We start from the raw sequence: 72,089 nt of genomic DNA on the forward strand, positions 1-72,089 counted from the left end.
GCTAATTCAGCAGGAGGTGCAAGAGCTGGAGGAGGAGCTCGACGAGGTATTGAAAGCTTTACCTTCTTCGGGCGAGGACAATGGCTTGGTCCGTGAAATGGTGCCTGAGTTGAAAGGAGAGTGTGGCGGGACAGGCACGAGAAGGAAGGAGGACAACTGCAGGCACAGAGAGGAGTCACCGAGCTCTGTGCGACAGGTCACAGTAGAGGTTGATGTTCACTGTGAGGAATCTTCGGAAGACAGTATGGCGGTAGAGAGTGTCACGAGGAAGAGGGCGGCTGCGTCAGACTCAGATGATGTCCTGACGCCCGCGCAGAGGTCTGGGAGGAAGGATGTATATTCTCGTGACAGCCAGGATAAGAGGCATCGAAAAGGGGGGGGGGTGGATGGTGACAAACCACATGTTGACCCTGGGGCAAGAGGCCCTGGGAAGGGTGAGGAGAAAGGGTTGGAAACTTTAGAAAGGCCTTAAGTGCATGACTGTGAATGTGAATGGACTGTGTACTGGTGTGAAGAGGGAATGCTTTCGTATGCTCTTACGTCGATACAGAGTGGACGTAGTCTTTCTACAGGAGCATAATTTCAGGGAGGGTAGAGTGCTCGAGGTGGAAGGGTATAAGGTGTTGACTCTGCCATCGGCACGTTTGAAAGGTGGTGTGGGTTTATTGATAAAGGAGGCGAGCCCGTTTGTGTTGCAAAGACGTGAAGGGGGTGGGGGGGCAGGGTGTTGCGTGTGGATGGGTGGTGGATGGGGCAGAGGGTAACCTTTGTAAGTGTGTATGCACCAGCTGAAAATGATATGAAAGTAAAGAGGGATTTTGTGTGTGATGATCTAGTTTTTGCTTTCCGTGGTTTACCTGAAGTGGCCATCGTAGGTGGGGACTGGAATTGTGTGATCAGGAGAGCGGATGTGGAACCACGAGGGGCGGGGCATATGTTGACAGCATTACGTAATCTTTTGGTGGACGTTCAGTTGAGGGATGTGGTAGGTGGGGGAGCGTTGGAGGTGGAGCATACTTTCGTGAGGCGAGGTTACGCAGCTAGGTTAGACAGGTTGTATATATCTCATAAGGTATTGTCAAAGTCTGTCCGTACTATTGAACTAGCTTTTTCAGATCATAGGGCGGTTGTCGCAGAAGTAGAGTGGGATTCTCTAGCTTGTATCTCTAGGGGATATTGGAAATTAAATACGAGTCTGTTGGAAGATGAGGAGGGGTTGGGGGGTTTTACGGAGCTGTGGGAGAGATTAACTGAGGAGGTACAAGGTGTGGAGGACGTGGTGACGTGGTGGGATGGTGTGGCTAAGGACCGGATTCGGCATTATTATGTGAGGGAGGGGAAAAGGATTAATTCTTTAAAATTTGGGTTGATTAATTATTTGGAGGACAGGTTACGGGGTTGTTATTTAAAAGGGACAGTAGAGGGTGTCTATCCGATGGACAACATTATGATACTTAAAGAGCGGTTGCGGGAAATTCAGGACGAGCGGTTCCAAGCGGTGAGAGTAATGGCGGGGGTGGAGGAGGTGTTATGGGGAGATAGGCCGTCTTCGTGTGTGTTGCGCAGACAAAAACAACGTCAGCAGGCAACAGCTATTCCATGTTTGGAGGTTTTTGAGTCGGTGGGAGGGTATAGGGCGGGTCAGGTTATCCACACTACGGATGGGATGGGGTTGTTTGCGGATAAGTGGTACGAAAAGTATTGGCGGGAGGAAGGGGTAGGATTAGGGGATTTAGAGAGGGTGTGTGGAAGTGTGCCATGTAGGTTAGGACACAGTGATAGGGAAGCTTTGGGGGGGGACATAACTGAGGGGGAAATATGGAGAGCTTTGAGTGCCATGCGAAAGGGCAAAGCACCGGGAATCGATGGACTGCCGGCGGAGTTTTATCAACAGCATTGGGAGTTAATAAAAGGTTTTTTGGTGAGGTTACTGAACTTGATGAAGGTAAGGGGAAGGTTGGGTGAAAGACAGGCAATAGCTGTAGTTGTTTTGGTACCGAAGGGTAAGGAACAGCGTTCGCTCAGGGACTATAGAACAATATCGTTGTTATGCGCGGATTATAAGTTATTTGCAAAAATTTTAGGAAATAGGATCAAGTGTGTTGTAGGGAGGGTTGTATCGGAAACCCAGTTTGGGTTGCCAGGTAGGACTATGGGGGTGGGACATGGTCTTTTAAGGGATTTCGTGGAAGAAAAAGGGGGGGAAGGGGGGGGTTTGGTTGCACTAGACTGGCAAGGAGCTTATGATAGGGTGGAGCGAGAGGCGTTGAGAGCTATCCTTAGGAAACAGGGCTATGGGGAAGAAATAGTGGGATGGGTAGAGGCGTTATATAGAGGGGCAATGGTGAGAGTACAGATTAATGGAAGATTAGGGGGGAGGATTGTAATGGGCAGAGGTCTTAGACAGGGGTGTCCTATGTCACAGCTTTTATTTGCATGCATACAGGACCCCTTTTATAGAATGGTGGAGCGCCATATGGGCGTTAGTCAAGGGGTTGGGGGGGGTAGTGGGGGCGTTTGGCCTGTTCTCATAGGGTATGTAGATGATACCACTGTATTGGTTAGAGAGGGGATGTCCATAAACGCCTTAGATGGAGTGGTCGACACGTTTGCATGTGCAACTGGTATGAGGGTAAATTCGGAGAAGTCCATGGTTATGGGGTTAGGAACTTGGGGGGAGAGGGTCGAGTGGGGTAGTGCAGTCGTAAAGAAGCGGGTGATGTCATTAAAAATTTGTGGTCTAATCTATGCAGATGATCTTGAGGTTGCACGTGTTAATAATTCGGTCAGGTTGGTAGAAAGGATTCTGGGTCGATTGGGAGCATTGCGGCCTTATCATTTGACCCTTGTGCAGCGTGCCATTGTAATTAACGTTTTATTGTATAGCAAGGTTTGGCATGTGGCTGCCGTGTTCCCTTTAACGGGGACGGCAATTGCAACTATACTTAGAGGGGTTTTTAAATTTTTGTGGGGTTCAGGTTGTGATTGGCTTAGAAGGGATGTAGTAATGTTACCTGTGCTTCAGGGGGGGTTGGGTTTAATGAACTTAAAGAGGAGGGTCAAATGTATCTTCATTAAAAGGGAGGTGATGAGGGAGGGTGTGAGTGGGGGGGGGTTGGTTAAGGTGCACAATAAATTGAAACACATGTTTTCTGGGACGGAGTTGAGGGAGTGTGAAACTATTTTGAGGGCAGTGGTGATGGTTAGGGATCTGGGTAAGGTAAAAATAAGTAGGCTGTGTAGGATGTCGGCGGAAAGGGTTGTGGCTCCGGTGGAGGGGATTTTCCCCATGTATGACTGGGGATGTATATGGAGAAGGTTTGGTAGGTTAAGGTTACAACCCCGTGGACGTGAGGTGATGTATCGATTTTTGCATGGGATTTTACCATCGGGAGTGGTCTTATGAGCTAGACGGGTGGTTGAGAGGGGGGGGGTATGTGGAATATGTGGCGGGGAGGATTCTGCATTCCATGTAGTGTATTTTTGTGAGGGGTTGGGGAGCGTCAGGGGTTGGTTGAGCAGGGTGTTGCATAAGATAAGTGGTCAATACTTCTCTGTTCTGCGGGCATTGAGTCTTGATGTGGGGGGTATGGATGAAAGTATTATTAGGGCTGTGGGGTACATTATGGTAGATTATGTCTACATTATGTGGGGAATGAGGGGGAAAGGGGTAAGTGAGGTGAAGAGGAGGGTATTGGCTGTTACGTTTTATAAAACGTTGTGCCGTAATAGAGAACTTTATGGGAGGAGGTGGGAGCGGGATTTCTCTGAGGGATATAGAGACCTTACATTAGAGGTTTTATTAAATTTGTAAATTAGGTGGGTGGGGCAGGGTAGGGATGGTACAATGTGTTATGTTGATGGGCTGTCAGGGGTGGAAACGGGGTCGCCTCCTGGTATGTAGCGGGTGAATGTGTATGAACTTGGGCGTATGATGTGTATTCATGGTCTGTGACGAGTATACTCAATATATGTGTTTGATTTTGCAGTGGGACATTGTTCTATGTATGTTATTCATATGCATGTTTTAGATGCTTGTAGAGGTGTCAGTGTGTTGGATCCTTGTTTATTAATATATTCTGTGTTTGATGAACATATTGTTTTTACCTTATTCTCAATACATTACGTTAATTGTATTTAACGTATAAGGTGTCCTACTTTATAATTTACAAAGTGACAATATATGCATATTATGGTGTGTTTTGTTAATCATATAACAATGCAATTGGAATTAGTCGTTTATTGGTTATCATAGGTGTAGGGGTTTTCATGTATGGGTGAGGAGGGATATTTGTGTTATCTCAAGTTCATGTTTGTGTGGTTGTTAATGATTTATTTTGTGTAAGACCTGTTTTTGTCTTTATCTATCTCTTGTATTGTATTGTTCTAAATAAAATATAAAAAAAAAAAAAAATTTGCACGAAATGTGAGCTATGGCCTGTATACCTTGTACATGTACTTGTAGAAACAAAGATATGTATAATAATAATAATAATAATAATAATAATAATAATAATAATAATAATAATAATAATAATAATAATAATAATAATAATAATTATTATTATTATTATTATTATTATTATTATTATTATTATTATTATTATTATTATTATTATTAGCTTTTAGAATATTTACTTTGTTTTATATTTAATTCTAACTATAGATTCACTATAAATCTTATGATTACAAGCATTGATCCTGATACCAACCTCTTATTTAATGACTTAAATGATTCAAACAGTTACTGTAATTACTACACAGCAGAACAATCAAAGGCACTTCTCAGAGCCAACAACAACATAACTATCTTTAACTACAATATCAGATCTTTAAGCAAACATTACGATGACCTCCTAGCATTACTAAATTCCTTGCATGCCAATATGTCCATCATTACACTAACTGAAACCTGGCTAAAGCCTGATACTACAGATGTCTATGCCATTCCTGGTTACACAGCCATACACAACTGTAGGCCAGACCAACAAGGGGGTGGCACAGCTATATGTAGTGCTGGTAACACTGGTTACACAGCCATACACAACTGTAGGCCAGACCAACAAGGGGGTGGCACAGCTATATACTACTCAGACCAACTAGAATGTATCACTAATACTTGCACAAGGGATGAACATGGGGAATATATAATAGCTAAATTCAAATCCAAATACCTACAAAAACCTCTCACAGTGATAAACATCTACAGAGTTCCACAGTCAAACATTAGCCAATTTAGTCAAAACCTAGGAAGTATGATAACTGAACAAATATCACTTACTACTCTCAGGTGACTTCAATATAAATCTCCTGCAAGACCAGGACCCACACGTTACTGAATTCACAAACACAATGAGTAACTGCATGTTGCTACCAACAGTAACAAAACCTACAAGAGTTACAGAGACTAGTGTTTCCCTACTTGACCACATCTGGACCAACACCATATCCCCTTTAAAATCAGGCATAATTACAGATAATACCACAGACCACTACCCTACTTTCCTCATAACAACTCTTGGTAAAATACCCCAAGACACTACTAAAGTCACCTTCAGACTTCACAATGAGGCAGCCATTAATAACTTCACAACAGCAGTAACAAACATTGACTGGCACACTGAGCTAGAAATCTATACAGATATTGACGAATGTTTTAATAATTTTCTAAAAAAGACCCAATACCTCTATAACAAGCACTGCCCTAAAAAAACTAAACAGATGACAGCTAAGAGACTGAACAGTCCCTGGCTAACACCCAGCATTCTCAAATCCATAAATACAAAACACCGATATGAAAAACAGTACAGAATGGGTCACATAACCAGAGACCAAACAAAACGTTACTCGTCAATCCTAACCAGCCTGATAAGAAGGGCAAAAACACTGTATTATGAGAACAGATTATCCAACTTACGAGGTGATATAAAAAAGACCTGGAAGACCCTATCAGAAATTCTGGGAACAAAAAAGATATCACGAAATAGCGAAATAAAATTAGCAAAATCAGATGAACCCCAACTCCCACCAACAGAAACAGCAAACAGACTCAATGATTTCTTCTGCACTATAGGACAAAACCTTGCCAATAAAATCCCAAGCTCAGATACCCCACCAAATGACTACCTCACTGGCAACTACGCGAACACACTGTTCCTAGCTCCGACTAACCCATACGAAGTCTCCCTTATTATCAACGCACTAAAAAACAAGGCAGGAGATTTAAATACCTTACCACCCTTTATATACAAAAAAGTGTCACAAGTACTATCACCAATCATTGCAACACTCTTTAACAAATCCATTGAATCCTCCACCTTCCCTACAGCTCTCAAAAGAGCAAGGGTCACCCCGATCCATAAAGGAGGAAACCAAGCAGAGTTCAATAACTATAGGCCAATATCCAATTTACACCCTCTCTCAAAAATCTTCGAAAAATTAATTCATAAACGAATCTACTCCTACCTCATCTTCCAAAACATTCTCAACCCCTGCCAATTTGGATTCAGGCCTAATAAAAATACTAATGATGCTATTATACACATGCTAGAACATATATACACTGCAATAGAGAAAAAAGAAGTCCTACTGGGGATCTTCATTGACTTACGTAAAGCTTTTGATACAGTTGACCATGACTTGCTCCACGTAAAATTGTCACACTATGGTATAAGAGGGCACTCCCTCAACTACATCAAGTCATACCTCAGCAACAGAAGCCAATATGTGTACGCAAATGGGGCAATCTCTTTCGCTCAACCAATTACAGTTGGTGTCCTACAGGGAAGTGTCCATGGCCCTCTTCTCTTTCTCCTATACATAAATGACCTACCAAATGCTTCGCAATTACTCAAACCCACATACTGTAAACACCGAATTACAGAAAATATCTACCTGGATGAGGACTAACAAACTTACACTGAACATTGACAAAACCTACTTCATTCAGTTTGGTAACCGAGCTACAGATGTACCTCTTAACATAATGATAAACGGATCACCTATCACAAAGCTAACAGAGGGAAAATTCTTAGGAATCCACCTTGATAATAGACTCAAATTTCATACACATATACAACAAATTTCTAAGAAAATTTCCAAGACTGTAGGCATACTATCGAAGATACGGTACTATGTTCCACAGTCAGCCCTCCTGGCCCTTTATCACTCTCTTATTTACCCCTATCTCACCTATGGAATTTGTGCATGGGGCTCAACAACAATTAACCATCTCAGACCACTAATTACCCAACAAAAGGCTGCAGTTAGAATGATAACAAATTCTCACTACAGGCAGCACACTCCACCAATATTCAAAACACTCAACCTACTCACCATACAAAACATCCATACTTATTACTGCACCTATTACATGCATAGAACACTTAACTCTGATATTAACCCTCCCCTCAAACATCTCCTTGCCAACCTCAACAGAACACATGACCATAACACAAGGCACAGATCACTCTTTGATGTTCTTCGTGTCCATCTCACGCTATGCAAAAACTCAATGCACATAAAAGGCCCTAAAATCTGGAATTCATTACCTGTAAATATAAAAGAAACACTACCTGTTTATAAATTCAAGTCTCTTCTCAAAGATCACTTACTCACTCAAAACCAAATAAATACTGAATAATTGAACCTTATAAATTGTATATCCTATATGTTACTCACAATTATATCACATAAATGTTAAACCTAGGACCCAATCTAACTTTGTTATTTTTTTAAATACACTACCTAACAGAATACTCCATTCTACTGAATGTACAGCAATGCAAGCAACCATATGACCTGTCTTTGTAATACTCATTTGTGCTTTATAGTTATCTGTTTACAATAATGTTTTATCACTGATTTCATCATTGCTTAGTTAATCTTAAGTTAATTTTAAGCCAGCCCGTAATGCTATGCATATAAGTGGCTTTGGCATGCTGCTCTTACCTGTATTTTTTGTACCTCTGTATGTATGCTAAAATTACTAAATAAATAAATAAATAAATAAATAAATAAATAAATAAATAAATAAATAAATTAAATTAATGGGTTTATTGTAGTTTAGACTCGGAAGAACTGTTACAGAATGTTACTGGGTGACCCCGTGGACTGGCTGGCAAAGCTCTCCCTTCAGACTCTGAGGGCCCGGGTTCGATTTCCGGCAGGGTAGAAACATTGCAGTGTGTTTCCTTACACCTGTTGTCATGTTCACCTTGCAGCAAATAGGTACCTGGGTGTTAATCGACTGGTGTGGGTCGCATCCTGGGGGACAAGATTGAGGACCACAATGGAAATAAGTTAGAGAGTCCTCGATGACGCACTGACTTTCTTGGGATATCCTGGGTGGCTAACCCTCCTGGGTTAAAAATCCGAACGAAATCTTATGTTACGTTAGCACTGGCAGTGCCATCTAGCGGGCCGCCATCATCCCAGACTCGTGTCTGGGATGATCATTTTCGGGTTTGAGTTTCTTTAGTTTCTACTCCAGGTAGTATTAATGTTACCTGGTGTGTGTTAAGTCTGGAGAATCACTTCACCTCTTGTCTTCTAGTGATCAGGTGATTTACCAGGAATAATGTTTCGTTAACTGTATACTTGACCTGGTTACTAGTACTGACACTGTTTGTCTTCATTGTTATACTTAACCTGGTTACCAATACTGACACTGTTTGTCTTCAGTGTTATACTTGACCTGGTTACCAGTACTGACACTGTTTGTCTTCAATGTTATACTTAACCTGGTTACCAGTACTGACACTGTTTGTCTTCAATGTTATACTTAACCTGGTTACCAGTACTGACACTGTTTGTCTTCAATGTTATACTTAACCTGGTTACCAGTACTGACACTGTTTGTCTTCAATGTTATACTTAACCTGGTTACCAGTACTGACACTGTTTGTCTTCAATGTTATACTTAACCTGGTTACCAGTACTGACACTGTTTGTCTTCAATGTTATACTTAACCTGGTTACCAGTACTGACACTGTTTGTCTTCAATGTTATACTTAACCTGGTTACCAGTACTGACACTGTTTGTCTTCAATGTTATACTTAACCTGGTTACCAGTACTGACACTGTTTGTCTTCAATGTTATACTTAACCTGGTTACCAGTACTGACACTGTTTGTCTTCAATGTTATACTTAACCTGGTTACCAGTACTGACACTGTCTTTCTTCAATGTTATACTTAACCTGGTTACCAGTACTGACACTGTTTGTCTTCAATGTTATACTTAACCTGGTTACCAGTACTGACACTGTCTTTCTTCAATGTTATGCTCAAGATCTGGTCTTAAAAGTTCCTCCTGTCTCAAGATCTGATCTTAAAAGTTTCTTCTGTCTTAAGATCTAGTCTTAAAAGTTCCTCCTGTCTTAAGATCTGGTCTTAAAAGTTTCTCCTGTCTTAAGATCTGGTCTTAAAAGTTTCTCCTGATTTAAGATCTGGTCTTAAAAGTTTCTCCTGTCTTAAGATCTGGTCTTAAAAGTTCCTCCTGTCTTAAGATCTGATCTTAAAAGTTTCTCCTGTCTTAAGATCTGGCCTTAAAAGTTCCTCCTGTCTTAAGGTCTGGTTTTAAAATTCCTCCTGTCTTAAGATCTGATCTTAAAAGTTTCTCCTGTCTTAAGATCTGGTCTTAAAAGTTTCTCCTGTCTTAAGATCTGGTCTTAAAAGTTTCTCCTGTCTTAAGATCTGGTCTTAAAAGTTTCTCCTGTCTTAAGATCTGGTCTTAAAAGTTTCTCCTGTCTTAAGATCTGGTCTTAAAAGTTTCTCCTGTCTTAAGATCTGGTCTTAAAAGTTTCTCCTGTCTTAAGATCTGATCTTAAAAGTTTCTCCTGTCTTAAGATCTGGTCTTAAAAGTTTCTCTTGTCTTAAGATCTGGTCTTAAAAGTTTCTCCTGTCTTAAGATCTGGTCTCAAAAGTTCATCCTGTCTTAAGATTTTGTCTAAAAGTTCCTCCTGTCTTAAGATCTCACTGAAACCAACGGCGGCCAAAGTTTATTATTCCTCGATGTTATTTATTATTTTGTTTCAACTTGTGATCAGGTGAAGGTGTTCTCCTGACAACAGACACACACATAAACAGATCACTTTGACAACAAATATGGATACCTGTATGCAACTGTTTTTGATGAAACAAGAAGAATAATCAACAAGGGAGGTTAACTTGCTTGTCACACAGTCGCTTATTTACTCAAAATTACTAAACAACACACATGATTTAGTTGAAGTTTTGGTAGTTAAGATTGAAAACCATAACCATTTCATTGTGGTTATATGTAAACCACCAGATACAACTTCCCGACGATTTAGGAAAGTCTTCCAACTCCAGCTCCAAATATCTTACTTCTGGGTAATCTGACTTAAGACATCTAAAATGGAAGAATGTGGCAAATAATGTTGTAGCAGAGATTACCCCAGGAGGCAGCTCTCATGAAAATTCACACACACATGAGTTATTAAATCCCAACATCAAATTCACATTAAGCCAGCAAATAGTGGATACATGACTTGCAAATACACTTGATCTTTTTTTCACTAATAATGATCTGGTACGACCTATAACAGTATCAAAGACAATGGCCTCGCATCACAACATCGTCGAAGGACAGACGTGTATGTATCGGGCTCCTGACCAGCAAAATGAGATCAATTATGAGGGTTTCATCACCCAATTCAACTTCAATAACAGAAACATCCAGTGGGAGCAAATTAACCATGTCCTAAATGAAAAATGCTGGAATGATGTGCTAAGCAGCTCTGTGGCACTTGAGGTATGTTCAAAGCACATTCTCCTAAGAAAAAAAAGGAGAAGACGTAAACTTTAAAGGGAATCCCTGTGGAAAATTACATTTACCTGGATGTAACTCATAAGGTACATGCAAGGAAATGGTAACAGAGATAATTATTATTTATCAAAGTTACAGAGACAAGTAGGAAATTTTAGGACACCTAGGTCGCAAAAATGTCCCCCTTCGATACCTACCATCTATTTCTCCACAAGTTGCTCTAGACCTATATTAACTGCAAATGAAATGTACATACACACCTGGAATTCTGGTAAATTTAATGTAAATTTGTGGGCTGTATATTAAAATTAATAAATGATTACATATACACATTTATATAACAGAAGGAGAATTTATAATCATAACACTCACCAATTAGTCTGGAGATTAGTGTGTCTCATGTACAGAACCCCCCCCCCCTCTGCCTAAATTTATGATGATAATACTGGCCAGAGCTACAACATAAATATATAGACAGCTTATCTGAGGTTCCTGGAGTTGTCCTGTCCAGTCGCCTGAATTCTCACGTTATGCAGGATTGCACATCCAACAATTTCGGCTCCTATTTGAGAGGTGTAAGCCCAATGTAACCTCTAGAGCGACAAAAATTCTTCCTATTTTCACTAACGTTTTTCTTGCCTCATTCAAAAAACATGGCGACTCCCCTGCTCGTCAGCGCAGGTGCAGAGCTTCCCATTTTATATAATATAATTTTATTAAATACAATATATTTTATTAATTTACATACAAATACACTATTTTCATAAAATATACTATGTATTTTTCACACTCCCTATACAGGAAAAAGAAAAAAAATCACAGAGTTGCTGGAAGAGGCCAGTGTTTCTGGGACTTGGAGGGAGGTTCTGGCCAGAGAAATAGAAAATATCAAACTTAAGCTCATAGAATCATACAGGAGCTAGGAAACAGATAACGAACTTAAAGCATTAAATTAAAATGAAAGACATCCAAAATGTTTCTTTACTTATGCCAAATCTAGGGCAAGGAAACACATCAGTATAGAGCCCTTGCTTAAACAAGTTGGGACATACACAGATGACAGCAAAGAACTGAGTGAGTTACTGAAGTCCCACTATGACTCAATGTTTAGTGAACCATTAACCAGACTAAGGGTCGACAATTTAAATGCATTTGTCATGACCGAGACTAAAAAGCTGTTTATTTTCAGAATTTTTTATATAATGTTAACACAATAGGACTTTCCATATTCAATAAATGACACGCCCGTGCATGGAACTCCGTGTTCATCATGAACTGCAAGAAGCTCCAATCACGTGACTTTAATATTCTATAGAAAGAGAGTAGAGACATAGGGGTCATCTCACAGCCACTGACAATATTGGATAACGCCCTACTCCACAAATGTGGCAATAAAACAATTGCAAAAAATTTCAGACAGACAGCACCAACATCCCACATCATAAAAATCTTTGAAGGGTTGTAAGAAGCAAGAGTGCCAATCACTTGGACTCCTAACAATTACACAACCCAGGGCAGCGTGGATTTATAGCAGGTCAATCCTTCTTTTCACAACTACTGGACCACTATGACAAGGTCTTGGACGCACTGGAGGACAAAGTGAAAGCCTTCGACAGGTGCCATCATGATGTTACAGCACACAAAATGCTCGATAAAAAAAAAAGAAAAGTGGGTAGATGGATCTATAACTTCTTACAATAGAACACAAAGTGTAATAGTAAACAGAGTAAAGTCCGAGGCGGCTCCAGTAAAGAGTTCTGTTCCACAATACACAGTACTCGCTCCCATACTGTTACTCAACATCGTGTCCATCACAGAGATATAAACCACAGCACTGTGTCCTCCTTTGCTGATGATACTGGAAGTTTTAGTACAGTGTCATCCATTGAGGGTTAACGAAGTCTTCAGACGGAGAACTATATGAAGTTTAGTGCTGACAAATTTCAATTACTCCATTATGGAAAACTTGAAGAAATAAAAACTTTAATCACAGTAATTAAACAAATTCTAATCACGCAATAGAGCGAGAAACTAAAGTGTTATAATAACTTTAGGGTGAAAATGTCAGAAAATCTCACCGTCGAAGATCACCACACTGTTTCAGTCATATCTGCTGGGAAATAGTAAGATGGATAATGTGAACTTTCAAAACAAGGGATGCCTGATCTCTCTAGGCTGGAGAACTGCTGTGCACTAACGGCCTCTTTCAAGGCAGGCGAAATTGCAGACCTGGAGAATATACAGAGAACTTTCACTGAACATTTAAGTACAATAAAACACATCAATTACTGGGAATTTTTGAAGTCCCTTATTAACGTATATTCCTTGGTGAGAAGATACATCATAATCTACACCTGGAAACTCCTAGAGGGACTTGGCCCAAATCTTCACACGGAAATCACTCTCAATGAAAGTAAGAGACCTGGCAGCCAGTGCAATATCCCCCCAATCAACTGTGTCATGAATACACTAAAATATAACACAAAATTGTTCAACTGCGTACCAGCAGTCTTCAAATGATGTCTTCAATAGGGAACTGGAGAGGCACGTAAAATCAGTACCTGACCTGCGGGGTTGTAGGGCGTATGTTGGACTATATGGTTGATCATACCCTGATTCATTGCAAGGCTTGGTCATGGACCTGGCCTCGGGGGCGTTGACCCTCGGAATACTCTCCAGGTATATTTCACCTGTCTTGTTCCTAGCTATATTTAGTAAAGTTAAACTACGCTATTGATATCATTTGAAGACATGCTGGTACCTAATAGGACTGGTAATAACAATGATGATTTCCACAGTCTGGTGACGGGGTTATGGTCACATATTGGACAGTTCACTGGGAACCTGTAATCGTTAAAAGGTTAAGTACATCTAATCTTGAAAAATCTTGTCTCAAAATAATTTGTTTGTTTGGTACGTATGGGTTTACAGAGGCGGCGCCAAGAGAGACGTAGGGGCATCAGCCCCATAAAAATTTCCCTGAGCCCCACAAATAAATGCAGTCATGACAATAACGTTGCTTCAAAATAAGTCTCCTGGCCCCATCTTCCTTCTAATACAATAATTACCTCTCTGCTCTACCCCTCAGGGCAGAAATTAATGTGTAAATACATAACGGGGCTCGGTTTACTTTCACAGGTAAACTCTAAATCCGTAAGAGTCATACAGAGTCTGGGAAATAAGAAGCACTTGTGTTTGATCTAAGTAAAACGAAACTAGCCCCATTTACTCAGATCAAGAACCCTCCTCCATCATAAAGTCATCAACCCGTCTCACTGATGGCAACATTAATAATATTACACAAGTAATGTTTAATACATTATGTTGATAGATCAAAATAAACAAAAAACATTAAAATACAATTTATTTTATTAGCATTACAGTTTGTTTCATGAATTTGTAATAACACGAATGCAAACAACCCACTGAACTGTTGGGGTTAGTACCCATGGCTGGAGTTTCACGATTCACTCGGCATGGGTTCTAACTCCCACCAGTTCCATGCTCATAGCCTGGAGTTTTACAACTCACCCACCATGGGTTCTAACCCCACCAGTTCAATGGTTTAGTACAGTTTGTCATTGAAATGCTTCTCCCTGACAGCTTCCTGCACCAGATTTCTGCAGGAACAAGCGAAGGAATCAGGTGTCAAGTGTAAGGTGATAGAATATGTTCCTGGGCTGCCCGTTGTGTTGATGACACTCGTAGGACAAGACCCAAGTCTACCATCACTGCTGCTTAACTCTCACACTGATGTTGTTCCAGTGTTGATGACACTTGTAGGACAAGACCCAAGTCTACCATCACTGCTGCTTAACTCTCACACTGATGTTGTTCCAGTGTTGATGACACTTGTAGAACAAGATCCAAGTCTACCATCACTGCTGCTTAACTCTCTGTTGCAACCCCTGAATGGGTTACAATGTATATTATGATTATGAATATAATGTATATATATAATTATCACCTTCTCATACAATTTTATATTGCTTATATTTGCGATAATAGCTAAATCGTAAATATAGTGCTTTATATTATTATTATTATTATTATTATTATTATTATTATTATTATTTGACTTAGCTAAATTTTGTGAGGTAGGATGTAACATGTGTGCTCAGTTCAAGTCTTGATTGTCTAACTACTGTAATTATCGCTTGTGGCTCGTTAGATTGCCGGCTTCTTGTTGGGCGACTGCTGCCCACGGAGCTATCACGTGATCGAGGGGGGGGGTGTCCTCGCCTCGCCTGAAGTATTCAGTCTGCTCTAGACTCTCTTGGTGGTTTGATAGATTGTCTGTCTCATTATTCTTGTTAGTTCTGTAGAACTCTGTTCACAGAACATTGTATAGACTTAGTGATTTTCGACGTTGTATTGAGGTTGTGTCACATAGACACTCGAAACATCTCAGGTCCTGCCCTGTAGCTTCTGACCTAATTTCTATTGGTTTCTGTGTATTATCACAGTCGTGGATTTTCTTATGCTGAACTTAGATTCAGTAGTATGGGAGTTTTGTAACTTTTGTGGAGGATCTGCTGATGGTTCCTACTTAGTGTCGTTATATTATCTCCTTGTTCCTGATTCTGTGTCGCAGTTGCTTGTTGTATTGCTATTGGACTTTAGCATTCTTTTTATTGTTCAAACAGACTGTTCTGGTTGCCAGTCGGTCAAGAAGTTAGTTTATTAGAGGACTTTGTCAGTCACTTGTTTAAGTCTAATCGAGTCGTGAGACATATAGAACTACTTAGAGCACTTACACGCATACACAAACTTGTACATATTTGTAATATCTTATTAAATGTTAATGTACCAGACGGTACTTAAGAATTATAAATGTGATATGTGTTTTCAGCACAATAATATTGAACTCGAGAGATGTGATATTATTTTGATTACTGTGATTAATTTAATTTAATTTAATTTGATAATATACCTCTAGACTTAATAAATTTATTAAATTTTAATTTCTCTAGTTAGTAGCCTACCAGTTGTAATCCTGAAGCACTATTGAATAATACTGAATTTTAATGGATAATTGGACAAGGATACTGACTACTTGTTACAAAAACCCAGTAACAGGCTGGATGCTAGAAGGGCAGTCCTTTCTAGTGTTCACTGGAGATCTCTAAGCTTTTAGAATCGCGTTTTTTGTAACAAATGGGGGCCTGTCCGGGATGCTCTTGATCCAAGGTGTTGGAGAAATTGCCCAGTTTGACATACTAGTAACTCTATGATCAAACACTTTGAGTACTTTCCTAATCTGAAGACTTTGAGTTTAGTCTTGTACAACATACCAGGTGGATGTATGTACTTGACTGAGTCTCTTGATCCAAGGAGATGGAAATACTATTTATGAGTCCTAACTCTAAGATATCCAACACTAAAATTCCTATTACGATTATAGTTTCCCATAATCACTCTCTCGTAGTACAATTATTTTCGTGATGTATGCCAAAGTGAAACAGTTAATTGATACTCTGACTTTGTCTGAGTTAAGTACATTAAAACTTCAGACGTGTTGGCGAGTAGCCAAATATCTCAGTGTGATGTATAACAAGAATTACACCGCAGAAACTATCAGAGCGTTAATTAAAGATATATTGTTTCCTGCTCATACAGAGATGTCTGATTATGATTCAGATTCAGAAAGCCTAGTGTCACAATTAGGAAGTATGATTGTACTTGATGATGTAGAAGAAAGAGCAACTAAGGCAGAAGTGAGCCTAGTGTCTGAGCCTAGTGTAGCTTAGTTCTCGCTCACGCCTTCCCTCCTAACTGTTAGCATGACACAGCCTAATACTAGTACAGAGTATGCTACACCTGTATCAAATTATCCTAGACCAAATCTAGACTCTCTAGAGACGGCTGGACGAAGTGTCCGACCTAAGGACCGTCCAGACCACGTTAATTTCCCTACTCCTCCATTACCAACTGGTCCTATCTCTCAGGAACAGTTTGAGAGGTTTGAACGCCTCATTATATTGCAGACTGCACAAATAGAGGCACAGAGGAAATTGAATGAAGAAGATTTCCAAAGAGAAAATGTTCGTCTGGGAAGACAACAGACTGATAGATCACAGGACCCATTTAATGTGTAGAAAGCTGCATCAATGGTTCCTAAGTTTTTTGAGAGTGACTTAGACACCTATTTTGATGTGTTTGAGAACCAGGCACGTGCTATGAACTGGCCACGTAAGCACTGGGCTACCTTGTTGCACACAGCTTTGACAGGAAGAGCTCAAACTTGTACTGCTGCTTTACCATTTGCCAAGTACATTAGTTATGACGCTGTCAAGCAAACTATTCTAGAGACATATAACTTGTTACCTGTAAGTTATCAAAGAGCATTTCGTACGTTACAACGACAACAAGATCAAACTTGTGTACAATTTGCTCGTGAGAAAAAAGTTGCTTTTGAGAGATGGTCTAGAGCTGCCAAGTGTAACAACTACAACAGCCTTGTTCAGTTGTTACTACACGAAGAGTTTAACAACTGTATGCCTGCTGACATACAAGAATATCTGATCGATCATACTACCTCGGATATTCTGGAAACTGCAGCATTAGCAGACAATTATGAGATTTCTCACAAACTTGTACGTACTAAAACACAGAAAAACAAGTTAACTAAAAATTGTCCTAGAAGTTGGCAACCTAAATCAGCTGCTCATTGCCGGCCTGATGTACCTGCTACTGTAACTTCTCGTACCTTTACCAGGAAAACTCACAATCCTGAATTTGTCTCTGTGGCTAGACAGAAATCTGATATCGAGAAAAAGAAATTAAAATGTACATATTGTAACAGAAAAGGACATGCTAGAGAGTATTGCTATAAGTTAGAAAGAGATGCGAGAGACAGTCGTGCGGCTGGCACCCCCACTCAAGTCGTATCTTCTTCCGAGCAACAAAGGCACCAAAATCCTAGTAATACCTCTGATCCTACTGTTTTAGATAATGTTACTCAGGATAGATGACTAGCGTCAGAAAGTGTATCTGATGAAAAGATTCGTTCAGCGATGAGTCCTTACTTTTCACGAGGTAGAATAGGATTTGACGAATCACATCTAACTGAGATAATTACTTTCAGAGACACTGGCAGTTATCTCACGTTATTAAGAGAAGATGTACTGCCCATAACTGATGATACCTATTGCAAGATAGATGTATTATTAGAAGCCTATGGTGGGGCTGTTATAAAAGTGCCTCTGCACAAAGTTTATATTCAAACAAGCTATTATACTGGTTATATTTCAGTGGGTATATCCAGTGGTGTATTTCCCATCAGGTCAGTGGACTTGTTGATAGGGAACGATATCCTTCATGCTGGTATATGCAAAGAACCACTTGTGATTGATAATAACACTGATGATAATTATGCCATTGAAGCTTGTAGAGAGAAACCTATTTTATTTCCTCTCAGTGCAATTACTAGAGCTATGTCAAAGATTCAACAACCATCCTTGTCTCCTGTTGAGTTAGTAGATGACAATGATTTGGGGTTGAATATGTTGTTTAGTGACGCTCTGCGCCCAGGGTCATTAACACTGACTCCCCCCGGTCATCAACCTAGTCAGGACACAACTGATGTTAAATTTCTAACTCATGATGATTTAATCAAGGATTAGTTTGTTGATCAGTCACTGGAAAGACTGAGAAATATAGCAGTTACTGAGAGTGAAGCAAAGGATCTCGATAATTGTTACTATTATAGTAACGGTGTACTGATGGAGAAAAATACATGCAAGTTGTCAGCTGATAGTGTTTCCACCACAGTCAAGCATCTCGTAGTGTTACCAGTTACATTTCGTGAACAAGCCATTGATTTTGCTCACAATAGTCCTATAGGAGGACACTTGGGTGTCAAGAAGACACTCGGTAAACTGGCAAAACATTTTACTTGGCCAAAGATGAAGGAAACAGTTGCTGATCATGTGCAACGTTGCCACGCGTGTCAAGTGACAGGCAAGCCAGCGCACACACCTCCACCTGCGCCTCTCATTCCTATCACCGTGCATGGTGAACCATTCTCACGTCTTATTATTGATTGTGTTGGTCCTTTGCCTAGAACCAAACTAGGAAACCAATACTTATTTACTATTATGGACGCTGCAACACGCTATCCCGAAGCTATTCCTATGAGAAAAATTAATGCTCGTGCTATTGTGAGAGTGCTGATGAAATTTTTCTCCCAGGTTGGATTGCCACGAGAGATACAATCAGATCAGGGATCTAATTTCACTTCTAAGATCTTTCGAGAAGCATTATCCCACCTAGGAATAAAGTCTGTACTTTCAACCAGTTATCATCCACAGTCACAAGGTGCTCTAGAGAGATTTCATCAGACACTGAAGTCCATGATGAGACCTTATTGTGAACATTTTTCTAGAGACTGGGATGAGGATATACCTTTTCTTCTGTTCGCTATGAGAGAAAGTGAGCAAGAAAGTCTCGGGTTTAGTCCTTTTGAATTAATATTCGGACACCAAGTGCGTGGTCCTCTCGCAGTGTTAAAAGACGTGTGGACAGGAAAATCAAATCCATCATTGAGTACTTCACCTTCATTAATGCAGCGACATTTGACAGCCGCTAGAGAGCTAGCTTCGAAAAACCTAGTTTCAGCCCAAGCTAGAATGAAGCAACATTATGACAAGCGTGCTGTCTCTCGCTCTTTTAAAGCAAGAGATAAGGTGATGGCTCGGAAATTAGTACCAGGTCATGCTCTACAAGCCAGGTATGATGGTCCCCTGGAAGTAGTGAAAAGGCTTAGCGACGTAAATTATTTGGTATGTACGCCTGGGAAAAAGAAATCTAATCATGTGTACCATGTTAACCAGCTTAAGGCATACTAAGCTAGTCCTCTACCTACTACTTCTATTCTTCCTAGGACAGAGGAAGAAAACGTCAGTCTACCTGACATCTCTAGAGGTATAGAGGTGCGTTTAGAAAATTCAGTGACTCTACAGTCACTAGACGATTTTCTTAGTAACCTTGGAATTGATAAAGCTGGTGATATTAAAAACATGATTTTGCATTTCCCTGAATTGTTCAGTGATGTTCCTAAACATTGTACTCTAGGTGTACATGACGTTGATGTACAGGGAGCATCACCCATTAAGCAATCACCATATAGGATGAGTCCAACAAAGCATAAAGCATTGAGAGAAGAGGTTGATTTTCTGTTATCTCACGGACTTATTGAGCGCAGTAAAAGTCCATGGGCATCTCCCTGTATTTTAGTGCCTAAACCTGACGGTAGTTTCAGGATGTGTACTGATTACAGGAAAGTGAACTCTGTCACCTTGCCTGATGGTTATCCTCTACCTCGCATTGACGACCTTATTGACCGTGTGTCAGGAGCCCAGTTTGTCAGCCGTTTAGATCTCTTACGAGGCTATTATCAAGTCCCGCTTACTGAACGTGCTCAGGAAATATCTGCTTTTACTGTTCAAGATGGATTGTTTAACTACCTCGTCACCCCCTTCGGCCTATGTAACACGGCTTCTTCATTCCAACGTATAATGAACGAGTTGACCCACAATTTAGAAGGAGTAGAAGCCTACCTTGACGACTTAGTGGTGTACAGTGACGAGTGGGAACAGCACTTGACGCGTCTCAGAGCATTGTTTGAGAAACTGGCACACTACAACTTCACTGTTAACTTAGCTAAATGTAGTTTTGGTCAAGCCAAGATTACCTATCTAGGCTTTTGTATCGGCCAAGGTGAGGTTGCTCCTATTGAGGCTAAGGTTCGAGCAATTTCTGAATTTCCAGTGCCACAGGATAGGAAGGGAGTACAGAGATTCCTGGGTATGGCAGGATATTATCGCAGGTTCTGTCCAAACTTTTCTCAGATTGCAGCTCCTCTCACTGAGCTTACTAGTAGCAAAGTTCAGTTCACCTGGACTAGAGATTGTTCAGACTCGTTCAAAAGGTTGAAGTGCTTGCTATCCTCTGCTCCTGTGTTGAAGAGTCCTAATTTTAATCTTCCCTTCTTTTTACATATAGATGCGAGTGGCTATGCAGTGGGTGCTGTGCTGCTCCAACAGTCAACATCCACTGACATTCTCCATCCTATATGTTACTATTCATCTAAACTTAAACGACACCAGAAAAATTATGCCACTATTGAGAAAGAGGCTCTAGCTCTTGTGGTGTCCTTGGAACATTTTGACGTGTATTTGGGCACTTCCCCATTTAAAATTAACGTTTTTTCTGACCACAATCCACTCACTTATATAAATACTATGAAGAGTAAAAATGCTAGGATCATGAGGTGGGCCCTCAGAATCCAACCTTATTCTATTAGTATAAAACACATAAGTGGTCATTGTAATGTAATTGCTGACGCTCTGTCACGTCCTTAATAATTATCAGTTTCATTAAATTAACGTAATTTTATGCCCAAATACCTTTTGTTACTTGCTATGTCAAATTCAGTAAAGTAACTTAATCCCTCCAGCCCATATTAACTATGTATACTCATGTCATGTCTAATTATTATATTTATATATTCACAGTATTGTTGTGTGAGGAGACATAAGCTGAGTGTTGAGTGGGTAGTGTGGTGTGGGTGATGTACTGCGTGACGCAACACTGTCCTGCCGCAGACCCCCCCCCTCACTACACACCTTAAGCTGTTTCATACACAGATGTCACTACTGCATAGCATTCCACAACCACTACTTAAGAGTGGAATGCAGTCTCCTCTACTATGATCGAGCCTCATTGTGCCCTACTAGTCTGCGCTATCCTATCGCTACACTGATGTACATAACCTCGAGTATGCAGAGATACGATACTGTGTACTGCCCTAATACTAGGGGCATATCCTAGTGATGGACGCTGTGAAATTGTAGAGGTGCTTGGCACGAGAGTGACTCTGATTAATTTTTATATTATATTGTTAGTAATGTAACCTGAGTAATCAGTAATAATGTGAAAGACATCAATGCAACTCCTAGTGTAACCGCTTGTCGTGTTGGGGGGGTGTTGCAACCCCTGAATGGGTTACAATGTATATTATGATTATGAATATAATGTATATATATAATTATCACCTTTTCATATAATTTTATATTGCTTATATTTGCGATAATAGCTAAATCGTAAATATATTGCTTTATATTATTATTATCATTAGTATTATTTGACTTAGCTAAATTTTGTGAGGTAGGATGTAACATGTGTGCTCAGTTCAAGTCTTGATTGTCTAACTACTATAATTATCGCTTATGGCTCGTTAGATTGCCGGTTTCTTGTTGGGCGACTGCTGCCCATGGAGCTATCACGTGATCGAGGGGGGGGGGTGTCCTTGCCTCGCCTGAAGTATTCAGTCTGCTCTAGACTCTCTTGGTGGTTGGATAGATTGTCTGTCTCATTATTCTTGTTAGTTCTGTAGAACTCTGTTCACATAACATTGTATAGACTTAGTGATTTTTGACGTTGTATTGAGGTTGTGTGTCACATAGACACTCGAAACATCTCAGGTCCTGCCCTGTAGCTTCTGACCTAATTTCTATTGGTTTCTGTGTATTATCACAGTCGGGGATTTTCTTATGATGAACTTAGATTCAGTAGTATGGGAGTTTTGTAACTTTTGTGGAGGATCTGCTGATGGTTCATACTTAGTGTCGTTATATTATCTCCTTGTTCCTGATTCTGTGTCACAGTTGCTTGTTGTATTGCTATTGAGTTTTAGCATTCTTTTTGTTGTTCAAGCAGACTGTTCTGGTTGCCAGTTGGTCAAGAAGTTAGTTTATTAGAGGACTTTGTCAGTCACTTGTTTAAGTCTAATCGAGTCGTGAGACATATAGAACTACTTAGAGCACTTACACGCATACACAAACTTGTACATATTTGTAATATCTTATTAAATGTTAATGTACCAGACGGTACTTAAGAATTATAAATGTGATATGTGTTTTCAGCACAATAATATTGAACTCGAGAGATGTGATATTATTTTGATTACTGTGATTAATTTAATTTAATTTAATTTGATAATATACCTCTAGACTTAATAAATTTATTAAATTTTAATTTCTCTAGTTAGTAGCCTACCAGTTGTAATCCTGAAGCACTATTGAATAATACTGAATTTTAATGGATAATTGGACAAGGATACTGACTACTTGTTACGAAAACCCACTAACAGGCTGGATGCTAGAAGGGCAGTCCTTTCTAGTGTTCACTGGAGATCTCTAAGCTTTTAGAATCGCGTTTTTTGTAACACTCTCACACTGATGTTGTTCCAGTGTTGATGACACTTGTAGGACAAGACCCAAGTCTACCATCACTGCTGCTTAACTCTCACACTGATGTTGTTCCAGTGTTGATGACACTTGTAGAACAAGACCCAAGTCTACCATCACTGCTGCTCAACTCTCACACTGATGTTGTTCCAATGTTTCCTGTGAGTCAAATTATCCATTTTTGGCTTATGGAGGCACAAATGTGCTTGGCATGTTTCATCTTCTGTTATTATAACTCGTTATACTCATAATTATAACATTTAAGCGGGTGGAGTGGTAAGCCAGCGGAATGCCTCGATCAGATGACCATAAATTCCAGCTGTGGGTCATCATATGACTAAAACCAGCGCCAGGAAACACTTGTCCTTTTCCTGACAAACCTTAACTAACTTAACCTAAATTAACCAATCGTCGATTATTATTTCATCAGACTTTTTTTTCTTCTTAGATTTCAGAGTTTTTTTTTATGACTTACTACCAGTTTAAATTACTTAAACATATTACTTCAATTTGGTCCTGTTTTTTTCTTAATTTACAACAGAGAAGTTTTGATATCCATGATAAGATACTAGAAAATCCCCCTTTAATTCAAGATCTTTTAAGTTCTTATACTTGGGTATTATATCTCTGCCAGTCAACAAGTCTGGACATTTCTAGTGTTTTCAGTTTTTCATTGCAACAATGTATGTAAATAATTCTACATTGTATGTACTTAATTCTGTTGTGTATGTACATAATTCTACATTGTATGTACTTAATTCTGTTGTGTATGTACATAATTCTGTAGTGTATGTACATAATTCTGTAGTGTATGTACATAATTCTGTAGTGTATGTACATAATTCTGTTGTGTATGTACATAATTCTGTAGTGTATGTACATAATTCTGTAGTGTATGTACATAATTCTGTAGTGTATGTACATAATTCTGTAGTGTATGTACTTAATTCTGTTGTGTATGTACATAATTCTGTTGTGTATGTACATAATTCTGTAGTGTATGTACATAATTCTACATTGTATGTACTTAATTCTGTAGTGTATATACACAATTCTGTAGCGTATGTACATAAATCTGTAGTGTATGTACATAATTCTGTAGTGTATGTACATAATTCTGTAGTGTATGTACATAATTCTGTAGTGTATGTACATAATTCTGTAGTGTATGTACATAATTCTGTAGTGTATGTACATAATTCTGTAGTGTATGTACATAATTCTGTAGTGTATGTACATAATTCTGTAGTGTATGTACTTAATTCTGTTGTGTATGTACATAATTCTGTTGTGTATGTACATAATTCTGTAGTGTATGTACATAATTCTACATTGTATGTACTTAATTCTGTAGTGTATATACACAATTCTGTAGTGTATGTACATAATTCTGTAGTGTATGTACATAATTCTGTAGTGTATGTACATAATTTTGTAGTGTATGTACATAATTCTATAGTGTATGTACATAATTCTGTAGTGTATGTACATAATTCTGTAGTGTATGTACATAATTCTATAGTGTATGTACATAATTCTGTAGTGTATGTACATAATTCTGTAGTGTATGTACATAATTCTGTAGTGTATGTACATAATTCTGTAGCTCTGGTAACATTATGGTAAAATGTATTAATTATTTATTATTTTTATTATCACACTGGCCGATTCCCAACAAGGCAGGGTGGCCCGAAAAAGAAAAACTTTCACCATCATTCACTCCATCACTGTCTTGCCAGAAGGGTGCTTTACACTACAGTTTTTAAACTGCAACATTAACACCCCTCCTTCAGAGTGCAGGCACTGTACTTCCCATCTCCAGGACTCAAGTCCGGCCTGCCGGTTTCCCTGAACCCCTTCATAAATGTTACTTTGCTCACACTCCAACAGCACTTCAAGTATTAAAAACCATTTGTCTCCATTCACTCCTATCAAACACGCTCACGCATGCCTGCTGGAAGTCCAAGCCCCTCGCACACAAAACCTTCTTTACCCCCTCCCACCAACCTTTCCTAGGCCGACGCCTACCCCGCCTTCCTTCCACTACAGACTGATACACTCTTGAAGTCATTCTGTTCCGCTCCATTCTCTCTACATGTCCGAACCACCTCAACAACCCTTCCTCAGCCCTCTGGACAACAGTTTTGGTAATCTCGCATCTCCTCCTAACTTCCAAACTACAAATTCTCTGCATTATATTCACACCACACATTGCCCTCAGACATGACATCTCCACTGCCTCCAGCCTTCTCCTCGCTGCAACATTCATCACCCATGCTTTACACCCATATAAGAGCGTTGGTAAAACTATACTCTCATACATTCCCCTCTTTGCCTCCAAGGACAAAGTTCTTTGTCTCCACAGACTCCTAAGTGCACCACTCACCCTTTTCCCCTTATCAATTCTATGATTCACCTCATCTTTCGAAGACCCATCCGCTGACACGTCCACTCCCAAATATCTGAATACATTCACCTCCTCCATACTCTCTCCCTCCAATCTGATATCCAATCTTTCATCACCTAATCTTTTTGTTATCCTCATAACCTTACTCTTTCCTGTATTCACCTTTAATTTTCTTCTTTTGCACAACCTACCAAATTCATCCACCAGTCTCTGCAACTTCTCTTCAGAATCTCCCAAGAGCACAGTGTCATCAGCAAAGAGAAACTGTGACAACTCCCACTTTATGTGTGATTCTTTATCTTTTAACTCCACGCCTCTTGCCAAGACCCTCGCATTTACTTCTCTTACAACCCCATCTATAAATGTATTAATGGAGATTATATATCTTTTGTATCGTGCTCAGGAACACTTGAAATATGAAACATTCAGTTAGTTTTTAGTTTAATATGTTTATTATGCACCCCATACCCATCCTGTGGGCGGTAGTCACCCCATACCCATCCTGTGGGCGGTAGTCAAAAGATTACAGAGGTACATAATTGGTCCAGGGACTGGACTCCAAAGTTTTGATAGCTGAGCAAGTTACAGAGGTAATGAATTCACAATTTACAAAGGTAATGAACTCACAATTTACAAATGTAATGAACTCCAGGTAGGTCTGGTCACAATAATGACAAGTTACAAAGGTATTTACAGATTACAGAGGTACGTAATGGGTCCAGGGACTGGGCCCCCAAAGTTTTGATAGCAGAACTAGGTACAAAGGTAATGAACTCACAAGTTACAAAGGTAATGAATCCTGTAAGAATGGTTACTTACGTTTATACATGGCTACAATCATGAACAAATTATAGTGTAATGAGCAATTCACACTTCCACACCCGGTCACAACTGTAGTGAGTTATTGGTGCAAATGTTGATTGTTGAGTCTCACACATACACACACACACACACACACACACACACACACACACACACACACACACACACACACACACACACACACACACACACACACACACACACCAGGAGCTAAGACTCGACCCCTGCAACCACAAATAGGTGAGTACACGCACGCAACCACAAATACCTGGAGGTTACCTGCCCTGGAGGTTACCTGGAGGTTATTCCGGGGATCAACGCCCCAGCGGCCCGGTCCACGACCAGGCCTCCCGATGGATCAGGGCCTGATCAACTAGGCTGTTACTGCTGGCCGCACGCAGTCCGACGTACGAGCCACAGCCCGGCTGATCCGGCACTGACTTTAGGTATCTGTCCAGCTCTCTCTTGAAGGCAGCCAGGGGTTTATTGGCAATTCCCCTAATGCTTGATGGGAGGCTGTTGAACAGTTTTGGGCCCCGGACACTTATGGTGTTTTCTCTTAGTGTACCAATGGCTCCCCTACTTTTTATTGGGGGCATTTTGCATCGCCTGCCCAGTCTTTTACTTTCGTAGGGAGTGATTTCTGTGTGCAGATTTGGGACCATTCCTTCCAAGATTTTCCAAGTGTAGATTATGATATATCTCTCCCTCCTGCGTTCCAACGAGTACAAGTCAAGTGCTTCCAAGCGTTCCCAGTAGTTAAGGTGCTTGACAGAACTTATACGTGCAGTAAAGGATCTCTGTACACTCTCTAGATCTGCGATTTCACCTGCTTTGTATGGAGATGTTAATGTACAGCAGTATTCCAGCCTAGAGAGAACAAGTGATTTGAAAAGGATCATCATGGGCTTGGCATCTCTCGTTTTGAAAGTTCTCATTATCCATCCTATCATTTTCTTTGCACGTGCGATCGTGGCACTGTTGTGATCCTTGAAAGTGAGATCCTCAGACATAACCACTCCCAGGTCCCTTACATTATTTTTCCGCTCTATTGTGTGGCCGGAGTCAGTAGTATACTCTGTTCTAGTTATTATCTCCTCCAGTTTTCCATAACGGAGTAGTTGGAATTTGTCCTCATTGAGCATCATATTGTTTACCGTTGCCCACTGGAAAACTTTGTTTATATCTTCTTGGAGGTTAACCGCGTCCTCAGCAGATGACAGCCTCATGCAGAGCCTAGTATCATCCGCAAAGGATGATACCCACACACACACGCACGCAACCACAAATAGGTGAGTACACACACAGACACAGACACACACACACAGACAGACACACACACGCACACACACACACACACACACACACACACACACACACACACACACACACACACACACACACACACACACACACACACACACACACACACACACACACACACACACACACGCACGCAACCACAAATAGGTGAGTACACACACAGACACACATACACACACACACACACACACACACACACACACACACACACACACACACACACACACTGCTGCAGCATATGGGCGCCTAGCAAACCTCAGAACAGCATTCCGACATCTTAATAAGGAATCGTTCAGGACCCTGTACACCGTGTATGTTAGGCCCATATTGGAGTATGCAGCACCAGTTTGGAACCCACACCTAGCCAAGCACGTAAAGAAACTAGAGAAAGTGCAAAGGTTTGCAACAAGACTAGTCCCAGAGCTAAGAGGTATGTCCTACGAGGAGAGGTTAAGGGAAATCAACCTGACGACACTGGAGGACAGGAGAGATAGGGGGGACATGATAACGACATACAAAATACTGAGAGGAATTGACAAGGTGGACAAAGACAGGATGTTCCAGAGATTGGACACAGTAACAAGGGGACACAGTTGGAAGTTGAAGACACAGATGAATCACAGGGATGTTAGGAAGTATTTCTTCAGCCACAGAGTAGTCAGTAAGTGGAATAGTTTGGGAAGCGATGTAATGGAGGCAGGATCCATACATAGCTTTAAGCAGAGGTATGATAAAGCTCACGGCTCAGGGAGAGTGACCTAGTAGCGATCAGTGAAGAGGCGGGGCCAGGAGCTCGGACTCGACCCCCGCAACCTCAACTAGGTGAGTACAACTAGGTGAGTACACGCACGCAACCACAAATAGGTGAGTACACACACAGACACACACAGACACACACACACACACACACACACACACACACACACACACACACACACACACACACACACACACACACACACACACACACACACACACACACAGAGTTTAGTTTAATATGTTTATTATGCACCCCATACCCATCCTGTGGGCGGTAGTCACCCCATAAACATCCTGTGGGTGGTAGTCACCCCATACCCATCCTGTGGGCGGTAGTCACCCCATACCCATCCTGTGGGCGGTAGTCAAAAGATTACAAAGGTACATAATGGATCCAGTGACTGGACCCCAAAGTTATGAGAGCTGAACTAGTTACAAAGGTAATGAACTCCAGGTAGATCTGGTCACAATCATGGCAAGTTACAGAGGTAATGATTCAGCCTCACTCCTATACATGGTTACAGTCATGAACAAATTACAAAGTAATGAACCACTGATACGTCCACACCTGGTCACAATTGTAATGAGTTATAAATACAAATATTAAGTGGGTCATACACCCACACTAGCGCGCGCGCGCACACATACACACACGAGGGCGCACGCACGGACATGTGCACACGAGCGTACAAATATATGCATGCACACAAGGACGCACACCCACACACACACACACCAACACCCACACACACACCCTCACACACACCCTCACACACACACACACACACACCCACACACACACACACCAACACCCACACACACACCCTCACACACACCCACAAACACACACCCACACACACACACCCACACACACACACACACACACACACACACACACACACACACCAACACCCACACACACACCCTCACACACACCCTCACACACACACACACACACACACACACACCCACACACACACACACACACACCAACACCCACACACACACCCTCACACACACCCACAAACACACACCCACACACACACACCCACACACGATTCAGTGGTGATAAAGACGACAATGGTGATATATATGGTCGTGGTACACAAGATATGAAGTGTGTTGGAATACAATATTTGGAAGCTCTTAAAAGTCTTAGCAAAGATGGACATGAGTTTCTCAGGACAATTTATATTTCATTTATGCCAGGTAAGACCTATCAATAATGCTTATAATCATAGCTATATTTTTTTATACGAGTGGACTGGTAAGCCTCGGTCAAATGACCAAAAGCTTCAGCTGTGGATCTTCATATGAATAAGACCCGCATCAGGAAACACTTGTCCTGTTTCCTGACGAACCTTACCTAACTTTAACCTAAGGGAACGGGAGGGGGTTTAAACCATGGCAAGTGAGAACTAAAACTCACAATGTGTTAACCACTGGACAGCTGCCTCTAAGATTTATCGAATTTTGAAGATTTTTATGAACCATTCATGATTTGTTTCCAAACTTGATATTAATAAACATGGAAAATAAACATGGATACCCAATTGAACAATTATTTTGCTAACCAAGATGATAAGGCAGAGAAAGACAAGTTATCTGATGCAGTAGTAATTAACACTCCACTCTTTCCCAGCGAATTTTTTTTTTTATATTTTTATTTAAAAGGACACAGTACAAGATATAAATAAATAAAAGAACACAATTATTAACCGTTTGAAAAAACAATGACCTACCATCAACCCCATAGCATACCACAAGTGTTACATTCATATTGTATTAAAGAATATACCATCACCGAATAATGAAACGAACAGGATAACACCTGCTCAGAAAAAACATCAACAAATTCTAAACCTACAAATCATGCCTATTATACAGTACAGTAAAACCTCCTTGCACAAAGTACACAGATGATATGATGCAGCATACGAAGGATAAAATTATACATTACAATAATTAAACAAAGGCTAACCCAACCCTACAATAAAATTACAAAGACATACCACATAATACTTCCCGCAAATAGCAGGAAACTCTTAACATAATAAAGAGCGAGAGAGCTCCAGCACCGAACAAAAAAAATTAGCAAAAACCAAAACTCAAAATTTTATGTCTGTGTCCACATAAATCCCCCACAACTCTGTACAATTAGACCCCTTGCACAAAGTGCACAATAAATATTATTTAACATACAAAAATTAAAATTATAAGAACATTAATTTAAACATTAGGCAAACCAAAGCCGACAATAAACATTACATTGGTACATATCACAATGAAACTTCCCACATAAACACTGGGCAGGAAACACCCTCAAGTAAAAGACATAACATTATATACGCAAGTATCAACCCATACAACTAACAAAATCCTAACATAAAGGTATCAAACCTGTCTAGTTACAGGACATAAAAACCTTATCTCCCTATTTGAAACACTAGTACATCATTGCTGATTTTTTTTTTTTTTTTTTTTTTTTTTTTTTTTTTTTTTTTTTTTTATATAAACAGTCTAAAAGATAATATATAAACAAATAATTAGCATATAATTATAATTCTCATTGCCTAAAGACTCGCCGCACTTACTTCGTGCCGGCACATACTACCCCTCCCCCCTTTTCCCTATTATCAATGTTATTATACTGGGCGTTATCATGGGAATAAAAATTCCTCATGCACATACAGAAGTCATAATTAAAAATATTGACATACAAGTTCGTACATGTTCCATCCTTATTTTTTCTCCAATAACACCATTGAACAAAACCAATTAACAATCTCACAGAAACCCCATTAAGGGCATCTCACAATAAAATTGTCCACTCCTAACCTAATACCTCACTATTCATTATAATTCATATATCATTACATAACATGATTAGGTACATAGAAAAAGGTGTCATTATATGTGATTATAAAATTGACTAAGCCAAAGATCATGATTTCATATATAAACATAGCAGAAAATTTTTCCCACAAAGCAACTGTGCAGGTTCACAGCACTTCGCAAACATAAGTTATACAACGATCAAGTTAACTTGTGTGCTAATCTTAACATCATTCTGCTCTAAACCCGAGATCCCAAGGTTTAGTCATCATGGTTTTTAAGGTTATCCTGTATGCAGTGAACATAACCATAGATTCCAAATCCTCATTCATCTCCCTTCCACTCTATTCATAACCCTCTCACCATCCACACTACAAAGAAGCCTAAACCAACCCACCCTCATGTGTCCCCCGGTAGGAGACCAACCCTTTGCCCGCCCCCTGGGTTCATGAGGAGAAGGCCCCCCACAGTGAGATTCCGGTAACCCTCCGAAAAACTAACTACCCACCTCCCACCATAGACTTGCCTATTCCTACACATAGTTCTATAAAATCTCGCTGCTAACGCTTTTATCCTCAACTCTCCCCTAACCTCCCTCATCCCCCAAGATACATGTAAATAATCCGTCATAACATACATTAAGGCTCTACCCACATCACCCGGCACCCCAGTTACATCCAACATTAAGACCCGTAAGAATGGCCATTGCCCCCCCCCCAAAAGTCTGATAACTCTCAACATCCATAACCTCACCCCCTCCAAAGAGGGACAAAAATATACCGCATGAAAAGCCGTTTCGATGTCCCCACAATGCAAGCATGAGTCCTCTCTCACAAGACCCATTTTATATAACACATCCCTAGAGGCCAATATTCCCATCAGAAAACGATATACTAACTCTCGTACCCTCGCTGTTATTCTAAGCAAGCCAAACTTCCTCCATATGCTTATCCAGTCATATGTTGGATATACAGCAAGTCCCTGTAAGACACCCTTGCCTACCACGGCACCCACCATTCGTTTGACCTTTAACGTGGACACCTGTTTAACATGTAATAAAACCCTCAACATATCCTCACAATACCGCAAATCCCTTCCACACCACCATCTTCGTGCATCCTCCATTACCCTACCTACCCTGACTCCCCTGTTCCCCCCAGTCCGGATATATCTTTGTTTAATATATAAAGCCATTACTCTATGACCCAATGACATCAGGCCAAGACCCCCACGTCTCCCCTCCGTCATCACCACGTCCTTGCTCAACCATGCCCTCCCAAACCCCCACACATACCTTAGAACCTTCCTCTGGATTTCTGCAATATCCTCTGCTCTTAAAGGGAACACCTCAGCCACTCCCCACACCTTACTGTAAACCAGAGAGTTGACCACTAAAACTCTCTGCTGTAATGTTACGTCCCTAGCCCTTAAGCCACCTAGCCTACCCAAAACCCTGCTCGTAACTAATTCCGAATTTATCTTCCTACTCTCCTGCACTTCCTCCATGTACCATATTCCACAAACCTTAATTCTGTCCACTACTGACCATCCCAAACCCTCCCCCAAGCCCCCTCCCACCCAATCCCCCACCTCTAATAGTCTCGACTTCATTAAATTAACTCTCATACCCGTGGCGTCCCCAAAAATCTGAATGATTCCACCAACTTTCCTTAGATCTTCCTCATGCCTTACCAACACAGTAGTATCATCTACGTACCCCACAATCCCCCCCCGCCCACCCCCCCTAATCCCATGTTCATTCATCACCTCATCCACCAGCCCATAAAATGGATTCTGTACGCAGGCAAACAATAACTGAGAGAGTGGACAGCCCTGCCTCAAACCTCTCTCCATCAGTACTGGGTCCCCCAACTTACCATTAACCTGTACCCTAATAACTGCTCCCTCATACAAGGTTTGCACCCATCTCACCACCTTCTCCCCCAAACCCAACTGTTCCAAACAAACTTTTAAGAAATCCCTATTCACACAATCATACGCATTAGCCCAATCCAATCCAAGTATTCCCCCTCCGGTGCAGTCCTCAATAAAATCCCTTATGTGACTATGCCCGTCCCTCATACTTCTTCCCGGAATGCCAAACTGTCCCCCATGTAGCACTGATCCTAAAACCTTCTTCAGTCTATTGCCCAGAATTTTAGCATAAATTTTATAGTCTGCACACATTAAGGATATTGCTCTATAATCATTCAATACTTTCCCATCCTTCTTCTTCGGCACCAACACAACGATCCCTGTTTTCTGGGTCTTCCCCATCCTCCCACTGCTCCACATATGATTCAAGACTTCCACTAACCCATACCTAATGCATTCCCAATAAACTCTATAAAAATCATTCGGTATTCCATCAATGCCCGGCGTCTTACCCTGACTCATCCCGTAAACCGCCTCCCCCACCTCCTCCTCACTAATACTACCCTCCAGCATTTCCCGTTCCTCTTGTCCCAATACAATAGTATTCTGCATAACCCCAAATACCTCCTCACTGACAACTTCCTTGTTCCTCCTCCATTTCTCCCTAAACCAATAATCAGCATAACCACTAATATCATCTGTATCAGTAAGACCTTGACCCACCACATATCCTCCCCCCCCATCAGCGACCACTAGATGCGCTATGGTAGTCACCATCTGCCTTTCCCTAAATTTTCTCAGGACATAACCTGATGGTCGATCACCCTTTAACACCTCCTCTAAACCTGCCCTAACTCTAATCGCATTAAACCTTTCATTATGCAATCCTTCAATCCTACTCCTTAAACCATCCACCTCACCTCGCACATCTTCCCTTCCCCCCCCGTCGTAAACAGCATTTAGCTGTCCCTCCAGGTAGTTTTGCAAACCATATCTCCACCTTGCCTGTTCCTTTCCACGCATCCTAAAAAACTCTGCTATTGCTGTCTTTGCCCGCATCTCCCACCAGTCAAGCAAATCCATCCCACCATCCCTACCCTCCCAGCAATGTCTCCACCATTCCTCAAAGGATGAGCCTTCATCCCTCTCCTGCAGAAGCCTCACATTCAATTTCCAATACCCAGCATATATGCGTACTATACCATCCACCCGCAGATCAGCTATCACCGCCCTGTGATCCGAAAAACCGACATCAAAAGCCCTCACTCTCTCGACACCAATCCCCTGCATCACATATATCCTATCTAACCTCGCCCCATAATTCCCACGAATGAACGTGTGCTCCACCCCATACTCCCCCCTACCCACCACATCTACAACTCCCACATCCCTTAACACATCCCTTAGCGCACCTAAAACACATCCTGCCCCCCTCGGCGTCACATCACCATACCTAATCACACAGTTCCAGTCACCTCCAAGTACAGTTATAGAAGGTAAACCTCGCAAATAATACATCAAAACATCACGTACAAAATCAACTTTGACTCTAACATTGTTACATGCCGGCATATATACACCTATGAAACATACTCTCCCCACCCCCCAGTGCCCATCTACCCTTACAACCCTCCCCCCTCCCCCCTCCTCCCAACCCATGACACGCAATGGGCTGGTCTCCTTTACAGCTACTGCTACCCCTCCTTTTAATTGCAAAGCATTACTGACAAACATTTTATAACCCCTCAAACTCAATTCACTCCCTAACCTATGGTTATGCTCCTGCAAAAAACATACATCCACATCAAACCTTCGTAAAAACCACTCTAACCAAACCCTTTTTACCTCAGATTTAAGCCCATTGACATTTATTGTGACACACTTGAATTTGCCAGAAGAGGGGGTTTACCCCTATGCCGCTGTATCTTACTCACTTCACCTTTCTCAGTACCTGTACCATTTTTATCCTTTTTTCTAACCTGTCCACCAGCCCCTCCTTGCCCCCCCACTGATCTTCCCCGGTACACCCCCTCCCCTGCTTGCCTTTTCCCCTACCACTACCCATGACTTCTTCCCGGGTCTCTGCCCAGGTGTTAAAACCTCATCTAGGTCAAAAGCACCCGCAGTTCTTTTTCGTGAGCTCTCACTCACACACAAATCTACGTCCTGCACGTCCTCCTGATGGACTTCCACCACCACTTCCATGTCCTCTCTGTCATTCCTCGGACCCTTCACCTGTCCCTGCTGCTCAACCATCAGCTGCATCTCACTTGACGTCTCAGGACCATCCTCCCCGGCCACCTTCTCTTCGAAAAACTCCTGCAGAACCGCTTCCAGCAGCTTCTCCTGGGTAGACTCTTCCACGTCCACCCGTCCCTCAGGCGATGGGGGCCCCTCCCCTGTCACCTCCGGGAGGGTAACACAGGTACCGACCGTCGATACTTCCCGTTCTACTTCTTCGCTCCATCTACCACTCGTCACTGCTTCCTCCTCTCGCAACTCAGGCATCAACTCACATGGTCTCTGCTCCACTGCCAACGTACCAGGAGCCCTGGTAGGCTGCTTTCTAGGACACTGTGCTGCCATATGTTCATATGAGCTACAGAGTCGACAGGTCTTTCTCTGGCCGGCATAGTGTACAAAGACTTGCGTCCTGGACTCCTCCAGCATGACATAGGACGGTATAGGCCTAGCCAACGTCATTTTGAGGGTATTAGAACCCTCAGGTCTTCCCTTATATGGCCCCTCTGTCCATACTCCCATCGTTGCCGAATGGACTTTTCCGTAGTTATGGAATACCTCCTGTATACTATACGCCGTCGCCTCGAAAGGGACATTTCTCACCTTCACCCATGTGTAGTACCTGGACACGTCATGCAGAACAACCTCCACTGCCGAGTTCACTGTCACCTTCCTCTCCTGGTACTCATCAACAAGTCTGTCGTAGACGCCGGTATGATTCAGTTTCAGGAAAACTCTGTTCATCCCATTTAAGGCAACACCATAAACTTCCTCGTTGGGGACACCATAGGCGTCCCTGATGATAGCAGGCAGCAATGTATGCATCGTAGTTCCAGTAAGTGTGCCACGTATCAGCTGTATACAAACAGTGTTAATCCTCTGTCCCACTCGGTATGCCATTTTGTCTTCTAGTTGCTAAAGGTCACCACCAGAGGGCAGGTGTAGCTACTAGGCGTGCGTCCTCTCTCCCCGGAGGTCGAGAGACGAAAATCCATCCCAGCGAATTAAACCATTCCAACTGCAAAGATACAACTCTCCAGATCATACGTGATGTTGCGACCCCTGAATGTGTCACAATGTATATAATGTATATTACCTGTTCTTATAATTTTATATTCTTTATATTTGCGATAATAGCTAAATTGTAAATATATTGCTTTATATTATTATTTGACTTAGTTATATTTATTAGGTAGGATGTAACGTTTATATATATATATATATATATATATATATATATATATATATATATATATATATATATATATATATATATATATATATATATATATATATATATATATATATATATATATATATATGTATGTATGTCGTGCAAGAACTCATTTAAAATTAAGTCCTTTCTAAAATTTTCTCTTATACGTTTAAAGATATATTTTTTCATTAATGTTAATGTAAAAAATTTAATTTTGCTCCAACAGAATCTTAGAAAACTTACCTAACCTTATTATAACAAGAACAATTTATTTTAGCCTAACCCAACTAAATATATTTTAGATTTGCTTACAATAATTTAATACTAAACAAACACAGTGAAATATATTTTTTCGTTAGGTTCAGAATGATTTTGGCGAAATTATTGCATACACAAATTTTTGCTTGTCCTATATGGCAAGATGAGCATTGCTATTTAAGCCAAGATCGCAAGTTCTGCCTATTCGACACGACATATATATATATATATATATATATATATATATATATATATATATATATATATATATATATATATATATATATATATATATATATATATATATATATATATATATATATATCAGTGCTCATAGCTCAAGTGTTGATAATCTAACTACTGTAATTATCGCTCATTGCTCGTTTCCCTGCCGGCTTCTGTGTTGCTGGGCAGTAACAGCACAGAGCTATCACGTGATGGGGGGGTGATCACACCTCGCCTCGAGTAGTCAGTCAGTCAGTGGGCTTCTCACTCTCTGGGTGGTTGGACGAGCTTCTAGCAAGACGCCTCATACCACCTCTCTCTTGCTGGCCCTTGTTGGAAGATCGTCTCTGTCACTTTCTTGTTGTTGGTTCTGTGAGACTCTTGTTCACAGAACATTGTCTAGACTATGTGATTTTCGACGTTGTACTGAGGTTGTGTGTTGCATAGACACTCTTGAGAAACTCAGGTCCTGAGCTGTAGCTTCTGACCTAATTTGTACTGGAATCTGTGTACTGTCACAGTCTGGGATTTTTCTTATGCTGAACTTAGATTCAGTAGTATGGGAGTTTTGTGACTTTTGTGGAGGATCTGCTGATGGTCTCTACTTAGTGTTGTTATATTATCTCCTTGTTCCTGATTCTGTGTCGCTGTTGCTTGTTATATTGATGTTCGACTTATCAGTCGGTTTTTTGTTCAAGCAAGCCGTTCTGATTGCCAGCTTGGTCTAGAAGTTAGTTTATGTGAGGATTTTGTCAGTCACTGGTTTAAGTCTAGTCGAGTCTAGAGACATAGCGAACTACTTAGAGCACTTACACACATACACACAAACTTATTTGTATATAGTTGTATTATTAAATGTTAATGTACCAGACGGTACTTAAGACATATAAATGTGATGTGTGCCTTCAGCACAATATTACTGCACACGAGAGAAGTGATTATTTTATGTTGATTACATTAATTTAATTTGATAATATACTCCTAGACTATTTTGTTATTAATAAACTTATTAAATTTTAATTTCTACAGTTAGTAGCCTACCAGTTGTAATCCTGAAGCACTCTTAAATCTTAATGAATTATGATGGATAATTGGACAAGGATACTGACTAATTGTTACAAAAACCCAGTAACAGGCTGGATGCTAGAAGGGCAGTCCTTTCTAGTATTCACTGGAGATCTCTATGCTTATTAGAATTCGCGTTTTTTGTAACACGTGACCACCTACATGTTAATGTACCAGTGTCGGGAATAAAAGAATCACTGTTACTAGGGAACCAAAGTAGAAAAAGTTTTATGCTCAGATTTCACACACAAGACAGGAAAAAAGATCTAATAATTTCATCTATTAAAGCAAAAAAAGATATATACATAAATGAGTGTCACAAGAAAACGACAGAACCTCCTGTACAGAGTGAGAAAACTGAAACCTGAGAATGATAAAATTCACCAGTGCTTTGTACGTGATGGACAAATTCTAGTAAGAAAAACAAATGTAGACCGTGTGTACTATATTACAAATGAAAATGAACCAGTAATCTTCCTTCATGATGCAAACATTACAGAGTCTGACTGATATTACTGACCAATTTCCTACTACGTTAGTGTATGTTATTATGTCATTGAACTAATCCCTGTACTATCACCTCCTAGATAGTATTTACTACCTCACTATCCCAGGTGTCCCACACAGTTCTTTGTGTGACCCAGTTTGTGTTATCTTCCCAGATTTCCAATTCACAAGTTATTTGTTAATAAGATACTTACTCTCAATATTATCTGTATTACCATTTTCTTTCCTACTTAAGCACTGTTAAAATTTTCCCTTTCTCTCACAAACTACAAATAACAAACTACTAACTAGTATCAACTACCTCAAATAATACTCCTATAGTGATACTAATTGCTCAAACTTTATGCTATAAGGCAAATCCTACTTTTAGATTATTCTTTATATCTTAGTGGCTATATTGTGTGTACAGTTAGTGTATATTCCAATTAGTGTATATTCCAATTAGTGTATATTCCAGTTAGTGTATATTCCAGTTAGTGTATATTCCAGTTACATTATTGTTCAAGTTCCAAAACTAACTTTTGCTGCTACTACCAACTACCTCATATTATTTTTACTTTTTATAGTACAATAAATTGCTCAACTTCTTATATATAACAAATCAGATCTTACTCCCAAATCAATATTATATCATAGTGACTATCTGTCACTTTAACTTTGTTTACCATTATTTACTTTAGTCCCTTATATATTTTCTCCCTTATTTTAGCTTTATATAACAATCTTAGTTCATATATTCACAATTGTTAAAATCAAGGTGCTATTCTCAGGTGCTGAAGTGTAATAAGTTCACTATTTTCTCATTATATTCCCTAGCTCATTTATTTGATTACCACTTTATTTGTTCACCACAAATTATTTTAATCCCTTTATATTGTCTCCTTTATTCTAGCTTTAAAGAACTAGCCCATATTTTTACATTTGTTAAAATAATTCAGGTGTTATTTTATAGCTTTAGAATATTTACTTTGTCTTATACATAGTACTAACTATTGATTCACTATAAATCTTATGATAACAAGCATTGATCCTGATACCAACCTCTTAATGAATGACTTAAATGAATCAAACAGTAATTGTAATTACTACACAGCAGAACAATCAAAGGCACTTCTCAGAGCCAACAACAACATAACTGTCTGTAACTACAATATCAGATCTTTAAGTAAACATTATGATGATCTCATAGCATTACTAAATTCCCTGCATGCCAGTATATCCATCATTACTCACTGAAACCTGGCTAAAGCCTGATGCTACAGATGTCAATGCCATTCCTGGTTACACAGCCATACACAACTGTAGGCCAGATCAACACGGGGGTGGCACAGCTATATACTACTCAGACCGGCTAGAATGTATCACTAATACTTGCACAAGGGATGAACATGGGGAATATATAATAGCTAAATTCAAATCCAAATACCTACAAAAACCTCTCACAGTGATAAACATCTACAGAGTACCACAGTCAAACATTAGCCGTTTTAGTGACAACCTAGGAAGTATGATAACTGATGCACGCATGAACAAAGATCACTTACTACTCTCAGGTGACTTCAATATAAATCTCCTTCAAGACCAGGATCCACATGTTACTGAATTCACAAACACTATGAGTAACTGCATGTTGCTACCAACAGTAACAAAACCTACAAGAATTAGAGACTAGTGTTTCCCTGCTAGACCACATCTGGACCACCACCATATCCCCTTTAATCAGGCATAATCACAGATAATACCACAGACCACTACCCTACCTTCCTCATAACAAATCTTGGCAAATTACCCCAAGACACTACTAAAGTCACCTTCAGACTTCACAATGAGGCAGCTATTAATAACTTCACAACAGCAGTGACAAACATTGACTGGCACACTGAGCTAGAAATCTATACAGATATTGATGAATGTATTAATAATTTTATAAAAAAAACAATACTTCTATAACAAGCACTGCCCTAAAAAAACTAAACAGATGACAGCCGAGAGACTGAACAGTCCCTGGCTAACACCCAGCATCCTCAAATCCATAAATACAAAACACCTATATGAAAAACAGTACAGAATGGGTCACATAACCAGAGACCAAACAAAACGTTACTCGTCACTCCTAACCAGCCTGATAAGAAGGGCAAAAAAATTGTATTATGATAACAGATTATCTAACTTACGAGGTGATATAAAAAAGACCTGGAAAACCCTATCAGAAATTCTAGGAACAAAAAAGATATCATGAAATAGCGAAATTTAATTAACAAAATCAGATGAACCCCAACTCCCACCAACTGAAACAGCAAACAAACTCAATGATTTCTTCTCCATTATAGGAAAAAACCTTGCCAATAAAATCCCAAGCTCAGATACCCCACCCAATGACTACCTCACTGGCAACTACCCGAACACACTGTTCCTAGCTCCGACTAACCCAACTGAAGTCTCCCTTATTATCAACACACTAAAAAAGAAGAGAGGAGATTTAAATACCTTACCACCCTTTATATACAAGAAAGCGTCAAAAGTGCTATCACCAATCATTGCAACATTCTTTAACAAATCGATTGAATCCTCTACCCTTCCTACAGTTATCAAAACAGCAAGGGTCACCCCGATCCATAAAGGCGGAGACCAAACAGACTTGAATAACTATAGGCCAATATCCAACTTACACCCTCTCTCTAAAATCTTCGAAAAAATAATTCATAAGCGAATCTATTTCTACCTCATCTCCCAAAACATACTCAACCCCTGCCAATTTGGATTCAAGCCTAATAAAAATGCTAATGATGCTATTATACACATGCTAGAACATATATACACTGCAATAGAGAAAAAAGAAGTCTCAGTGGGGATCTTCATTGGCTTACGTAAAGCTTTTGATACAGTTGACCATGACTTGCTCCACGTAAAATTGTCGCACTATGGTATAAGAGGGCACTCCCTCAACTACCTCAAGTCATACCTCAGCAACAGAAGCCAATATGTGTACACAAATGGGGCAAACTCTTCGCAATTACTCAAGCCCAAACTATTTGCAGATTATACTACATACGTCTTCTCTCACCCGAGCCCAGTCATGCTAGCCATTACTGTAAATACCGAATTACAGAAAATATCTACCTGGATGAGGACTAACAAACTTACACTAAACATTGACAAAACCTACTTCATGAGGTTTGGTAACAGAGCTACAGATGTCCCTCTTAACATAATGATAAACGGATCACCCATCACAAAGCTAACAGAGGGAAAATTCTTAGGAATCCACCTTGATAATAGACTCAAATTTCATACACATATACAACAAATTTCCAAGAAAATTTCCAAGACCGTAGGCATACTATCGAAGATACAGTACTATGTTCCACAGTCAGCCCTCCTGCCTCTATATCACTCACTTATTTACCCCTATCTCACCTATGGAATTTGTGCATGGGGCTCAACAACAATAAACCATCTCAGACCACTAATTACCCAAGAAAAGGCTGCAGTGAGAATGATAAGAAATTCCCACTACAGGCAGCACACTCCAACAAAACTCATATTGCTAAACTGACAAATTATGATGCAGTCACTTAGCCTTAATACCATAATCTGTAAGGATTTAATGTTAAGAATTAATCTAAGTCTGCTCGAAATGCCTAGCCAGGCTAGGTGTCCTAGTGGCTCCCTCTGTAATTAGTGTTTTATAACATGTAAGCCACACAATACCCAAAACCTGTAAACCCCACATTGTATCCCTTATAGAGAATAAACTTGAATTTTAATTTGAATATTCAAAACTCTAAACCTACTCACCATACAAAACATCCATACTTATTACTGCACCTATTACATACATAGAACACTTAACTCTGATATTAACCCTCCCCTCAAACATCTCCTTACCAACCTCAACAGAACACATGACCATAACACAAGGCACAGATCACTCTTTGATGTTCATCGTGTCCATCTCACGTTATGCAAAAACTCAATGCACATAAAAGGCCTTGAAATCTGGAATTCATTATCTGTAAATATAAAAGAAACACTGTTTATAAATTCAAGTCTCTTCTCAAAGATCACTTACTCACCTAAAACCAAATAAATACTGAATAATTGTACCTTATAAATTGTATATCTTAAATGTTTCTCATAATTGTATCACATAAATGTTAAACCTAAGACCCAATCAAACTTTGTTATTTTTTAATTACACTACCTAACAGAATACTCCATTCTACTGAATGTACAGCAACGCATGCAACCATATGACCTGTCTTTGTAATACTCATTTGTGCTCTATAGTTATCTGTTTACAATAATGTTTTATCACTGAATACATCATTGCTTAGTTAATCTTAAGTTAATTTTAAGCCAGCCCGTAATGCTCTGCATACAAGTGGCTTTGGTATGCTGCATTTAACTGTATTCTTTTGTACTTCTTTGTATCATGTTGAAATAAATAAATAAATAAATAAATATATAAATGTGACAAGTTCTTTCTGACATACATCACACAACAGCTAGTTGACCTTAGGTTATAAGCTGCATATCCAGGCAACTTTGGTGGAGGTGCTCCATCTTTCAGTCTACATACCTGCAAACAGATGACATCAATATTCTTGGTTGCACTAATATGATGTAAGTCAGGCAACCGCTTCCTGATGGAAGCAATGTTCCATGAAAAGATTTGTAATGTATCCATTGTAGTGAGTTATTACAATCTCTTGCTCATGAGATGGTAAAACTATTATGCTTTGACTACAGTGTGGAGGCACTTATCTTCAGGACCTTTATTTTTAAGCATTTTTCGGCATCTTGGCAGCCAGTTAAAAGGCAAGTCTTGAAGCCAAGAGTCATGGGCTTCTTTCTTACAAATTGCTTGAAACTGAACGGAGATTGCTGCACTTTTGACATAATCACCATGCTCAAGAGCATCATCCTGATTACATATATTTATTAAACTTGTCTGTTCAAGATGCTCAATTTTTTTCTGCAAATTTGTTATATGAGGAAGGTCAGGCGAATCCAATGCCTCTCCGGAGGATTGCACTTCTGAGTTAGTGCTTTCTTTAGCACCTATCACCTTAACAGGTACCATGGTTACATTAGTGTTCTCTGATGGTGCCTGTGGCAAGTCTGCCTCGTCATTATTCATTGCAGGTAGGTCCTGTGCATCTGACTCATCTCCAGTTTCCAGGGGGGTTACCTGTGTGATGTCCGTCTGACTGTTGTAATTGTGCGTGTTGGTAAAAATGAAAAGCTCATCCCCATATTCAGTTGTAGGCGTACGTATCAGTAGTGACAGATCAGTAGTTCCATATGTGCTAGCAGGGATGGCTAGCTCCTCCACAACTAGTGTGTATGATGGCATTCTGGTATCACCAGAATCCTTTTCCGGTGAGGTTGGGTTCTTCCGCACTTTGCAGAGGTTCAGTCTCAGCTCTGTCTATGGTAGACTGGATGGCCTCATCCTCAGTTACCATTAAAGGACTGTTATCAGGTTTACATCGAAGGTTGTTTGGGTTCTGACTGCAGTCATTGTGGGAAACTGTAACCCCAACTTCTTACAGTTAATACACTTAAATTTTTGGCTGTCAAGGCCTACTGTGCATTCTCTAGTGGAATGTTTCCCAGCACACTTACCACACCAAGAATGTAGTATTCCACAGTCTACTGCAACATGGCCATAGTGCTGGCATTTGTAACACCTACGTTTAGGGGGTAGGTACACTTCGATGTTTAGGAAACGTAAACCATGCACCCAGATATTTCGGGGGAGGGGCACAGGACCTAACCAACTGGCAATAATTTGGGATTTTCCTTTAAGTTTTTTTAGGCTTCGAGTCAGATGGGATGGGTCCATGTAGAGAGGGTATTCAAAGATTATGATACTGACCTATTTTTTAAAGTGGTGAGTGTCTGATGGAGGTCGGAGCAGCTTAATACCCCCCATAAGGTGTACTAAGTAGATCATTGATCAGTTCTTCATTCCGTTCCACAAACACAAAGTTGTGTGTGTTTTTCCTAAATTGGATCCTTGACTTAGGATGTTTCTTTACAGCTTCCATTAGCCACGCACACTTAGCAGGCATCAGGGTGTTGCCATGCACACTTAGCAAGCATCAGGGTGTTGTCATGCACACTTAGCAGGCATCAGGGTGTTGTCATGCACACTTAGCAGGCATCAGGGTGTTGTCATGCACACTTAGCAGGCATCAGGGTGTTGTCATGCACACTTAGCAGGCATCAGGGTGTTGTCATGCACACTTAGCAGGCATCAGGGTGTTGTCATGCACACTTAGCAGGCATCAGGGTGTTGTCATGCACACTTAGCAGGCATCAGGGTGTTGTCATGCACACTTAGCAGGCAGCAGGGTGTTGTCATGCACACTTAGCAGGCAGTAGGGTGTTGTCATGCACACTTAGCAGGCAGCAGGGTGCAAGGTATACAAGTACATGTACAAGGTATACAAGTACATGTACAAGGTATACAAGTACATGTACAAGGTATACAAGTACATGCACAAGGTATACAAGTACATGTACAAGGTATATAAGTACATGCACAAGGTATACAAGTACATGTACAAGGTATACAAGTACATGTACAAGGTATACAAGTACATGTACAAGGTATACAAGTACATGTACAAGGTATACAAGTACATGTACAAGGTATACAAGTACATGTACAAGGTATATAAGTACATGCACAAGGTATACAAGTACATGTACAAGGTATACAAGTACATGTACAAGGTATACAAGTACATGTACAAGGTATACAAGTACATGTACAAGGTATACAAGTACATGTACAAGGTATACAAGTACATGCACAAGGTATACAAGTACATGTACAAGGTATATAAGTACATGCACAAGGTATACAAGTACATGTACAAGGTATACAAGTACATGTACAAGGTATACAAGTACATGTACAAGGTATACAAGTACATGTACAAGGTATACAAGTACATGTACAAGGTATACAAGTACATGTACAAGGTATACAAGTACATGTACAAGGTATACAAGTACATGCACAAGGTATACAAGTACATGCACAAGGTATACAAGTACATGTACAAGGTATACAAGTACATGTACAAGGTATACAAGTACATGTACAAGGTATACAAGTACATGTACAAGGTATACAAGTACATGTACAAGGTATACAAGTACATGTACAAGGTATACAAGTACATGTACAAGGTATACAAGTACATGCACAAGGTATACAAGTACATGCACAAGGTATACAAGTACATGTACAAGGTATACAAGTACATGTACAAGGTATACAAGTACATGTACAAGGTATACAAGTACATGCACAAGGTATACAAGTACATGCACAAGGTATACAAGTACATGTACAAGGTATATAAGTACATGCACAAGGTATACAAGTACATGTACAAGGTATACAAGTACATGTACAAGGTATACAAGTACATGTACAAGGTATACAAGTACATGTACAAGGTATACAAGTACATGTACAAGGTATACAAGTACATGTACAAGGTATACAAGTACATGTGCAAGGTATACAAGTACATGCACAAGGTATACAAGTACATGTACAAGGTATACAGTCCACAGCTGACATCAATGACATACTATTATATAGAAAGTCACTTGTTATGCTGAGCATTTCCCGCAAATTATGTCAGTTTTGTCCCGGGATGCGACCCACACCAGTCGACCAACACCCAGGTACCCATTTTGAACTGATGGGTGAACAGGGACAGGGACAGCAGATGTCTTATGGAAACACGTCCCTAATGTTTTCCAGCCGTACCGGAGGAGATTCGAACCCCGGACCTGAGTGTGTGAGGCGAGTGCGCTAGTGATCCAGGTACAGGACACCTGTGTATCCACCCTTTTTGAGTTTAGTGATTAATTTGGCTATATTATTTTTACTATCTTCTTGTTTATCAAGACATTAATAAGGCCATTATTTTGATGGCAAGTTATATAACATCGTAATTTTATGTAATTATTGTTTATATTCTTTGACATGGACATTAATTTTTTCACTTATAAAGTGAGACTGAAAAGATCTTTAGAAAATATTGCTCATTTAATTGAAATGCACTAAGTAAGAAACAATGTTCTTGTTCTGCACACACAAGCGTCTTTCTGTACTGTAACAGGTTCTCCAGACTTGTCCTGGACTGGGTCTTCTCCAGATGGCGACCCGGCAGAGTCTATCTACCCATCTAACCAGTTAGCCCTTAAGTTCCTTTCACTAAAAAGTTATTTTAGTTTTCTTTTAATCTCCAAGCTCAGAGTTCTCTACATAATATTCGCACCACATATTGACCTCAAACACAACATCACTAAACTTTTACACAAACATGTCGTAACACAGCTCTAAATGAATTTATATATATTCTTTAGGAATCGGGATACGAAGCACGAAAGATAAAAGGAAGGACAAAGTATGAGCGCAGCACTTGTTAGTTTAGTCTGGAGCATCCACGCCACTTTTGTTGATGTGCCATAACTGAAGTCACCACAATATCTCTTGTGGGTCACACCTGTAACTCTTGCCTTACCTAATGTGTTATAATCCTTTATATGAACAATTCCGTTACTTCCCCTATTAAAAACACAAGTGTAACACATACTTCCACCAAGGAAGTGATCCGCACCACATATATACACGGATATTTAAACTAAAACAACATTTATATATTTTTAATTGATAATGAAAACTGAGAGACAGTATAAAAGGTAAACAAAAAATCTAGCGAAAGACGTCTAAATTCCATACAACGCGAACACCAGTAAAGTGCACAGAGGAAAACGTTGCTGTGAAATCTTTCGGTTGGTCCAGCAGGAAGATACACTAGGAGGACCTGGTACGAGTGAAACACCTGGTGGACCGAAATGTTTTGTCCGTCAGCAAACAGGAAAGTATCGACTAACGGAGGTCTTTGTCAGGGATCACCCAGTAAGTGATTAAGCAACCTGTAATGATTGTCGGTGATTATCTTCTGTGAATTACTTAACTGATGAACTGAGGACAATAAATGATGCTTGTCTTCATATCTGGTATAGCGATGACTTAAAATTATTATATGTGTCTCTACCTTACATCATGGAGGAGAGAATTTTCCGCTCAGTAACTCAGTAGGACGAGGTTGTCAGGTATTGTTTAGTGAGTGGGAGGGGTTAATGGTGCAAGCTACTCTAGGGGTTAATGGCGCAAGTTTCCCAATGGGGTAATGATATAAGTTTCCCTAATTGGTAATGGTATAAGTTTACCCCTGTGGAGTAATAGCACTAACACTCCTAGAATGTGATGATGCAGACTTTCCTAGGGAATGAGTTTGGGGGCTATTACAACCCAGGGACAATAAGGCCTGTTATCCTGGGTGTAAAGCGAAGCAAGGAGCAGAATAAACACAGCTGAATAACTTTGACTTTGTAATATATTTCCTTCCCCAAGAGCAATGTGGATATTTACATATCTGTAAATATCCACAGCCTTGAGACAGAATGAACAACCGTGCTCAACCAGCTCTAGTATGGAAATGACAAGGGCAGACAGGCGGGTGGTGCCCACAACACCTCTGCGATTGCCAAGACCATCTTCGCATTAGCTGAACCCCAGGTTCAGCTAACGTGAAGGGGCGGGGCTCCATTGTCCATCCCTAGTACTGGTTCGCTGGTTGGGGAGAGAGCCTTCCAATGAGGGTGTGTACTTGCGCTGCCGAGAAAAGGTTACGCGCTCTTTGTATGCCACAGGGGCTGAGCGTTTCCCATGCTTGTGGAAACCCAGGACACAACAAAGATGTTGGGGCGTGGCTTTGCAGTCAGTGCTTAGCGTCGAACAGCCGGGAAGTGAAGATAGTCCAACACGATCTGAAGACAAAGACACTATATAAGTTTCCTGAATACTCATAGTTAAAAATTCTATCTACTACATAAGAATCATTTCATTACTGAAATGAGACCTATAACTACAAAAAGAACATTTTAATACCGAAAGAGGGATTAAATTATGTTTTGAATGCATTTACACCAAATAGTGGAACTCGAAGAGTAGCAATCTCCATTTCCTGAGTTCTGGGTATTTTATATGAATGTAGGCAGTTAGTTAAGTGAAATAGCTGAGAACAGCTCACAGGGTATATACTGTCTATGTCTAGACAAAATATACCTAAATGGGATCATATTTGAAAATATCTCACTCCACAATGTCTACGTGTTCCATTAGGGTCTAGTGCTCACCAGGGAATATACTAATGCTAATCATAATAATAATAATAATAATAATAATAATAATAATAATAATAATAATAATAATAATAATAATAGCAATAATAATAATAATGCTAATAATAATAATAATAATAATAATAATAATAATAATAATAATAATAATAATAATAATAATAATAATAATAATAATAATAATAATAATGCTAATAATAATAATAATAATAATAATAATAATAATAATAATAATAATAGTAATATTAATAATAATAATAATAATAATAATAATAATAATAATAATAATTACACTGCTGCATATATAACAAGAAATACACAGAAATTTAAAGATGGAAAATCTGCATATATGTAAAGTCAGTTGTAGAGTAGAGTGTGTACCACCGTCATATTATCTGAACTTAGTCAAACTTGCAATAAATTAATATAAACATTTAGAGTTTGAAGTTATATTGGTCCCAGAATTGACGGGGATATCATACGAGGAAATGTTAACAATGCTGACTCTGACGTCACTGAAGGAGTGACGCTTCAGAGGAGATATGATCACAATACTGAAAGTACTCATAGGTATGGACAGGAGAAAAAAATAGGACATTTTGAAGAAGGAGTCATGGATAGAAGCTGGACATCCTGAAGAGCTAAATTAAAGTGAAGTTTTTAAGTGTTATGGTTTAGAAAAAGGAATCGAGTTAGGAAAGTAAAGAAGACAAACTCTAAATAATTCAGTATAATGCAGAAAATGTCAGGAGCTACAGATCGAAACAAGAAATTTATGTGAGGTAAGTAGAGCCAAGTGTTTACTGACCGCTGTCATCAGCAGTGGTAGGGTGGATGACAGTCGCCCACACCATGAAGATACACACTCACCGCTGTCATCAGCAGTGGTAGTGTGGATGACAGTCGCCCACACCATGAAGATACACACTCACCGCTGTCATCAGCAGTGGTAGTGTGGATGACAGTCGCCCACACCATGAAGATACACACTCACCGCTGTCATCAGCAGTGGTAGGGTGGATGACAGTCGCCCACACCATGAAGATACACACTCACCGCTGTCATCAGCAGTGGTAGGGTGGATGACAGTCGCCCACACCATGAAGATACACAACACCACCGTCATGTGTGACCTAAACAAGTTCATTATATTAGTAATTCAACTGCAAGTTGGATTATGCATATATATATATATATATATATATATATATATATATATATATATATATATGGTTTAGAAAGACACGTAAGCAAACACTATAACATATTTATTAGAAAACGTTTCGGTCCTGGGACCTTGATCACTTCTAACATACAGAGGTAGGAAGACGTTATATATAGGTGGAGAGTGAGATGTGACGCACGTGACCTGAGGAATGTCATAAGAACATAAGAATGGAGGAACACTGTAGAAGGCCTACTGGCCCATGCGAGGCAGGTCCTTATCAAAAACAACCTCTGCCTATGATGAGGACGGGTAGACGATGAAATCACGTGACTCCTGTGTTGTTGGGTTGGTGCTGCTTAAGTATCATGTATGCCAATGTTTTTGAAATTTTGTAGTTTCCAGTGTTGCGTTCTATAGTGTCGGTGACGGCGATTAGTGAGGCTTCTAGGCACCGTCGGCGTCTGAGGTCTGGTTCGGTGAGAACGAGTTGTGCCTCATTCCAGTTCATCAAATGTCCCGTGGAGTCTCTGTGGAGGACACAGGCGTACCTTACATCGTCTCTGTTAGAGGCATTTCGATGCTCATTCAGGCGGACTGCAAGATCTCTGCCTGTCTCGCCTACATATTTCTTGGGACAGAACCCACAGGGGATAGCGTAGACGCCTGCTGTAGAAGTTAGAGGTGTGGGGCTGCGTTTCGTAGTGAGGTCTTTGATAGATGATGTGTTTATGGTGGAAACGTTGATGTTACTCATAGCAAGTGCCCTGCGAATATTCGTGGCAACATCGCCACATGGGAGTACTATGAACTGTTCAGGGGGCTGTTCCATGGGCGGTTTGTTGAGGATAGCTTGTGCCTTGAGTCTGCAATCTCGGATGAAGAAAGATGGGAACTGAAGACGTGTAAAGGCTTGTGTTATGTAAGTGCATTCTTCTTCTAGAAAACAAGGGCTGGAGATGCGAAGAGCTCTCAAGAAGAAGCCAATGAGGACTCCTCTCTTAGTGCGGGTGTCTTGGTGTGAATAAAAGTGTATAAGATCGTCCTTGTTGGTAGGTTTTCTATACACTTTGAAGAGAAGTTTGTCACTGTCGGGAGATCTGCACAGTAGAACGTCGAGGAAAGGAAGTTTGCCATCATTTTCGAGTTCAAGTGTAAACTTTATTGATGGTTCAACTGCATTGATCTTGTTGAGAAGGGCCTGGATATTGAGACGTCTCGGATAGAAAACCAATATATCATCAACGTATCTTAGCCAGGTAACGGTGTTGGGAATGAGGGTGCTGAATTTCTCTGTCTCCAGGTTTTCCATGAAGAGGTTGGCAAGCACAGCACTGAGCGGGCTGCCCATTGCCATCCCAAAGCACTGTTTGTAACAGTTGTCCTGATACTTGAAGAAGTTGAAATTAACACAAAGTTCCACTAGATTGATGAAATCTAGAAGAGGTAAAGGGAGGTCGTGGTTTTCAGTGAGCCTCTGTCTCAGAATGTTGATTGCAGCGTCAGTAGGAACGTTGGTAAAGAGGGCTGTGACATCGAAGGAAGCCATGCTTTTGTTTTTGACATTCAGGTTGGAAATTCGGGAGAGAAGGTCACCTGAGTGTTTGAGGTGGGCTTGACATCATCTATCAAAGACCTCACTACGAAACGCAGCCCCACACCTCTAACTTCTACAGCAGGCGTCTACGCTATCCCCTGTGGGTTCTGTCCCAAGAAATATGTAGGCGAGACAGGCAGAGAGCTTGCAGTCCGCCTGAATGAGCATCGAAATGCCTCTAACAGAGACGATGTAAGGTACGCCTGTGTCCTCCACAGAGACTCCACGGGACTTTTGATGAACTGGAATGAGGCACAACTCGTTCTCACCGAACCAGACCTCAGACGCCGACGGTGCCTAGAAGCCTCACTAATCGCCGTCACCGACACTATAGAACGCAACACTGGAAACTACAAAATTTCAAAAACATTGGCATACATGATACTTAAGCAGCACCAACCCAACAACACAGGAGTCACGTGATTTCATCGTCTACCCGTCCTCATCATAGGCAGAGGTTGTTTTTGATAAGGACCTGCCTCGCATGGGCCAGTAGGCCTTCTACAGTGTTCCTCCATTCTTATGTTCTTATGACATTCCTCAGGTCACGTGCGTCACACCTCACTCTCCGCCTATATATAACGTCTTCCTACCTCTGTATGTTAGAAGTGATCAAGGTCCCAGGACCGAAACGTTTTCTAATAAATATGTTATAGTGTTTGCTTACGTGTCTTTCTAAACCAACTTGTCGGTATTTATTACCAAGGTTTATACCATATATATATATATATATATATATATACATATATATATATATATATATATATATATATATATATATATATATATATATATATATATATATATATATATATATATATATATATATACATACATACATATATATATATATATATATATATATATATATATATATATATATATATATATATATATATATATATATATATATATATATATATATATATATATATATATATATATATATATGCAAAACAACCACTCTGAAAGAATAGAGAAATTCCAAGCGCTTTCGTGACTACTCACATTATCAAGGAACTATGATAGTTCCTTGATAATGTGAGTAGTCACGAAAGCGCTTGGAATTTCTCTATTCTTTCAGAGCGGTTGTTTTGCATATTTTGAAATCACCTGTTCACTGTGATCTTATTGCATATATATATATATATATATATATATATATATATATATATATATATATATATATATATATATATATATATATATATATATATATATATATATATATATATGCAAAACAACCACTCTGAAAGAATAGAGAAATTCCAAGCGCTTTCGTGACTACTCACATTATCAAGGAACTATGAAAGTAAAGCATCCAAGGAAGCTATATAAGGGGTCTGGCCAACACCTCACTATCAGATCCCACAACGGTTAAACACCTGACGCGCGTCGACTCAACTGGAGAGGTCCTTTGCAAAACTCACCCACAAACTATTCTACCCAAGAAAATTTAAAAATTATTATTTGTCCGGTGTATTATTAAATTCTTCCCAAATTCTATTAATTATAAATGGATCTAATTTATATAAACCAAAGGAAATATTCATATTATTGTCAAAACTGCTTTTTATGAAACAAGATTCAATTATATTTCTGTCGACCATGGACTTGCTTGATACTACTTTCTCAACTTTTTGAAAATCAATTGGATAGTTAAAATCTCTTACATGAATAAATAGAGCATTGGAATCTTGTCCAGTTCCAATGCTATATTTATGTTGTTTTAATCTTAGTTCGAGATTTTTACCATTTTGACCGTAATAAACTTTATTACGGTCAGATAAGTTCCTTATCTGATAAGTTTCTTATCTGAAGAACTCGTTAACTATGATTTACCATTGCCAGTTCCTTCTATCATTAAACTTATTAAACTTTGCATTGTTGATGCAAAATTTGTATTTAATGATAAGTTTTACACTCAGAAGTTTGGTATGGCAATGGGAAATCCTCTTTCACCTGTTCTTAGTAACCTATACATGGAATTTTTTGAAACAGGGTTGCTTAACACAATCCTCCCAAATAGAGCTAAATGGTTCAGATATGATGATGATATTTTGTGTCTTATGCCCAAAAATGTAGATATACACCATTTCCTTGGAAAATTAAATAGCTTAGTCCATTCTATAAACTTTACTGTTGAGTTTGAAGAAAATAACTCATTGCCTTTTCTAGATGCTTTAATTATTAAGGGTAATAATGAATTCAAATTTATAATTTTCAGAAAACCTACAAATAACTGTTCCTATGTCCACTATTATTCCTCGCATCAAGATAGAGTCAAACTGTCTGTTTTCTCATCAATGTTTTTGAGAGCTTTACGAATTTGTAGTCCTGAGTTCATAGATGAGGAAATATCCAAAATTTATGAAATAGGTAATGATTTAAAATACCCAAGAAATGTAATTGATAAATCTTTTAAAGTTGCTAGAAACACTTTTTATAATCCAAAAAGGGGCAACCAGCCTTATTCAACTAAAAATAAGTTGGTTCTCCCTTACCATGAAAACTTTGTTGATATGCCTTCTCTTCTTAAGACTTTTAATATTAAAGTTGTATTCAAAAATCTTGATACAGTAAAAAAAACTTTTGATAAAGAATTCCCCCCAAAATGCTGATGGATGTGTCTATAAGATTCCTTGTAAAATTTGCGATAAAGTTTATTACGGTCAAACTGGTAAAAATCTCGAACTAAGATTAAAACAACATAAATATAGCATTGGAACTGGAAAAGATTCCAATGCTCTATTTATTCATGTAAGAGATTTTAACCATCCAATTGATTTTCAAAAAGTTGAGAAAGTAGTATCAAGCAAGTCCATGGTCGACAGGAATATAATTGAATCTTGTTTCATAAAAAGCAGTTTTGACAATAATATGAATATTTCCATTGGTTTATATAAATTAGATCCATTTATAATTAATAGAATTTGGGAAGAATTTAATAATACACTGGACAAATAACAATTTTTAAATTTTCTTGGGTAGAATAGTTTGTGGGTGAGTTTTGCAAAGGACCTCTCCAGTTGAGTCGGCGCGCGTCAGGTGTTTAACCGTTGTGGGATCTGATAGTGAGGTGTTGGCCAGACCCCTTATATACTTTCTTGGATGCTTTACTTTCATAGTTCCTTGATAATGTGAGCAGTCACGAAAGTGCTTGGAATTTCTCTATTCTTTCAGAGTGGTTGTTTTGCATATTCTGAAATCACCTGTTTACTGTGATCTTGTTGCATATACATATATGTATATATATATATATATATATATATATATATATATATATATATATATATATATATATATATATATATATATATATATATATACATTTATGCAGGATTGAAAGGCCAATAATAAAAACGACTTTTACTGGGGAACAATATCATATAATGTGGGTTCTATAGTTAGGAACTCAGAAGAAAGCGGTGACTAATACTTTACAGAAGCTGATGTACAATTATGACCTCGCTCATAAGAGTTTTATGAAAAATACTATTGACTTTGTAGTCAATTGTCATTTACAAATTAAACTGCCCATTAGAAATTACAATAAAATTAATGCACTTATGTTTGATTAAATAATTCTCATTTTTTAGTAAACATTGTATATATAAATACTGTAAATTAAACACTAGCGTGGAATTACAAAAAGCAGTGAACCTGGGATTATCAGGTCCAGTGATCGACACCATGCCTAACCCTTCTGGGGTAGGGTAGGTGCCTGAGCCCGAGCTTACAGCTCAAAACACTGTCATTCCCATTAGCTCCCCTGGGGCGGGGATGGCAGACCAGAGGGGACAGTTGGTCCCAAAGATGAGGCGGTACTTATACCTCCTCCCATGGGAGACTTAGGTCTCAGACACTCCCTAAAGAGGGAGCCAAGGCTGGGCCACCACTTGGAAAAGGCCCTCGCCGGGAAAATTACCGGCGAATCTTTGATAATAATAATAATCAGGTCCAGTTTTTTAAACCTGAGGTTCCGAGCTTATAATAAGAAATATTCGAAAACCGAATTTATATTCAAGGTTCCGACAAGGGCATCAACTGTGGCCTAAACTGACTCTTTCCCACAGCCACAGCGACCTTCTTAGTAAAATATTCTCATCTCTCTCAAAACCATATAGTCCAATAACTTGATTTAAGACGCAATTAACGACTGTAAATGAATAAACTTAAGATAAATGAGGGATTGAATCATGATCCCTGGATTAACAGGTCCAGAGCTAACCTGGAGCAGTGGATGTGTTCTCCCTGGATTAACAGGTCCAGAGCTAACCTGGAGCAGTGGATGTGTTCTCCCTGGATTAACAGGTCCAGAGCTAACCTGGAGCAGTGGATGTGTTCTCCCTGGATTAACAGGTCCAGAGCTAACCTGGAGCAGTGGATGTGTTCTCCCTGGATTAACAGGTCCAGAGCTAACCTGGAGCAGTGGATGTGTTCTCCCTGGAGTAACAGGTCCAGAGCTAACCTGGAGCAGTGGATGTGTTCTTATCTAATGTTTCATCTGACAGTTAATTACAAAGTTGTTATTAGCATGTTTAGTCCAGTCATTGTTTTCACTTAGACTGTCTAACGTGTTTGAATTTTTGTTTTAGCTCATAACAAACTCTTCTAAGTTTGTTGTTTGTAATGAGCTGAAAAACAAACTAAAAGGCAAGTAGACAATCTTATTGAAAGCAATGTAATTGAAAACAGTGATTGTATTATACATGGTAAAAACCAGGTAGTAATTAACATGTCAGATAAGACATTGGATCAGAACATAACCGCTGCTCCAGGTTATCGCTGGATCTGATAATCACAACATCAAGATTTAATCTCCCCGTCCATCTTTAGGTTTATTCATTTCCAGTCGTTTATTAACATTAACACTCTACCTCAGGAGTGTAAGAGTCTTACACTCAGACATACTGACAGAAATACACTCTCATATAACACACTCACACATAGGAGAATACACAGACACAAACACAAATGCACAAACACTATTGACAAGTGCCTTTAACATCCAGTAACAAGCTCAACAGACCAAGTGATGTTTAATGACATTATTGTAACTAAGAAATTAAGTAATTTAATATTTAACTTTCCTTTGTTATTTTATATCCATTGTGCAATAAGCATTCCCTTATATATATTAAACATATTCATTATAATTTTGCAAATAAAAAACATAGGAAAACAATCGGCATCAGCCAAAATTTGGGTATCGTCTCACCGCCGCATCCATAATAGAGAAAGAGAGGAAGAAAATTCACTGCTCTACAGTACAATCCTCTCTGATTTACAAACTTTCACATCAGTTCGATACCTGATTTGTTAGTCAACCTTACCTGTTCATGGTGAAGATTAGTTTTCAAGCTGGAGAAGTGTGTAGGTGTATGGTTGACGACTCTTGTGTTACTGTTCACTCTGATGGTACACCAGTATATATACACTCGCAGCGTCACTCTTACCATAAATCTCCACTTGGCAGTTTCCTACCACGCCATGTTTACATGGCTGAATTAATTTTGTTTGCTTAACAATATTTTATTACATGTAAACTACATTTTGTGAACTGCAGAAATAAAGTTTGTTTGTTTGTTTGATTAGAAGCCGAGGTTGTGATTGTGTGGGAAGGAAGGAGATATCAGAGTGTGGGAAGGAAGGAGGTGTTATCACAGTCAGGTGAAGACCAGCTAGAATCTTGGTGCTGTTGTTCTGATCAACATAATGTATTTCTGAGTGACTCAAACATGTTTTCTCTTATCAATATGATGACTCTTAAAACACAGTAATTTATCTTCCTTCTTACAATTGATTGACTGAATACTTTAAAACAACAACAGCTGTTAGTTTTACTACTACTATTGCTGTTACCATGCCATGACAAACATGGCAACGGGGATGACGCTTAATAGAGAAGTCGATGCTTTTGAGGGTGGGGGATGGTGTGGGTGGGATTTTCGGGCAGGGTGAAAGTTAGCCCCTGGTAAGTCGACTTAAGGTGTGTGGGGCTGTTCACATGGGAGATCTCCTGGAGGCGTGAGAGGTGAATTCGAAAGAAGCTGTGAATAGGGTTTTGGGTTGATTGGCGGGATTGCCTACTGGGGAGTTGACGATACACCAGCGGGCGATTGTGGTGAATGTCGTACTGTACGGTAAGCTGTGGTATGTGGTGAGTATATATCCTTTGGAAACATGTGGTGAGAAGCGGTTGTTAAAGCAGGTATTCCGATACGATACATTTGTGGTTCGGGGTTTGACTGGTTGTCGAGAGATGTGTGTCTTCCGATATGCCAAGGAGGGCTGTACGTTTTTTTTTATTATTATCACACTGACCGATTCCCACCAAGGCAGGGTGGCCCGAAAAAGAAAAACTTTCACCATCATTCACTCCATCACTGTCTTGCCAGAAGGGTGCTTTACACTACAGTTTTTAAACTGCAACATTAACACCCCTCCTTCGGAGTGCAGGCACTGTACTTCCCATCTCCAGGACTCAAGTCCAGCCTGCCGGTTTCCCTGAATCCCTTCATAAATGTTACTTTGCTCACACTCCAACAGCACGTCAAGTATTAAAAACCATTTGTCTCCATTCACTCCTATCAAACACGCTCATGCATGCCTGCTGGAAGTCCAAGCCCCTCGCACACAAAACCTCCTTTACCCCCTCCCTCCAACCTTTCCTAGGCCGACCCCTACCCCGCCTTCCTTCCACTACAGACTGATACACTCTTGAAGTCATTCTGTTTCGCTCCATTCTCTCTACATGTCCGAACCACCTCAACAACCCTTCCTCAGCCCTCTGGACAACAGTTTTGGTAATCCCGCACCTCCTCCTAACTTCCAAACTACGAATTCTCTGCATTATATTCACACCACACATTGCCCTCAGACATGACATCTCCACTGCCTCCAGCCTTCTCCTCGCTGCAACATTCATCACCCACGCTTCACACCCATATAAGAGCGTTGGTGTGATGAATGGTTTGAAAAACCGACAAGTTGAAGATTGAGACACTTATGCAGCGTTGGTAAAACTATACTCTCATACATTCCCCTCTTTGCCTCCAAGGACAAAGTTCTTTGTCTCCACAGACTCCTAAGTGCACCACTCACTCTTTTTCCCTCATCAATTCTATGATTCACCTCATCTTTCATAGACCCATCCGCTGACACGTCCACTCCCAAATATCTGAATACGTTCACCTCCTCCATACTCTCTCTCTCCAATCTGATATCCAATCTTTCATCACCTAATCTTTTTGTTATCCTCATAACCTTACTCTTTCCTGTATTCACCTTTAATTTTCTTCTTTTGCACACCCTACCAAATTCATCCACTAATCTCTGCAACTTCTCTTCAGAATCTCCCAAGAGCATAGTGTCATCAGCAAAGAGCAGCTGTGACAACTCCCAGTTTGTGTGTGATTCTTTATCTTTTAACTCCACGCCTCTTGCCAAGACCCTCGCATTTACTTCTCTTACAACCCCATCTATAAATATATTAAACAACCACGGTGACATCACACATCCTTGTCTAAGGCCTACGTTTACTGAGAAAAAATTTCCCTCTTTCCTACATACTCTAACTAGAGCCTCACTATCCTCGTAAAAACTCTTCACTGCTTTCAGTAACCTACCTCCTACACCATACACTTGCAACATCTGCCACATTGCCCCCCTATCCACCCTGTCATACGCCTTTTCCAAATCCATAAATGCCACAAAGACCTCTTTAGCCTTATCTAAATACTGTTCACTTATATGTTTCACTGTAAACACCTGGTCCACGTTAAACACAGTTATTTGAGAGAGGGTAGGGTCGCAGGTACAGGTTTGGCATGGGTGAGAAGGGATTTGGGATGTTGGGTGTGGGGTAGGGATGTGCAAGTGTGTGAGGGAATGTTGAGGCTATTGTGTTTTGCTAGGGAACCACATGGGGTCAAGATAGGTAAACTGGCTCGGGTGGGTGGTGGGGAGGTGGTTGCTAGGGTTGTGGGTATGTATCCTATGTATGCATGGAGTGATATATGGGGGCGCCTGAAGGGGTTGCAATTGAAGGTTGTGGTGCGGGAGGTAATGTTTAAATTTCTCCATAATATATTGCAGTCGGGGGAGGTGCTAGGTGTGCAGGAGGGAAAAGAGTGTTGTGTGTGGGGGGATATTGACACCGGGTATCATGCGGTATATTTTTATGCAAAGTTGGAACTAGTAAGAGAGTGGTTTAGCAGGGTTTTACATATGGTGGGTGGGGGTGGAATTAGTGTTTTACTGGCATTAAGCTTAGATGTGGGGGGATGGGAGTGCCAGTGCAGAATGCGATGGACTGTCTGGTCGCCGACTTGTGTATACTTCGTGGGTATTACGTAGAGCACTGATGAGGGAGCGCATTAAGGCCCTGGCAGCGATATTTTATGGAACACAAAGGAGGAATAAGGAAATCATCGGGTACAGATGCTATTTCAATTTTTCGGAGAGATATCGTAGCATTAGAGTCGAGGACTTATGGATATTATGGTTTTAAGGGGATATAACGAAGCTGGCTTCTTGAGGATTGTGTGGGCGTGAATGGTGCATTTGGTGGACAAAGATGTGATGCGAGGTGTGTGGGGTCAGTGACTGTATTGGTGACCTAGAACTTTTCATGTCATGTGTTATGTAAGGTTGTGAGTGACCCAGGTTGTGGGTGTGACCCAGGTTGTGGGTGTGACCCAGGTTGTGGGTGTGACCCAGGTTGTGGGTGTGACCCAGGTTGTGGGTAAGTGTATGATTCTTTTTACTATAATGTGGGGATGTGCTAAACCTGGTGGTCTGTGCAGCACAGAGGGAGAGGTGAGGCATCAAGACTACATTCAGAACATGGGTATGAGTACAGTGGAGCTTTATCTTTCAACATGTATGCTTTCTTGTACTTTATGTGACAGTGAACCTCTTGTGTGAAATATGATTGTGTAGGTTCATATTGTGCCTAATGTATTATCTTTGGCAATTGTACTTCCTCTGTTTTGCAGAGATGTGGTTATGTATGAAGCGTGTTTAAGAATGTGTCTATATTCAAACATGTTAATTAATGTTATAGTTTTGGTTGTGATGGTTGCTGATGGTAGATACAGCTGTAGGGAATAAGGGTGGAGTTTGCAGTGTCTGATGTATTCTCATAGTAATGATTTGTACAGGGATGTTGCATCCAGGTTGTTATAATGTTTCATTTCTAGGCTTCCATAAGCTTCTGTTTTAGTCTGCGTCTCTGTGAAACACATGTTAAATATGTTTCCTTGTGTTACGATTTAAGTTATGTGTGTTGTTTTCATTTATATATTGTTATTATGTGTTAGAACCTCTATATTGTGATGTAACATTATGTGTTAGAACCTCTATATTGTGATGTAACATTATGTGTTAGAACCTCTATATTGTGATGTAACATTATGTGTTAGAACCTCTATATTGTGATGTAACATTATGTGTTAGAACCTCTATATTGTGATGTAACATTATGTGTTAGAACCTCTATATTGTGAAGTAACATTATGTGTTAGAACCTCTATATTGTGATGTAACATTATGTGTTAGAACCTCTATATTGTGATGTAACATTATGTGTTAGAACCTCTATATTGTGAAGTAACATTATGTGTTAGAACCTCTATATTGTGATGTAACATTATGAGTTAGAACCTCTATATGTGATGTAACATTATGTTAGAACCTCTATATTGTGATGTAACATTATGTGTTAGAACCTCTATATTGTGATGTAACATTATTGTTATCCAACATTATGTGTTAGAACCTCTATATTGTGATGTAACATTATGTGTTAGAACCTCTATATTGTGATCCAACATTATGTGTTAGAACCTCTATATTGTGATGTAACATTATGTGTTAGAACCTCTATATTGTGATGTAACATTATGTGTTAGAACCTCTATATTGTGATGTAACATTATGTGTTAGAACCTCTATATTGTGATGTAACATTATGTGTTAGAACCTCTATATTGTGATGTAACATTATGTGTTAGAACCTCAACATTATGTGTTAGAACCTCTATATTGTGATGTAACATTATGTGTTAGAACCTCTATATTGTGATGTAACATTATGTGTTAGAACCTCTATATTGTGATGTAACATTATGTGTTAGAACCTCTATATTGTGATGTAACATTATGAGTTAGAACCTCTATATTGTGAAGTAACATTATGTGTTAGAACCTCTATATTGTGATGTAACATTATGTGTTAGAACCTCTATATTGAGTTGTAACATTATTGGTTTTCTTGGATGTTTAGTAATGTGGGTTTTTTTCCCATATATAGAGAGGAGAACTGTGTATATGTTATACACATGTTGACACGGTTTTATTTTGGTAGTATTGTACTTCATGGTTTTTGTATATTCACTTTTTATATAAAATGTATATATATAAAAACTACTGTTGCTCCTCCTCCCCCTCCTTCTCCCCCTCCTCCTGCCACCGCCGCTGCCACCGCCGCTGCCACCGCCGCTGCCACCGCCGCTGCCACCGCCACTGCCACCCCCGCTGCCGCCGCCGCTGCCACCGCCACTGCCACCGCCGCTGCCACTGCCGCTGCCACCGCCGCTGCCACCGCCACTGCCACCCCCGCTGCCGCCGCCGCTGCCACCGCCGCTGCCACCGCCGCTGCCACCGCCGCTGCCACCGCCGCTGCCACCGCCGCTGCCACCGCCGCTGCCACCGCCGCTGCCACCGCCGCTGCCACCGCCGCTGCCACCGCCGCTGCCACTATAACTAATAATAATAATAATTTTAATAAAAATAATAATAGTAATAATAAATATAATAATAACAATAATAATAATACTAGAGTAAATTTTTTATAGACAAAATTGTGAATGTAACATAAAGAAGTGAGATATAAGTAATGTTAAGTTACTTATGATCAAACTGACTTATAATTGTGAATGTAACATAAAGAAGTGAGATATAAGTAATGTTAAGTTACTTATGATCAAACTGACTTATAATTGTGAATGTAACATAAAGAAGTGAGATATAAGTAATGTTAAGTTACTTATGATCAAACTGACTTATAATTGTGAATGTAACATAAAGAAGTGAGATATAAGTAATGTTAAGTTACTTATGATCAAACTGACTTATAATTGTGGATGTAACATAAAGAAGTGAGATATAAGTAAAATTAAGTTACTTATGATCAAACTGACTTATAATTGTGAATGTAACATAAAGTAGTGAGATATAAGTAATGTTAAGTTACTTATGATCAAACTGACTTATAATTGTGAATGTAACATAAAGAAGTGAGATATAAGTAATGTTAAGTTACTTATGATCAAACTGACTTATAATTGTGAATGTAACATAAAGAAGTGAGATATAAGTAATGTTAAGTTACTTATGATCAAACTGACTTATAATTGTGAATGTAACATAAAGAAGTGAGATATAAGTAATGTTAAGTTACTTATGATCAAACTGACTTATAATTGTGAATGTAACATAAAGAAGTGAGATATAAGTAATGTTAAGTTACTTATGATCAAACTGACTTATAATTGTGAATGTAACATACTCTATTGAGATATAAGTAATGTTAAGTTACTTATGATCAAACTGACTTATAATTGTGAATGTAACATAAAGAAGTGAGATATAAGTAATGTTAAGTTACTTATGATCAAACTGACTTATAATTGTGAATGTAACATAAAGAAGTGAGATATAAGTAATGTTAAGTTACTTATGATCAAACTGACTTATAATTGTGAATGTAACATAAAGAAGTGAGATATAAGTAATGTTAAGTTACTTATGATCAAACTGACTTATAATTGTGAATGTAACATAAAGAAGTGAGATATAAGTAATGTTAAGTTACTTATGATCAAACTGACTTATAATTGTGAATGTAACATAAAGAAGTGAGATATAAGTAATGTTAAGTTACTTATGATCAAACTGACTTATAATTGTGAATGTAACATAAAGAAGTGAGATATAAGTAATGTATAAGTTACTTATGATCAAACTGACTTATAATTGTGAATGTAACATAAAGAAGTGAGATGTATAAGTATATATTAAGTTACTTATGATCAAACTGACTTATAATTGTGAATGTAACATAAAGAAGTGAGATATAAGTAATGTTAAGTTACTTATGATCAAACTGACTTATAATTGTGAATGTAACATAAAGAAGTGAGATATAAGTAATGTTAAGTTACTTATGATCAAACTGACTTATAATTGTGAATGTAACATAAAGAAGTGAGATATAAGTAATGTTAAGTTACTTATGATCAAACTGACTTATAATTGTGAATGTAACATAAAGAAGTGAGATATAAGTAATGTGAAGTTACTTATGATCAAACTGACTTATAATTGTGAATGTAACATAAAGAAGTGAGATATAAGTAATGTTAAGTTACTTATGATCAAACTGACTTATTGTATCATACCATAGTATACACACTATGCATCCTACACACACTAACCTCCCCTGGTTTGTATCATACCATAGTATATACACCATGCATCCTACACACACTAACCTCCCCTGGTTTGTATCATACCATAGTATACACACTATGCATCCTACACACACTAACCTCCCCTGGTTTGTATCATACCATAGTATATACACCATGCATCCTACACACACTAACCTCCCCTGGTTTGTATCATACCATAGTATACACACCATACATCCTACACACACTAACCTCCCCTGGTTTGTATCATACCATAGTATATACACCATACATCCTACACACACTAACCTCCCCTGGTTTGTATCATACCATAGTATATACACCATACATCCTACACACACTAACCTCCCCTGGTTTGTATCATACCATAGTATATACACCATGCATCCTACACACACTAACCTCCCCATACCTACACACACTAACCTAACCCCCTGGTTTGTATCATACCATAGTATACACACACTAATACATACCTACACACATCCTACACACACTAACCTCCCCTGGTTTGTATCATACCATATTATACACACCATACATCCTACACACACTAACCTCCCTGGTTTGTATCATACCATAGTATATACACCATACATCCTACACACACTAACCTCCCCTGGTTTGTATCATACCATAGTATACACACCATACATCCTACACACACTAACCTCCCCTGGTTTGTATCATACCATAGTATACACACCATACATCCTACACACACTAACCTCCCCTGGTTTGTATCATACCATAGTATATACACCATACATCCTACACACACTAACCTCCCCTGGTTTGTATCATACCATAGTATATACACCATACATCCTACACACACTAACCTCCCCTGGTTTGTATCATACCATAGTATACACACCATACATCCTACACACACTAACCTCCCCTGGTTTGTATCATACCATAGTATATACACCATACATCCTACACACACTAACCTCCCCTGGTTTGTATCATACCATAGTATATACACCATACATCCTACACACACTAACCTCCCCTGGTTTGTATCATACCATAGTATACACACTATGCATCCTACACACACTAACCTCCCCTGGTTTGTATCATACCATAGTATATACACCATGCATCCTACACACACTAACCTCCCCTGGTTTGTATCATACCATAGTATATACACCATACATCCTACACACACTAACCTCCCCTGGTTTGTATCATACCATAGTATACACACTATGCATCCTACACACACTAACCTCCCCTGGTTTGTATCATACCATAGTATACACACCATACATCCTACACACACTAACCTCCCCTGGTTTGTATCATACCATAGTATACACACCATACATCCTACACACACTAACCTCCCCTGGTTTGTATCATACCATAGTATATACACCATGCATCCTACACACACTAACCTCCCCTGGTTTGTATCATACCATAGTATATACACTATGCATCCTACACACACTAACCTCCCCTGGTTTGTATCATACCATAGTATATACACCATGCATCCTACACACACTAACCTCCCCTGGTTTGTATCATACCATAGTATATACAGCATACATCCTACACACACTAACCTCCCCTGGTTTGTATCATACCATAGTATATCCTACACACACTAATGTATCATCCTACACACACTAACTAACCATGCATCCTACACACACCCATGTATACACACCATACATTTGTATATCATATCATAGTATATACACCATCCATCCTACACACACTAACCTCCCCTGGTTTGTATCATACCATCGTATATAAACCATACATCCTACACACACTAACCTCCCCTGGTTTGTATCATACCTACACACATCCTACACACACTAACCTCCCCTGGTTTGTATCATACCATAGTATATACACCATGCATCCTACACACACTAACCTCCCCTGGTATATACAACATACATCCTACACACACTAACCTCCCCTGGTTTGTATCATACCATAGTATATACACCATACATCCTACACACACTAACCTCCCCTGGTTTGTATCATACCATAGTATATACACCATACATCCTACACACACTAACCTCCCCTGGTTTGTATCATACCATAGTATATACACCATGCATCCTACACACACTAACCTCCCCTGGTTTGTATCATACCATAGTATACACACCATACATCCTACACACACTAACCTCCCCTGGTTTGTATCATACCATAGTATACACACCATACATCCTACACACACTAACCTCCCCTGGTTTGTATCATACCATAGTATACACACCATACATCCTACACACACTAACCTCCCCTGGTTTGTATCATACCATAGTATATACACCATACATCCTACACACACTAACCTCCCCCATCCTACACCATGTATCATACCACACCTCCCCATACATCCTACACACACTAACCTCCCCTGGTTTGTATCATACCATAGTATATACACCATACATCCTACACACACTAACCTCCCCTGGTTTGTATCATACCATAGTATATACACCATGCATCCTACACACACTAACCTCCCCTGGTTTGTATCATACCATAGTATATACACCATACATACTACACACACTAACCTCAACTGGTTTGTATCATACCATAGTATGTACACTATGTAACCTACACACACTAACCTCCCCTGGTTATGTACCTCCCCTGGTTTCATACCTACACACATCCTACACACACTAACCTCCCCTGGTTTGTATCATACCATAGTATATACACAATGCATCCTACACACACTAACCTCCCCTGGTTTGTATCATACCATAGTATACACACAATGCATCCTACACACACTAACCTCCCCTGGTTTGTATCATACCATAGTATATACACCACTATGCATCCTACACACACTAACCTCCCATGGTTTGTACCTCCCCTGGTTTGTATCATACCATAGTATATACACTATGCATCCTACACACACTAACCTCCCCTGGTTTGTATCATACCATAGTATATACACCATGCATCCTACACACACTAACCTCCCCTGGTTTGTATCATACCATAGTATATACATCATACCATAGTATACACACCATACATCCTACACACACTAACCTCCCCTCATACCTGGTTACCATGTATCATCCTACACACACTAACCTCCCCTGGTTTGTATCATACCATAGTATATACACCATTCATCCTACACACACTAACCTCCCCTGGTTTGTATCATACCATAGTATATACATACACCATACATCCTACACACACTAACCTCCCCTGGTTTGTATCATACCATAGTATAGACACATCCTACACACACTAACCTCCCCTGGTTTGTATCATACCATAGTATATACACCATACATCCTACACACACTAACCTCCCCTGGTTTGTATCATACCATAGTATATACACCATGCATCCTACACACACTAACCTCCCCTGGTTTGTATCATACCATAGTATATACACCATGCATCCTACACACACTAACCTCCCCTGGTTTGTATCATACCATAGTATATACACCATACATAATACACACACTAACGTCCCCTGGTTTGTATCATACCATAGTATACCATACATCCTACACACACTAACCTCCCCTGGTTTGTATCATACCATAGTATACACACCATACATCCTACACACACTAACCTCCCCTGGTTTGTATCATACCATAGTATATACACCATGCATCCTACACACACTAACCTCCCCTGGTTTGTATCATACCATAGTATATACACTATGCATCCTACACACACTAACCTCCCTGGTCTGTATCATACCATAGTATACACACCATACATCCTACACACACTAACCTCCCCTGGTTTGTATCATACCATAGTATATACACCATACATCCTACACACACTAACCTCCCCTGGTTTGTATCATACCATAGTATATACACCATGCATCCTACACACACTAACCTCCCCTGGTTTGTATCATACCATAGTATATACACCATGCATCCTACACACACTAACCTCCCCTGGTTTGTATCATACCATAGTATATACACCATGCATCCTACACACACTAACCTCCCCTGGTTTGTATCATACCATAGTATATACACCATGCATCCTACACACACTAACCTCCCCTGGTTTGTATCATACCATAGTATATACACCATGCATCCTACACACACTAACCTCCCCTGGTTTGTATCATACCATAGTATATACACTATGCATCCTACACACACTAACCTCCCCTGGTTTGTATCATACCATAGTATATACACCATGCATCCTACACACACTAACCTCCCCTGGTTTGTATCATACCATAGTATATACACTATGCATCCTACACACACTAACCTCCCTGGTTTGTATCATACCATAGTATACACACCATACATCCTACACACACTAACCTCCCCTGGTTTGTATCATACCATAGTATATACACCATACATCCTACACACACTAACCTCCCCTGGTTTGTATCATACCATAGTATACACACCATACATCCTACACACACTAACCTCCCCTGGTTTGTATCATACCATAGTATATACACCATACATCCTACACACACTAACCTCCCCTGGTTTGTATCATACCATAGTATATACACCATGCATCCTACACACACTAACCTCCCCTGGTTTGTATCATACCATAGTATATACACCATACATCCTACACACACTAACCTCCCCTGGTTTGTATCATACCATAGTATATACACCATACATCCTACACACACTAACCTCCCCTGGTTTGTATCATACCATAGTATATACACCATACATCCTACACACACTAACCTCCCCTGGTTTGTATCATACCATAGTATATACACCATACATCCTACACACACTAACCTCCCCTGGTTTGTATCATACCATAGTATACACACCATACATCCTACACACACTAACCTCCCCTGGTTTGTATCATACCATAGTATATACACCATACATCCTACACACACTAACCTCCCCTGGTTTGTATCATACCATAGTATATACACCATACATCCTACACACACTAACCTCCCCTGGTTTGTATCATACCATAGTATATACACCATGCATCCTACACACACTAACCTCCCCTGGTTTGTATCATACCATAGTATATACACCATACATACTACACACACTAACCTCAACTGGTTTGTATCATACCATAGTATGTACACTATGTAACCTACACACACTAACCTCCCCTGGTTTGTATCATACCATTGTATATACACTATGCATCCTACACACACTTACCTCCCCTGGTTTGTATCATACCATAGTATATACACCATGCATCCTACACACACTAACCTCCCCTGGTTTGTATCATACCATAGTATACACACCATACATCCTACACACACTAACCTCCCCTGGTTTGTATCATACCATAGTATACACACCATACATCATACACACACTAACCTCCCCTGGTTTGTATCATACCATAGTATATACACTATGCATCCTACACACACTAACCTCCCCTGGTTTGTATCATACCATAGTATATACACCATGCATCCTACACACACTAACCTCCCTGGTTTGTATCATACCATAACTAACCTCCCCTGGTTTGTATCATACCATAGTATATACACCATAACCTCCCCTGGTTTGTATCATCCTACACACACTAACCTCCCCTGGTTTGTATCATACCATAGTATACACACCATACATCCTACACACACTAACCTCCCCTGGTTTGTATCATACCATAGTATATACACCATACATCCTACACACACTAACCTCCCCTGGTTTGTATCATACCATAGTATATACACCATGCATCCTACACACACTAACCTCCCCTGGTTTGTATCATACCATAGTATATACACCATGCATCCTACACACACTAACCTCCCCTGGTTTGTATCATACCATAGTATATACACCATGCATCCTACACACACTAACCTCCCCTGGTTTGTATCATACCATAGTATATACACCATGCATCCTACACACACTAACCTCCCCTGGTTTGTATCATACCATAGTATACACACCTTACATCCTACACACACTAACCTCCCCTGGTTTGTATCATACCATAGTATATACAAAATGCATCCTACAACCACTAACCTCCCCTGGTTTGTATCATACCATAGAATATACACCATGCATCCTACACACACTAACCTCCCCTGGTTTGTATCATACCATAGTATATACACCATACATCCTACACACACTAACCTCCCCTGGTTTGTATCATACCATAGGATATACCTCCCCTGGTTTGTACACCATAGTATATATGCATCCTACACACACTAACCTCCCCTGGTTTGTATCATACCATAGTATATACACCATACATCCTACACACACTAACCTCCCCTGGTTTGTATCATACCATAGTATATACACCATACATCCTACACACACTAACCTCCCCTGGTTTGTATCATACCATAGTATATACACCATACATCCTACACACACTAACCTCCCCTGGTTTGTATTATACCATAGTATATACACTGGTTTGTATCATACCATGCATCCTACACACACTAACCTCCCCTGGTTTGTATCATACCATAGTATATACACCATGCATCCTACACACACTAACCTCCCCTGGTTTGTATCATACCATAGTATATACACCATACATCCTACACACACTAACCTCCCCTGGTTTGTATCATACCATAGTATATACACTATGCATCCTACACACACTAACCTCCCCTGGTTTGTATCATACCATAGTATATACACCATGCATCCTACACACACTAACCTCCCCTGGTTTGTATCATACCATAGTATACACACCATACATCCTACACACACTATCCCCTGGTTTGTACACCATACATCCTACACACACTAACCTCCCCTGGTTTGTATCATACCATAGTATATACACCATGCATCCTACACACACTAACCTCCCCTGGTTTGTATCATACCATAGTATATACACCATACATCCTACACACACTAACCTCCCCTGGTTTGTATCATACCATAGTACACACACTAACCTCCCCTGGTTTGTATCATACCATAGTATATACACCATACATCCTACACACACTAACCTCCCCTGGTTTGTATCATACCATAGTATACACACCATACATCCTACACACACTAACCTCCCCTGGTTTGTATCATACCATAGTATACACACTATGCATCCTACACACACTAACCTCCCCTGGTTTGTATCATACCATACATCCTACACACACTAACCTCCCCTGGTTTGTATCATACCATAGTATATACACCATACATCCTACACACACTAACCTCCCCTGGTTTGTATCATACCATAGTATACACACCATACATCCTACACACACTAACCTCCCCTGGTTTGTATCATACCATAGTATATACACTATGCATCCTACACACACTAACCTCCCCTGGTTTGTATCATACCATAGTATACACACCATACATCCTACACACACTAACCTCCCCTGGTTTGTATCATACCATAGTATATACACTATGCATCCTACACACACTAACCTCCCCTGGTTTGTATCATACCATAGTATACACACCATACATCCTACACACACTAACCTCCCCTGGTTTGTATCATACCATAGTATATACACCATAGTATATACAAACCATACATACCTCCTACACACACTAACCTCCCCTGGTTTGTATCATACCATAGTATACACACCATACATCCTACACACACTAACCTCCCCTGGTTTGTATCATACCATAGTATATACACCATACATCCTACACACACTAACCTCCCCTGGTTTGTATCATACCATAGTATATACACCATACATCCTACACACACTAACCTCCCCTGGTTTGTATCATACCATAGTATATACACCATACATCCTACACACACTAACCTCCCCTGGTTTGTATCATACCATAGTATACACACCATACATCCTACACACACTAACCTCCCCTGGTTTGTATCATACCATAGTATATACACCATACATCCTACACACACTAACCTCCCCTGGTTTGTATCATACCATAGTATATACACCATACATCCTACACACACT

At 39.6% G+C, this 72,089-nt stretch overlaps 1 protein-coding gene across 4 annotated transcripts; it reads right to left on the reverse strand.

Moving 5' to 3' along the window:
• Window positions 1-47,999: 47,999 nt before the first annotated feature.
• On the reverse strand, window positions 48,000-57,073 carry LOC128697271 (uncharacterized). Of its 4 annotated transcripts, none has more exons than XR_011391338.1 (3): window positions 56,921-57,073; window positions 49,817-49,955; window positions 48,000-48,450 (listed from the first exon to the last, which is right to left on the reverse strand). XR_011391338.1 is itself a non-coding variant. In XM_070081019.1 (3 exons), the coding sequence occupies exons 1-3, from the start codon at window positions 56,926-56,928 to the stop codon at window positions 48,206-48,208; spliced, it is 330 nt and encodes a 109-aa protein (XP_069937120.1). In that variant the 5' UTR covers window positions 56,929-57,073; the 3' UTR covers window positions 48,000-48,205. The 4 variants fall into 4 exon arrangements, 1 of the variants encoding a protein (XP_069937120.1); XR_011391337.1 differs by having other exon boundaries at window positions 49,693-49,955; XR_011391336.1 differs by having other exon boundaries at window positions 49,631-49,955.
• Window positions 57,074-72,089: the final 15,016 nt, after the last annotated feature.

The sequence above is a fragment of the Cherax quadricarinatus genome, unplaced genomic scaffold (assembly GCF_038502225.1).
Source record: "Cherax quadricarinatus isolate ZL_2023a unplaced genomic scaffold, ASM3850222v1 Contig1473, whole genome shotgun sequence".
Lineage (NCBI taxonomy): Eukaryota > Metazoa > Arthropoda > Malacostraca > Decapoda > Parastacidae > Cherax > Cherax quadricarinatus.

Coding starts and splice junctions, on each gene's coding strand:
- LOC128697271 (XM_070081019.1), bottom strand. Junction 48,451..49,878: donor TACCACTGCTGATGACAGCG/GTGAGTGTGTAT, acceptor CTTTGTCTTCAG/ATCGTGTTGGACTATCTTCA.